Genomic DNA, 72089 nt, shown 5'->3' on the forward strand with positions numbered 1-72089 from the left:
GGAGTTCCGAAATGGTCCGGAGAATAAGATTCATATATAGGATGACATTTTATGTGAATTAAAATGATGCGGAAGGTTCTATGGAAGGTTCTAGAAGGTTCTAGAAAAGTCCGGAAGAAACCACCAAGGAAGGTGGAGTCCCGGTGGGACTCCACCTCCATGGCCGGCCAACCCTAGTGGGGGAGGAGTCCCAAGTGGACTCCCCCTTAGGGGGCCGGCCACCCCCCCATATGGAAGGGGGCCGGGAATCCCACCCCAAGTGGGATTCCCACCCTAGGTAGGTTTCCTTTTCATATGGAAGGTTTTGGTTTCGGGTCTTATTCGAAGACTTGGAGTCCAACACTTGGGGTTCCACCTATATAATGAGGGGCCAAGGGAGGGGCCCGGCCACCCCTAAGACCACAAGCTGGCCGCCCCATTGAAGTGGCCGGCCACCCCCTCCCAAACCCTAGCCGCCCCCCTCTCCTCCATATCTCCCGCGTAGCTTTAGCGAAGCTCCGCCGGAGTTCTCCACCGCCACCGACACCACGCCGTCGTGCTGTCGGATTCAAGAGGAGCTACTACTTCCGCTGCCCGCTGGAACGGGAGGTGGACGTCATCTTCATCAACAACCGAACGTGTGACCGAGTACGGAGGTGCTGCCCGTTCGTGGCGCCGGAAGCGATCGTGATCAAGATCTTCTACGCTCTTTTGCAAGCGGCAAGTGAACGTCTACCGCAGCAACAAGAGCCTCATCTTGTAGGCTTTGGAATCTCTTCAAGGGTGAGACTCGATACCCCCTCGTTGCTACCGTCTTCTAGATTGCATCTTGGCTTGGATTGCGTGTTCGCGGTAGGAAATTTTTTGTTTTCTATGCAACGTTATCCTACAGTGGTATCAGAGCCGTGTCTATGCATAGATGGTTGCACGAGTAGAACACAATGGTTTGTGGGCGTTGATGCTCTTGTTATCTTTAGTTTGAGTACTTTGCATCTTCGTGGCATAGTGGGATGAAGCGGCTCGGACTAACTTTACATGACCGCGTTCATGAGACTTGTTCCTCGTTCGACATGCAACTTGTATTGCATAAGAGGCTTTGTGGGTGTCTGTCTCTCCTACTATAGTGAAGATTCAATTTAATCTTCTATTGACAACACTAGTATCACCGTTGTGGTTCATGTTCGTAGGTAGATTAGATCTTACTCGAAAACCCTAAACCACGTAAAATATGCAAACCAAATTAGAGACGTCTAACTTGTTTTTGCAGGGGGTTTGGTGATGTGATATGGCCATGATGTGATGATGAATATGTATGAGATGTTCATTATTGTATTGTGGCAACCGGCAGGAGCCTTATGGTTGTCTTTAAATTTCATGTTGAGTAGTATTTCAAAGTAGTTGTAATAGTTGCTACATGAGGTGAACAACCATGAAGACGGCGCCATGAACCTTGACGCTACGCCGACGATGATGGAGATCATGCCTGTTGATGATGGAGATCATGTCCGTGCTTTGGAGATGAAGATCGAAGGCGCAAAGACTAAAGGGCCATATCATATCACATATGAATTGCATGTGATGTTAATCCTTTATGCATCTTATTTTGCTTAGATCGCGACGGTAGCATTATAAGATGATCCCTCACATTAATATCAAGATAATAAAGTGTTCTCCCCTCGTATGCACCGTTGTACAGTTCGTCGTTTCGAAGCATCTCGTGATGATCGGATGTGATAGATTCAACGTTCACATACAACGGGTGTAAGCCATGTTGCACACGCGGAATACTTGGGTTTGCTTGATGAGCCTAGCATGTACAGAAATGGCCTCGGGACAACGGAAACCGAAAGGTTGAACACGAGTCATATGGATGATATGATCAACATGATTGATGTTCACCATTGAAGCTACATCATCTCACGTGATGATCGGTTTTGGTGTAGTGGATTTGGATCGTGTACCACTTAACAACTATGAGGGATGTTGTATTAAGTGGGAGTTCATCAGTAATTAGATTAAAACATGAACTAATTATCATAAACATAGTCTGAGTAGTATTTTGTATTAATTTTGTAGTATTGGCATCCGCTTTCTACCATGCGCTAGTCTTGTTATTGAGATAGAAATACTGTTAAAATCTGACAAGAAACTTTACGGACTGGTACCGTATTGTTAAAAGAATCAAGAAATGATTAAGTCCTATTGCAAACTTTTAGTAAACCTCACATTGTTGATTCAAAGAGTTGTGGTTTCAATTAGTACCTAAAGTTATCTTGTCTCCGTAAAACTTGAAGTTCAAATCTGTTTGAAAAATAAGGAGCTGAAAATTTAGTTTTCAGAAATAATCAAGGTATGAGATATATGTGATATCTAAGACCTTATTGCAAGATGATAGAATATATTTTGGTGAGACTACATAAACTCATAAGTTTTATGGGAATGTACGAAGGTTGAAGACGCAAGGCGTCCCAATCCTCCAACTATTAGGGCACTAACGATATTCGCATATCCATGAAGTGATTGTCCTTAGTATGCACCGTTGCTAAGACTCGTCGTTTCGAAGCATCACGTGATGATCGGGTGTTATAGATTCTACGTGTGCTTACAACGGGTACAAGCCAGATTTGCACATGCGAATACTAAGGTTAAACTTTATGAGCCTAGCATATACAGACATGGTCTCGAAAATTCGTCATGATATGATGGATAAAATTATGAGTGAAATTGTTCATCATATTAAAAGGTTATTAATAGAGAAATCCGGAACACTTGTCATATGATGATCAACTTCAAAGTAAGAACCTCAAGGTTATTGGTATTTGACCAACAAACCTAGAAGTTATTGATGTTGAAGTGTTTTTCTGAATAATGAGGAAAGCTAAAAGAGAAACTGCAAAAGATATTTTGGCAGAAAGAAAGAAAAGACTAGAAAGTCTAGCTCAGGTGTATATAAATGATATACATGTTATGATTGTATTCCTAGTTAAGTCACACTATGAAATTCTTGGGTATTAGTACTATATTGGTTGGTATGAAGTGTCATACAAAACAACGCAATACAAGAATACAATGGCCTAAGTGACTGACAAGGAATATGATAGGAATGCACGTCTGGAACAAAATAAAGTGTTATTATGTTCGTCGTTAGCATTCTATCTAGCCCTTAGAATTTATAATAAAGAACTTAATAATTGTTATTTTGCTCTGGTCAAATGAAAACAATGAGTTGTTCAAATTATGACATTACTCCATGTATGATGGATAAGTTATTATAAATCTTAATGGTGAAACACACATACATAACACTGACGCTAAAATGCCATAAGGCAAATGATTTGAATTCCACTTATTTGTGGAACCGCTATTTAGGTCATGTTAGAAAGGAACGCATGAAGGAACTCCATGTAAATGGATTTTTGGAGTCATTTGATTTTTGAATCATTTGGCGCTTGCAAATCTTTTCTAAAGAGAATGATTAAAATACCGTTCATAGGCCAAGAGTTGAACGGGCAACTAACTTAGTGGAAAAATACATGATGATGTATGTGGTTCACTAGACATAGTTGTGTGCGGGAGATTCTTCTACTTCATGAAAACTTTCAACAATGAATTGAGTATATGTGGATATATTCGATAAGGAAGAAGTTTGAAATTTTTGAATGGATTCAAATAAATTTCAATATGAAGTGGAAATCATCGTAATAGAAAAATCAAATATCTACGATTGGATCATGGTGGAAATATTTGAATTACGAGTTTTAGCAAACATCTAAGAGAGTCATGAAATTGTTCTACAACTCACATTTCTTGGAGTATCATGATATAGTATCCGAGAGATGTATCCAAACCTTGTTGGATTAATGATGAGATAAAATATTATGACGCCATTATATTTTTGTGGATTATGCTTTAGTGACTACCGCTTTTACACTAAATAGGCACCATCATGATCCGTAGAAATGACACCATACGAGTTATGGCATGGGTATAAACCCTAATAGTCCTTTCTTTAAATTTTGGTCTAAAAGTTTACAACCAAAATCGGATGAATGTCTTTGTTGGTTATCCCAGAGATTTAATTGGGAATTTTTCCCATGAGACAAAGACAAAAGTGTTTGTCAATGTTTCTTATTTCCGAGAAATTGTTTCTAGTGAAGTATTTGAGTGGGAGGACAATATAATTTGATAAGGTTTATGAACCTGCGCATAATGATCAGAATAGCGCAGCATCGGAATTGGTTTCGGAAGCGGCCACGACGATCATGGCTCCCATGACTACAAAGTGTTTTAGCCATGGAGATTGAAGTACATATTGAACCTTGTAGGTATGGTTTACTTTGTGATCAAATAAATGATTTGTGAACAAAGGATTGATTTTGAACAATGATAAACCAACTACAAACAAAGAAGTTATGATGGGCCCTGACTCCGTTAAAATGGCTATATGCCATGAAATCCAAGATAGATAAATACTTTTTGAAAGTAAATGGATCTATGAAATTGATGGACTTGGATAAAATATCCTTGAAGAAGCTCAACTTGTCGAAAAGTTGTTTACGGCAAAGTTCAAAGAGTTGACTACGATAAGATTAGATCTTCCGTAGCAATGCTTATAGTCTAAGTGGATTATTCTAGTAATCACTACATATTTCTTTTATGAGATATGCTAGTAGGATGGCAAAATACATTACTTAATAGAAGTGTGTATTAAAGGTGTATACAAGATACAACCAAGAGTTTTGTTGGTCCGTGGAATACTAGATAGGTATACGAACTTCAATTGAATGAAGTAAGTATCGCGGAGTTGGAATCTTCACCAGATGAAATAGTCAAAGAGTTTTTGATTTCATCAGATACGATGAAGAGGCTTGCATTTGCAAGAAATTAAGTGGGAGCGCTAAGACATATTTATAATACTTTATGTAGGTGACATATAGTTGGTTATAAATGATGTAATTATATACTTGATTAAAAGGTTTCATTGAGAAATTAATTTCAATGAAAGAATATGGACTGAAACATATCTAGTGTCAAGATCTATGAAGATAGATTGAAACACAAAATAAGTTTAAGTCAAAGTACATAGAATGGATATTGAAATAGTTCAATATAGAAATATTAAGAAAATATTCTTGTCATGTTAAGTTTTAACAAGACTTGAGTGTATCTGACACTCAATGAGTAAAAACACATGAGTGATTATAGATCACGAATAATATGTACACAATCAGATGTCCTATGCTCTAAAAGTGTTATGAGCATGTACCAGAATGATTCATGTGATGATCATTGAAAAACAGTAAGAATATTCTTGAGTACTTAAGAAGAACCAAGTATATATATATATATAATTTTGTATGGAGAAATGACAAACAAATCGCTGTAAGGTGTTACACCGATATTGGTTTTGTCACATATAAAATATAATTTCAATCTCAAATTAGACTAAGTGTTGTTTAAAAGGTAGCACGATGAGCTAGAAGTTGTCTATGTTAGATTTAAAAGAGTTCTAAATATTGTGACGGATTCTACAAACAAAAGGCAGAGTATGTCATTGTTTTGACAATGACTGAGGATGTTAAGTCAAGAAGTTCTTTGAGGACTTGGTGTAGTTCCGATAGTGTCAGAACTTTGAAGCTATATTGTGTGTGACAATATTAGTGACATATTTCAGACCGTGGAATTAAGGTTCCACCAGAAGACCAAACATATTTAATGCCGACTCATTTGGAAATGAGTGATGCGTTGAGACGCAAATGAATTACAAAATATATACGGTTCTGAGCATGTCAGATCCGTTGACTAAAACCTCTCTCGTGAGCAAAACATGATAAAGCACCGGAAGGACAAGGTGTTATATCTTTACAAATGTAAACTAGATTATTGACTCTAGTGCAAGTGGGAGACTGAAGGAGATATGCCCTAGAGGCAATAATAAAGTGGTTATTATTTATATCTTTATGTTTATGATAAATGTTTATATATCATGCTATAATTGTATTAACCGAAACATTAGTACATGTGTGATATGTAGACAAACAAAGAAGTCCCTAGTATGCCTCTTAACTAGCTTGTTGATTAATGGATGATTAGTTTCATAATGATGAACATTGGATGTTATTAATAACAAGGTTATATCATTGTATGAATGATGTAATGGACACACCCAATTAAGCGTAGCATAAGATCTCGTCATTAAGTTATTTGCTATAAGCTTTCGATACATAGTTACCTAGTCCTTATGACCATGAGATCATGCAAATCACTTATACCGGAAAGGTACTTTGATTACACCAAACGCCACTGCGTAAATGGGTGGTTATAAAGGTGGGATTAAGTATCCGGAAAGTATGAGTTGAGGCATATGGATCAACAGTGGGATTTGTCCATCCCGATGACGGATAGATATACTCTGGGCCCTCTCGGTGGAATGTCGTCTAATGTCTTGCAAGCATATGAATGAGTTCATAAGAGACCACATACCACGGTACGAGTAAAGAGTACTTGTCAGGAGACGAGGTTGAACAAGGTATAGAGTGATACCGAAGATCAAACCTCGGATAAGTAAAATATCGCGTGACAAAGGGAATTGGTATTGTATGTGAATGGTTCATTCGATCACTAAAGTCATCGTTGAATATGTGGGAGCCATTATGGATCTCCAGATCCCGCTATTGGTTATTGGTCGGAGTGAGTACTCAACCATGTCCGCATAGTTCACGAACCGTAGGGTGACACACTTAAAGTTGGATGTTGAAATGGTAGAACTTGAACATGGAATGGAGTTCGAATATTTGTTCAGAGTCCCGGATGAGATCCCGGACATCACGAGGAGTTCCGGAATGGTCCGGAGAATAAGATTCATATATAGGATGTCATTTTATGTGAATTAAAATGATGCGGAAGGTTCTATGGAAGGTTCTAGAAGGTTCTAGAAAAGTCCGGAAGAAACCACCAAGGAAGGTGGAGTCCCGGTGGGACTCCACCTCCATGGCCGGCCAACCCTAGTGGGGGAGGAGTCCCAAGTGGACTCCCCCTTAGGGGGCCGGCCACCCCCCCATATGGAAGGGGGGAATCCCACCCCAAGTGGGATTCCCACCCTAGGTAGGTTTCCTTTTCATATGGAAGGTTTTGGTTTCGGGTCTTATTCGAAGACTTGGAGTCCAACACTTGGGGTTCCACCTATATAATGAGGGGCCAAGGGAGGGGCCGGCCACCCCTAAGACCACAAGCTGGCCGCCCCATTGAAGTGGCCGGCCACCCCCTCCCAAACCCTAGCCGCCCCCCTCTCCTCCATATCTCCCGCGTAGCTTTAGCGAAGCTCCGCCGGAGTTCTCCACCGCCACCGACACCACGCCGTCGTGCTGTCGGATTCAAGAGGAGCTACTACTTCCGCTGCTCGCTGGAACGGGAGGTGGACGTCATCTTCATCAACAACCGAACGTGTGACCGAGTACGGAGGTGCTGCCCGTTCGTGGCGCCGGAAGCGATCGTGATCAAGATCTTCTACGCGCTTTTGCAAGCGGCAAGTGAACGTCTACCGCAGCAACAAGAGCCTCATCTTGTAGGCTTTGGAATCTCTTCAAGGGTGAGACTCGATACCCCCTCGTTGCTACCGTCTTCTAGATTGCATCTTGGCTTGGATTGCGTGTTCGCGGTAGGAAATTTTTTGTTTTCTATGCAAAGTTATCCTACACTAACCGTTTTTGGGAACTTTGGGGAAGAAGACCCCCTTAAATAGGGGCAGAGAAATCTGCCCGTTGGGGCCAAAATCGTGACAGGCCGGCACTGCCGGAGTGCTCCCGGCGGCAGTGCCGGGGTGCTCCCGGCGGCACTTCCGGCCCCCTGTTTTTACCCAAACATCCGATACGAAAACCTTAAGAACTTTTGCATCCGGACTCCGATTTCGATGATCTTGGGCTTGTTTTAAAGCTAGGAACAATATCTACAAGATCATGCAGGAAACCATCATAGTACAACAAGGGAGGATAGAAACAAATGAATAAAGGTTTTACCTATCTAAAAAAGGCAAACCGGGAAAACCTCCAATATGGAAAATGCAACAACTTGAGGTAGGAGACTTGGATTTAGGTGAAACTAATTTTGTTGTAAAGAGGATGAAAAGAGATACCCCACAAAGAGTGAAAAGCTTAAGAACAAGTGGGGTAGGTTTTTCTATGTATTTTAGAGTGAAATCTCTCAATACAAGAAACCGAGAAAAACTCCAATATCAAAAACGCAACAAGTGATCTATGCGAAATCCGTTTTCGATGAACTAGATCTTGTCATGAGAATAAGCACAAGCTCTAAAATATCACATGGATAATTTCCAAATAACAACCAAGAAAGATGATGCAAGGATGCACAGGTTTGAGCTCTCTCCGAACGATACGATCGAGTTACTCACTCGAGAGCCCTCTTGATAGTACGGCAACTAAAATATAAACCGTTCTCCAACTACACTATGATACCGGTGAGAAAGAAACCCTATCAAGAGCAAACCTTATATTTGGGCATTCCACTTGAGCTTGATGACGACGATCTTGACCTCAAAAAGATGGAACGCCTTTCTTGCTTGTGCTTGCTTGACGAAGTCTTGTGGATTGCTCCCCCATAATCCACCATGGGAGAGCTTCTTCTTCGGCGCATCTTCACATAACCATGACCACCATGTGGATTGCTCCCCCATAATCCACCATGGGAGAGCTTCTTCGGCGCATCTTCACATATCCATGATCACCATATGGATGGCAAGACTCAAGCAAAGGATCTCTTCGAGATGGCTCATCTTGAACTTGCACTTCATTTCTCCATGGCAAGCTTCAAGCTTATGAACTCTTCGAGTTGGCTCATCTTGAACTTGCACTTCATTCTTCATTCTTCATCATGTTGATGTCTTGAAGTAACTTGAGGGCTCACTTCATCTTCATCTTCAAGACATACTTGACACTTGATATCCTTCATCAATTTCTTCTTATTGCAACCTAATACAAGCATGTTGATGTCTTGAAGTAACTTGAGGGCTTACTTCATCTTCATCTTCAAGACATACTTGACACTTGATATCCTTCATCAAATTCTTCTTATTGCAACCTTGAAGCCAACAAATGGTTCAAGAATTGCCTATGGACAACTCCTACAAATATAACTCAATGCAAACATTAGTCCATAGGGATTATCATTAATTATCAAAACCACACATGGGGGCTCCATGCACTTTCACCAACTTACAAGGAGGTTGTCAATCTCACCGGTTTTGCTGAAAGCAAAGAATTAAACGTATAGTGTGGAAATAGATGTTTCTTTGCAGTGAAATAAAGAGAACAATGCTTGTAGTAAGTAAACAGAACAAATATTTGTAGTAGATGATTTTATCAGTGTAAAAGAAAGGACCGAGGTCCACAGTTCACTAGAAATGTCTCTCCATAAAGATAAATAACATGATGGGTGAACAAATTACAGTTGGGCAATTGATAAAATAAAGACCATACATGACAAGATGATTACTATGAGATTCATTTGGGCATTACAACAAGATACATAGAGCGTAATTCAACTACATCTATGACTAATAATCCACCTTCCGGTTAGCATCCGCACCCCTTTCAGTATTAAGTTGCAAGCAACAGATTATTGCATTAAGTAAAGTGTATAAAGTAAACAATAGAATTATCCTTGGATAAATCATTGTTGTTTTCTCCCTAGTAGCAACATCACATCTACAACCTTAGAAGTTAGTGTCACTCTCCCAGATCACTAGAGGCATGAAACCACTATCGAGCATAAATACCCCCTCTGGAGTCACAAGCACATACTTGACCAGAGCATCCAATAGCAACGGAGAGCATGCAAGATCACAAATAACATATTACAAGTATATAATCAATCTCGACCATAGTATTCAATATTCATCGGATCCCAGCAAACACAACATGTAGCATTACATAAAGATAATCTTGATCATGATAGGCAGCTTACAAGATCTAAACATGGAGCATAATGTGGAGAAGACAACCATCTAGCTACTGCTATGGACTCGTAGTGCAGAGATGAACTACTCACGGATCACTTCGGGTTTCACGCATGGCGATGTAGAGGCCTCCGGTGATGATCTCTCTCTCTGGCAGGGTGCCGAGAAGAACTTCAGAACCCCCCGAGCTAGGGTCGACGACGACGACTGCGACAGAACTTTTCGTGGATGGAGGCTCGGGTATTTAGGTTTTTCCTAAATAGATGAATTTATAGGCGGAAGGGCGAGATCGGTGGGCCCCCGAGGGGCCCACACCACCCCTAGGTGCGGCCAGGGGGTGGCTCGCGCCTAGGCATGGCATGGCCTCCTCCTGGCTCGTCTCCGTATCTCCTCTGGACTCAGTCTTTGTTACAGTAAAATAGAAAATTCGGCTTTTGTTTCATCCAATTCTGAGAATATTTCCTGTACAACTTTTCTGAAATACAAAAACAACAGAAAACATGAACTGACACTGTGTCATCTTGTTAATAGGTTAGTTCCAGAAATGCATAAAAGTGCCACGAAGTGTAAACAAAATATATAGAAATTGGTGTAAAATAAGCATGGAGCATCAAAATTTATAGATACGTTTGCAACGTATCAACTAGCTACACACGTCATGTTCACTTGCAGACGTCACTCCCCCTATTCCACTATGGTAGAGCCTCTTCTCAAGAAAAACCATTTTCACCAACTAGATGGCAAGATTCATGCATATTATCTCTTCTAAATTCTTATCTTGAACTTGCGCTTTAACTTGATCAACTTCAAATCATATTTTCCTTCTTCGTAATGATGTTGTTTTGAAATTAAATGTGAATGCTCACACAACTTATATTCTTCAAGACATGCTTTTGATAGGCTCAACTTTCAAATGATCATTCATTGGATCACACCTTGAATATAACCTTGGTCTCCACTTCATGTATATGGACAAACCCTTCAAGTATGACTCAATGCAAATATTAGTCCATAGAAATTGTCGTCAATTGCAAAAACCACACATGGGGCTCCATGCTCTTTCACTTGCTAATGCTGTATCACCTCATTGATTTGTATGTGATTTGTTCCTTTGAGACCCCCAATTACGTTTTCCACTGTTTTGTTGCCTATGCCAAGGACTAATATGTAGCACATTTTTGTGGAAGGGATGGTCCTATCGAACCTTGCGATATGTACAGGCACATTACGTGTGCATATTTCTTAGTAAGGTAGAATCATCTCTTTGCATTGTGTGTGATTATTTGCATGAGTAATTTTCTTTATTGATATTCATTCTCTTTTCCATTGTTTTTTCATGAGCCAATGTTTCAAATGTGACACATTTTAATCATAGGGATGGTGTGATTCGACCACAAGTTTTGTACAAGCATATTGGATGTGCATTTTTATTGTTTTGCACTATTGCTCATTTGTGTTCATCTATTGCGTTGCTAAACATGTATTGTTCCAATTTTTAGTCTCTATAGCTTGGTGTCTCTATGAAGGCTGGTGGAGAAGGCGGCTTCAAAAACAAACACTAGAGGAAGGCCACCCAATGTCGGCCATTTCCATGAATTGGTATCCCCTACCCACTTTTGCAATATGTTGATAAAACCTAGGTTAGGGATACTTCCCCCTCCGGGACGCCTTTAAGCCTATTTGGGAATGTCCTCGAGGAAGATCACCCTCAAGAAGGATATCAAGTTGAAGGATGTCAATGGGAAGGCCGTTCGGGATCAAGCCTTGTTAGCATTTTCCATTGCTCGCAATCTTCAGATTGGATACTTCCTGACCTTCAAGGAAATCGCTCCTAGTGAGTTTGGATTGATCATCTTCTGAGGTGGTGGTCAACTCCGCCACCCCCTGGGTGCGCTGGTGTTGGCACTTGATCGGCAACTGCTCCGTCGTGGAAAGAAAGGGCTCGTCCCCGGCCGGCGTTCACTGGAACAAGCTCCGCTCCCTAGTGCCCCTCTACCGCTCCATCTCCTGCGTGTCGCTCGGCGATGGGCGACACACGTCCTTCTGGCACGATAGCTGGCTCCCACGCGGGCCGCTGGCCGTGGCGCTGCGTGTCCTCTACTCCCACGCCACCTGCTCAGAGGTGACGGTCGCTGATGCTCTTAGCCGTGGCATCGTCAACATCCTTGTGCCGCGAATGACTACTGCCGGTGAGCGCGAGCTGGCCGCCCTCGAGGACACGGTCTCCCGGATCACCCTGTCCACAGATACTGACGAGCGGCGTCTGGTTCATTGTCGCGGCCCCAAGAACAAGCTGCTTACGGGCGACCTCTATCGGCTCTACCGTTTCGACGGCGTCTCCTCGCCGCACACGACTTTCATCTAGAGCTGCCGTGCGCCCTCCCGTGTGCGGTTCTTCGCCTGGCTCCTCGTGCATTCCAGGGTGCACACGCGCGATGTCCTCCTCCGCAAGTGCATTGTCACCGTTGATGAAGCGGGCTGTCCTCTGTGCCCCGAGAAGCTCGAAACGGCCAGCCACATGGCCTTCCACTGCCCTGCAGTCACCTCGTTCTGGGCCTCCCTCGGAGTCTCCATTCCCCGTGATGCTCACGTCCGAGACCTCCACCTCCTCCCGATGCCGCCTACGATCGCTCCAGAAACTGCCCCAGCTTTCGTCCTCCTCTGCTGTTGGCATATCTGGAAACAGCGAAACGCGGCAGTCTTCCATGCCACGCCGCCATCTACACCGCTGCTACTCAAGGTTTGCTGCGACGACGCAACCCTCTGGCACGGGCGTTTCCCCGTTGAAACTAGGGCTGCTTTTGATGCCTGGCACGAAATCCTCCATGGCCAGCCTTGTAACCCTCCCCCTTCCTCCCTGCTCCGCTCTGTCTCTTTGCTGTAAAACAATCTGAGGTTTTAGCCCTTTTTAGTGGTCATCTTCGACTAATCATGCTCTGACAGTATGAGGTGGTCGCCCTGAGCACGAGGAGGACCGTCGTGGAGAAACACAAGCGAATGGTTTGATCTGGTCCAGTTGTTGTTAGTGGGTACATGTGTATTTGGTCCGTAGGAATAGGAAGAAAACTCGTAATTAAACCAAACATTACTGATGTTACACTCGCTTAATTCAATCTGACAAAAGAATCGACGATCGCAAGCACCTCCACATAGATAGCCAGGTGCGTGCTGGCTCCCGTAAACATCACAGTACAGTAACGTAAAGTAAAACATCAGTACAAAGAGTATACATAGTCGCAAATACGGGTACACAAACCAGCTCTATACGTAGTATCCTTTTAGCATCGCCACTGAAGCTTTGAGCCGGGATTTGATTGGTTTTTATTGGCGGACCCGGTCCCTGCAGCATTGTAAAACTCCGTCTTACCGGTAGCTGCGGTAGAGCGGGGTGTACATGCAGCTCTCGGCGTACTTGACCAGGTCGTCCGGCCGCGGCAGCCTGCTGGCCAGGCCGAGGTCGTAGGCCTTGGCGGCGACCCTGGCGGCGATCTCGGCCGAGATCTTGCGGATGTTGGTGAATGGCGGGAAGATGAGGCCCTTGTCGAAGTTCTCCTGGCTCACCTGCTCCGCCAGCGCCTCCGACGCGGCGAGGAGCATGTCGTCGTGGACGCGGATGGCGCCGGAGATGACCACGCCGAGGCCGAAGCCCGGGAACACGTAGGCGTTGTTCGACTGCCCAGGCACGTACGTCTTTCCCTCGTACTCCACGGGGTCGAAGGGGCTCCCGGACGCGAACACCGCCGTGCCCTTGGTCCAGGTGTAGGCCTCCTCCGCCGTGCACTCCGAGTGCGACGTCGGGTTCGACAGCGAGAAGATGACAGGTTTCTGCATTCACAATTTGAGCTCATCAAGAAACCGAAGGGAAACCAACAGCCGGAGTGACAAGTGCATGGCCAATGTGCAAGTCTGTACCTCGTTGAAGGAGGCCATGGCCTCGACCACCTCCTGGGTGAAGGTCTTTCCAACGCCTGAGGTTCCGATCAGCACGGTTGGCTTGATGGACTGGACGGCCTCCAGCAGGGTCGTCAGGGGCTCATGCTCGTGAGCGAATGGCTTCTTGAAGTGCTGGAGAGACTCTTTTCTCGACTCCACCAGCAGTCCCTGCACATTCAGGCAATAGTCTTAGTGTCACGGAAATAGGCTGCTAATTGCAATGTTTGATCTTGTTTGCTGTTCCTGATATCAGCAACCAACCTTAGAGTCCACCAGCCAGATCTTCTTACGGCAGTCGTCGATCGGGAGTTCGGTCTACATAAGCAAGCAAGTGATAAGGTCACGATCAGCACAGGTAAGACCAATCAATGATATAATCACCATGAATTATGTCATAAACAATGGGGCATAGCACTGTTGACTGTTGTCTTACGTGTTTCGACATCTCAAGAGCAATGAGCTCTGCAATGCCAGTGCCTGCCTCTCCAGCACCAAGGAAGAGGTAAGTCTGGTCTGCGAGGCCTCCGCCGATCACCTTCAGCGCTGCCAGGAGACCTGCCAGGACAACCGATGCCGTGCCCTGCAATTCCGTCATTTTTTATTCAGTAAGCAACTCTGAAGATAGACAGTAGTAACCAAATGATACACCATGTACTGATTAGTTAATCAGGCATCAAGTCACCTGGATATCGTCATTGAAGACGAGATGGCTCTTGCTGTACTTTGCGAGCAGGTCGAAAGCATTGTGGTTGGCAAAGTCCTCGAACTGGACGAGCACCTTCTCGCCGTAGTTCTGCTTGACAGCAGTCATGAACTCTTGCAGAAGCTCATGGTATTCCTGGCAACAATGAAACAAACAGCAAATTCAGCATCCATACAAATTACTCAACAGAGCCTGACATATCACCAGCTACAGAGTAGGGGGCTACCTCGCCAGTAGCACGGCGTTGCTTGAGCCCAATGTAGTACTCGTCGTCGAGCAGTGTCTGGTTGTTGGTGCCGACATCAATCGTAATCGGCAGGCACTGAAGAAGCACCATCATACAAAAAGCCAGTCAGCAAAACAGTCACTCTAGTTTTGATAATTTCATGTCTTTTTCAGAAGAGTATGAGAAAGAAAAAGAAGTTTTAGAGCAACACTTACAGCTGACGGACGGACTCCTCCGAGGGCGGTGTACAGGGATAGCTTCCCAACAGGAATCCCCATTCCCTGGCAACCCAGATCTCCGAGGCCCAGAATGCGCTCGCCGTCGGTGACGACGATGACCTGGATGCTCCTCTCCGGCCAGTTCTTGAGCACCTCAAGGACCTTACCCCTGATGAAAACACGCATCATGTCAGAAAACACAACCATGAATATTTCTCGTCGGAAAACGCAAAACACTAGCAGACAGAAGGGTGGAACCCGTTGGTGCTACTTACTTGTCCTTGAGGCTGATGTAGAGCCCCTGCGGGCGCCGGTAGATGCTCCCGTACTTCTGGCACGCCTCTCCGACGACGGGGGTGTAGACGACGGGGAGCAGCTCCTCGACGTTGTCGATGAGGAGCTTGTAGAAGAGCCTCTCGTTCCTCTCCTGCAGGTCCATCATGGCGATGTAGCGCTGCAGGGGCACGGTGTACTGGCGGAGGTTGTGCATGATCTTCTTCTCCTGGTGTTCCTGGGAGAAGATCGCCGGCGGGAGGAGGCCCCGCAGGTAGTGCGCGTCGCGCTCCTTCTCCGAGAAGGCCAGCCCCTTGTTGTGCCGGGGGTCCCTCAGCAGCGAGTGCCCGCTGTTGCGCGCAGGGAGAATGATCGTCAGTGGTGTGTTGGAACAGGAAATGCATGAGCAGAGTGCTCTGTTTCCAGAGGATGAAAACGCTGCTCGATTTGGAAATGTGTGAGCGATGTTATGTGTGCAGAGACGTGAAGTTTGTTGCTGAAATTGTTCTTGTTCTTTTGTTGGGATCAAGGTTGTACTAAGCCAGCGAGACGCACATCCTCTGCCCCGACGTATCAGTGTCGACGGCGACTGGTAACGTCAAGAAACAGAGCAAACTGAAGGAGAACTTTCAACGGCAGTGTTGTAAAAAACGCACTGACTCTTAAGCTAGATGAAGAAAAGTAAACTTTCTGCCGCACCTAAAGCATGCGCACTAATTGATAATGGGCACGTTACTACCGATTAAAGCGTATAGGTCATGAGAACGGCATCAAGATCGCATGATCTGGCAGCAGTATGCAGTACGGCCACGGATCACGAAATCACATAAAAACGAACTCTATCAATTTGCTGCTATGTGAACTTGTTTCGAGAGGGGGAGATTCGCCATGGAACTTGGATCGGCCATAGAAGGGTATGTTTGGCGAATGTTATGGAGAAGCAGTGTTTACCTGGCGACGGAGAATGACCATGGCGTGATGAGCTGCTCCTCGGTGGCCCTGTCCTCGCCGTACACGTCCGAGACGCCGCCGCCCACCATTCTCGCTCAGGCTGCTAGCTCCCAGGGATCTCAAGAACGGATGGAAGAAGAAGAAGGATCACGTAACGCTGGAACTGAATCGAGCAGAGTTATTTCCTTCCCTTTTAACCTCCTGGATCAATGGAGCGGTGCTGTGGTGGGGAAGACGGGAGGAGCAAGGTGCCTATTTATAGGGGCGACCCCGGCGCCTACGGCCGCGGGGGGCTGGCCCACCAGGCAGAGAGGGATGGGGCGCGTCGTGTGAAAGGGAGGAAAGGTCGGGGGATGGTGACCGGCGAGAGGGAGGAGCCTTCCTTCCTTCCCGCGCGACAAGGGGGAATTAAACAAGCTTTCTTTGGAAGTGCCAAGTGGGAGTATGAAAGCGAACGTGGGAATTGAGAAGAAGATGGTCGTCGCGGGGCACCGGGGCGGGAATAGTATTTCCGGTCATCGCCTTCGCGGATGGTTTTGTTTTGATTCAAATGCCGCGACCGACGTCCTTCTCCAGTCTGAGTTGGAAGGAGAAGGACAGGGATACCATGGAGGAGCGCCCATAGGGCACGGTGCTCGCCGACGACGAGGTGGCCGACCAACCGCCGGTCGAAAGCGTGCATTGTTTTTTTCCTTCAGAATTATGAGCATGCTATATTAGAGCAGCTTTTACGTATCTTGTAAAAATTAGGATCTTAAAACTTAGATAAAAAGCACTAATTTTTTTTTTTAGCTAGACGGTGTGTTCTGTCAAATATGACACAAAATTGTAATGGTACATGAGAAAAACAAGTCATTCTTCTTTTTTAATATTTTTTCATGTTCTTCTTCCCTACCAGGACCAACCTGCCTACACCAGCCTGGCTACTCCCGCGGCTGCCCGCGCCGTCTGCCTCCCGCGCGACCGCCACCTTCGTGGCTCGCCATAGCTCCTCCTCCATAGGACGAATTTCGGTCTTCTTCCTCACCAACAAGCTAGGTCACCATCATCGATTTCGTCGATGTTGGTCCTTCTATGCCTACTCTGACCCCGGCTACGATTCTTTGGTGACCTTCGCGTTCAGTCCAACCTTTTCTCGTCTTCTTTTACTCACACGATGGACGATTTTTGTGACATTCTAGCGAGTACCACAACGGAACATCACCGACGCATTTATGCAACATCCCTCTTGTGAAGCGTTGACCGGTTTAATGGGCACTGATGCAGTCTAAAACTTTAATCCCGTGAAGTACTGGTCGGTTTAAAGGGCACCGACAAAATGAACTCCGAAACTGCGAATACCAGGTTCCTGGGCATGGATTCTCGGTGTCCTTAAAAAAAATTAAGACTTTTAACCGTTTTTGGGATTTATTGTGCATGATTTTTTGACCAAAACTTTAAAGACAATTTTTTAAGTATTTAGCTACTTTTAGGCAGTGGCGGACGCGGGAAGAAATCAAAGGGGGGGCACACCTCCAAATTTTTTTTTTGTTGCACCCCCTTAATTGTGGAAAACTTTGGCCAAATACCATATATAAGACAAATTGATTCTAAAATTGATGTGCACGATTGCTATATAAATCATGGACATAAATCTCTACCAATTGAATCAATAGTTAACACTTAACACCGCTGGGTGAAATTGAAAGTGAAATTAAACACAGTCAGTTTAATATAGCACTACAAATACATACAAGCCATGAGTTGTCATATCTACGGATACCTATTTAGAGGAGATACTAACATATCTGGTTAGATACAATGTGTAAAACATGAGATAGTTTATCACATATACAATACTCTGCCTTTACAGTTTACAGCACATAGATCAACGATCCCAAATAAACAACAGATAACAGAATGTTTTCTGAAAGAAAAAAAAAACAGCAGAGAAAGGTAGGTATATGCTGCTGCCTGCTGGAACTGGCCGTGTGGCCGTGCGGGAGAGCGGTGGCCAGCCTGCGTCAGCGAGCGGCCGGCCCGGCGACCGGACTACGGCGAGACCTAAAGCAGAGGAGGGCCGAGCCACGGGGGGGGGGACTGCTCCGCTGCTGCCGGCGAGTTGGGGGCGGACCAGCGGAGGGCCAAGCCGGGCCACGGGGACATCCGGAAAATTGGGGGCGGCGCAACGGGCAGCCGCCGTCGGACGGCCGGAGAGCGGAGCTGCGGAGGGCAGAGCTAGGTCTCTTCCATGATTCCCTTGACGTTGATCAGACAACTTGCTCGACTAGAAATTAGGGGATGCCCTTCGAGCGCTCGGGAGCGGATGCCCTTTTGGTCAAAGCTGGGCCAGAAATTAGGGGTACCCATTTATTTTTTCAGATTTCTGGGTGGGCCACGGCCCCACCGGCCCCCCCCCCGCTGCGTCCGCCCATGCTTTTAGGAGATGTGTTAGAGTTGATATTAGTTGTTGAGTTTTTATGTTTTAATCCAAATTCATATTAAAGAGAGGCTAACTTCTGACGAGCAGAGTGAGACCCGTCGCCAGGGAGACGCATGAGGGTGTGGATCGACACCATCTATATATACCTCTTGTAAGCCACCGACTAAGATTTTTCAGATTATAACATAACTCATGATATTTGTAAACACTTTCTGATATAGTAAAATTTTGCTGACTCGCGCTCATAATTTCCCCTTCTATATTAGATGGGTTTTCCACGTTAAAATCGTGTGTCTCCACTAGAGGGTCCATGGAGCCGATGGGGTGCACGATGGCCGGAAGAGGAAGAGAGGAGAGTGCTGTGCATGTGGCCGATCGTGGCCGCGTGGTGCTACCATGTGGCGATAAGCATCGTCAGGAGACAACAAGCAGCCATTAGCATAGCATAAGGCAACTGCGGAAGGGAACACCATGAGTGAGAGAGAGCCACCCACCCCCACCAGAGCGCCTCGCCTGCTCCAGGCCGGGGCGGCCACCCCAAATCCCGCCTCCCCCATCTCCGGGCAGCCCATCCCTCCGGTGACAGGCTACGGTGCTTCCTCCCCCGTAGGCCTCGATCTCCGCTTCGGTTCCATTACTCCTGAGATTGCCGCGGCGTCCGCTGGAGGCTGCCAAAGCCGGGAGATCCGGGTCACGCGGCTGGTGCCTGTCTCGCCTTCAAGGACGCCTGCGGCGCCGGTGGCAGCTACTACGCCCCTCCGCGAGCCTAGCTTGGTGGATCTGACGGGCCTCGCTTCCCCCGAGGTCCTGCCGCCTCCGCCCGTTCTCAAGGCAGGGGAGCGACAGGTCCGCGCTGCCGATGTCGCGAATCTCAAGATTGCCGGCAGCGGCCAGGTCAGTCGCCCTCCAGTTCGGCTGAGGTCCATTATCGTTGCCCCTTTGAAGGATCCGACGGATTCAAAGCTGAAGACCGTCTCAGATACTGAAGGAAAGTGGCAAGATGTACTCCCCAAATATTGGTGGCGCAAAATTAATCCTCCCTCTTCGGGAGAACGGCGAGCTGGAAATCGGCAGAGGCATTCAAGGAAGCTTGAGCCATCTCCAAACCTGGATCGCTACAAAGGGCTCTGTTTTCGCTGTCTCTCAGCATTTCATTTCGTCCGCAACTGCACAGGGCGTGTGCACTGCATCGAGTGCAAGAGACCGGGCCACATCGGCCGCAACTGCACCAACAAGCAGCCCTTCCCACAGGCAGCTCCTCCGCCGCCTCCACCACCACCACGCCACGCCGGTCAGTCGCCGGCAAGCGCCGCGGTTTGGCCGGTGCTTCGACGCGCTGCCGCACCAACAATGGCGCTGTCGCCGGGGCACCCGTCCAACAGGCCGGACGAAGTCTTCAGCATCTCCGTCAGCACTCCCGCCATGGAACGGGCGGCCACTGAGATGAGGCGCACCCACCTCGCCATCCTCATCTCCGACCCAAGACTCAACATCAGCACGAAGTCCATCGCCAAGGCTCTCCAAGATGAGCTCGGCTTCGAGTGGGATGACATCCACGTCTCAGCTTCGTTCCCCGACGACTTCCTCGTCAGATTCACGCATCCCTGGCAGCGTGACATGGCCCTGGAGCTGGGCTCCGTGAAGCTGCGCAGAGGCACGATGGCCCTCACCACCTGGTCGCCGACGGCGCGGGGCCGGCCACAAACTTGGCGCTACTACTGTCGAGTTGCCCTCGAGAGCCTGCCTCTCAATGCTTGGAAGGACGAAGACACTGTCAAGGCCGTCCTCGGCGGCGGCTGCGAGCTGGATAGGATCGAGCAACGCTCGGTGCTGCAGGACAACACCGCCGCACTCTTCGCCTGGGTCTGGTCACTGGATCCCGACCTGATCCCCTGCGTCAAGCCACACTCAATTCTTGACAGGCCGGCCGTGGGGCGTGCAGACCTGCCGGAGGGCACACCTGCGGAGGAGGGAAGAGATGGGCCGTTGTATCGTGTCCTCATCCATCTGGACACGGTCATCGACTACTCCCCGATTGATGAAAGCCGCCGCAAGCGCGGGTATGCATGGCCAAACAAGATAAGGCGCGAGTGGGAGTTTGGCACCAAGGACAATGCTCTTGGCTCAAGGCGGCGACCAGGCCGGGACCGTTTGGGCCCTTCGAACCATCGCCACGACGACAAAGAAGACCGGCGGGACGACCGCGATGGCCGTCGCGGAGAGCGCCGCAGCAGCCGCCATGGCGGTGACCGCGGCGGCAACGGCGAGAGCTCACGTTGGAATGCTGGCGGCCAGCACTCACGCCACGGCGGAGACCACCAGGATAGGCGCGCCTCGCGATCACCTGACTATCGTCGTCGCGGGGGCTCCTCCCGTCACCGCTCCCGAAGCCCGCCTGCTGCGCATGCAGCAAGGGCGACCTCTGTCGCAGCTGGCGCGGACGAGGCGGCACAGCACCTGAGCCCGCTCATCCTCCCGCCGGTGCTGGAACACACCCCTCGCCGCCGCAGAAGCCTGCCGCGCACGCCAGAGGGAAGCGACGCAATGGGAGCCACTCCTTCGCCTCCTCCAGGGACCGATCGCCGCATGTGCATGGCCAGCCCGATGCAAACCTCTCCACCACCAAGACTTGACGACTGCAACTACATGCTGTGCTCCCCAAACACGGAGCATTTCGATGCAAGCACCAATGGCGTGCCAGCGCCTCCCTCACCGCAGATTCCTTGGGCAGCTCTTGTGGACGCTCAGCCGCCAGCCGGAGAAGCAAATGCCTATGAAGATTGCTGGTCAGCCAACATCGTCGACATCTGCCAGCCAACTTTGGTGCCTCAGGCTGCACCTGGTCTGATGCACACGGAAGGATGGCCCGAGCTGGAGGTGGAGCACTCTGGCGAGCACAACCCGTCGTTGCACTCCCTGCAGACCTGGCACGGCACCTGGGAAGCGGATCCACATGTTGACCGTCTGTTCGGACCAGGCTGCGAAGAGCAGAGCGAGAGGCTGATGGATCAAACGATCGGGACTCCTGTCAAGGAGCGGACTGTGTACGAGATGAGCGAGTTCTGCGCTCTCCTGGAGCCGGTGTCGGCTGGATGGCAACTCCAGGACATCTTTGCCACGCCACAACAGCGAATTGATCCACAGCCCGGCTATGACACACAGCAGCAACACTCATCACCACCAGAGCTGTCCTCCGACCTTGATGACGACCAGCTCTTAGAGGTAACCCTGAAGTCTAATGCGCTGAGGGCGCTTAGAGAAGCGGATTTGTGTGGACCAGAGTGTGCGATCCAGGAGCAAGATGGAGCAGAAGCAGAGGGTTTCGAGCTACAAGGACCAGCTCTCATGGAGGATGTGACGACCAGGGTCGCGGAGATGCACGTGGACCCGAAGACCGGGATCATGAGTAAGCTAATGGGGATGTTCTCCCCCTCGCTGCTTGGTTTCCCAACAAACAGCTCAAGGAAAAAGAAGACTGAATCAAAGAAGATGGCCATCTCATCCCGCCGCAGCGAGCGTCCAGCAACCAGGACATCCACCATGATGACCACAAGGAGGGCCCAAATGGCGGCCTGCAAGCAACTGGGCCTGATTCAGCGCGAGGAGGAGTTCACGGATGAGGTCCTGGCCCAGTATCTCGCCCTCTTCCGCCAGCCACTGTCATCCACCAACCTACAGGGCCTGGCCGCTCTTGCTGACATGTCGGGACGGCCCAGTTTCGTCCTACCTGAGGGAGACATGGCAGAGCTTCTGTCGGAGTCGCCTTACGCGACTTGAGATCTCCATGGTCTGCCGCACGACGATCAACTCCAATGGATTGTGAAACCACATGTACCCGATGTAGTAGCTGCTGTCCTGTCCCTGTTTGTGTTTTCTTAGTGCTGAGAAGGGTCGTGATCGCCTTTACCTGTAGCCGGCGAAACCGCCATCTCAAGCAAAGTCCTGTCCCTGTTTGTGTTTCCTTAGTGCTGAGAAGGGTCGTGATCGCCTTTACCTGTAGTCGGCGAAACCGCCATCTCAAGCAAAGTCCTCGTCAGAACTATGTAATGCCATGCCGGCCCTGCATCGCCCTTACCTGTAGCCGGCGAAGCAGCCATTTCATGCTATTAGTCTGTGGGTGGGGTATCCTCTGGTCTGAGGTGCACACCTTGTGTCTGTTCCTTTCATGTCGTCTTGTTCTCCATGTTAGCACAACTTAAACTTCTGAATTGGAACGTGAGAGGATTGAACGACCGCGCCCGACGGTCAGTGCTACGAGATCTAGCTGTTACCTCGGAGTGCTCCATTCTGTGCGTCCAGGAATCTAAACTGGCCTCAGTCAGGGACGGCGAGGTTGCCGAAATCGCTGGGCAAGCGCTAAAAGGGTGTGCGCAGCTCCCGGCCGACGGAACTCGTGGCGGAGTCCTGCTTTTCTGGAATGAGGATATTTTTGCTGTAACCTCCGTGCAAATCGCCACCTTCTCCATCACTGCTAAGTTCACAGACCGCGCGACCAATACATCTTGGATGTTGACAACGGTCTACGGACCTGCCGACGATGAGCGCAAGCTCTCCTTCCTACAAGAGCTGACTCAGTTGCACGCCCAAATAGCTGGGCCATGGATGGTCATCGGAGATTTCAATCTCATCCTACATGATCATGACAAGAATAAAAGGAGGGTTAACAGAACCTGGATGCGAAGATTCAGGCACGCGGTGGATACTGTCTTCCTGAAAGAGATAAAGCTGATCGGAAGGCGGTACACATGGAGCAATGAACAAACCGATCCAACTTTGGTCCGCCTTGACCGCGCCTTCTGCAATGACGGCTGGGATGATATATTCCAAGCCGCCAAACTACTGCCACAAGCATCCTCCATGTCCGATCACTGTCCTCTTCTTCTTGTTCAAGACGTTGTAACAAGGGTGCCACCTAGATTTCGTTTCGAGAGCTACTGGCCGTTGCTCGAAGGATATAGCTCAGTAGTACAGCAATCCTGGAATACCCCTTGTAGGCTTACAAACCACTTTGCGGTGCTCGACTTCAAGTTGAGAAGATTAGCCAAGGATCTTAAGATTTGGGCAAAGAACTATATTGGGGATATCAGAAAGCAAATGCTGCTAGGTCAAGAAATAATGCTGAGGCTCGATACTGCACAGGAAACAAGACCGCTATCTTTGGAAGAACACGAGCTGAGATCCACACTGAAATCTAGGGCAGTTGGGCTGGCTGTCATTAATAGGATCAAAGCCAAACAAAGGGCCAGAATCAAGTGGCTGCAGCTGGGAGATGCCAACACCAAATTTTTCCATGCCCGCGCAGCACACCGTAGGCAAAAAAACAGAATCCAATTCCTACATTCTGAGTCGGGCATCGCCACAACTCCAGGTGAACTTGAGGAGGCAGTTTTTCATCACCTCAACGCTATCATGGGTACATCAGCTCGAAATACAGAGCGCTTCGACTGGGCTCAGCTAAACCTGCCAACTCCTGACCTGTCCGACCTCGACGTACCATTCACTTTAGAAGAGCTAAAGAAGGCTGTATTCGATACACCAACTGACAAGGCGCCGGGCCCTGACGGGTTCTCGGGAGTTTTCTTTCGAACCTCATGGAACATCATCAAGGATGACCTCCTAAATGCTTTAAACAAGTTTTACAACCTCAACGACCCCTCCTTTGACAGTCTAAACAAGGCCTTCCTCATCCTCTTACCCAAGAATGATCAGCCAGCACAGATGAGTCATTATCGTCCCATTAGCCTGATTCATGCCTTTGGAAAACTAGTCTCCAAGATTCTGGCTACACGGCTACAACCACTTCTGGACGAGCTTATCTCGCCTTGCCAAAGCGCGTTTATTAGGGGGAGGAACATTCAAGACAACTTCTTGTATGTGCAAAACGTGGCCAAACATTTCCACAAGACAAGAACTCCAACGTTACTTCTGAAGCTGGACATTGCCAAAGCCTTTGACACAGTCTCTTGGACATACATCATTGACATGCTGGAAGCTAGAGGATTTCCGCTGAGATGGAGAAACTGGATCTCGTTGCTTTTCCGTTCGGCCTCATCCAGAGTGCTCATAAACGGGGTCCCCGGCAGAAGAATACAGCACCTACGTGGTCTTAGGCAAGGAGACTCCCTGTCTCCTTTCCTCTTTGACCTCGCCTTGGAACCTTTACACCGCCTCCTTGAAATAGCAACAGAGGCCGGGGTCATATCTAAGCTCAGTGGCAAACAGTGCTCTTTCCGAGCTTCCTTCTACGCCGACGATGTCGCCCTTTTCCTCAAACCAACGCAACAAGACATCACCGGCCTTGGAGAGATCCTCTCCACCTTTGGTCGTGCCACAGGTCTCATCACGAATTTCTCCAAAAGCTCAATAACCCCGATCAGTTGCCAACACATCAATGTCCAAGAGTTAGCTAATATTGCCGGAATTGGCACCTCCCCCTTCCCTTGCATGTATTTGGGTATGCCCCTATCCATCAAAAGGCTTACCAAAGCAGATTGGCAGATACTCCTCGACAAAATGGACAGACACTTAGCTACATGGAAGGCACGACTCATGAGCAAAGCCGGTAGGCTGGAGATGCTAAACTCTGTTTTAACATCTCTTGCGGTATACATGATGAGCATCAGCGAAATGCCGGCATGGGTCAAGAAAGAATTCGACAGACGTCGTAGAGCTTGGCTGTGGGCCGGAGATTCCTCGTGCAATGGAGGGAAATGTAGGGTTAATTGGAAGACCGTGTGCCGTCCAAAGAAACTAGGCGGGCTCGGTGTTCACTGCATTGACTCCTTCGGTAGGGCGCTACGCCTAAGATGGATGTGGCAAAAATGGAAGCACCCAAATAAGCCATGGGCACACTTGAAAACACCTGTGACCACCCAAGACCGCGCTTTATTTGATGCTGCAACCAAAATTACCATTGGCAATGGCCAAACGGCAAACTTCTGGAATGATAAGTGGCTACATGAGATGTCTCCAAAAGAGATTGCGCCGCAGCTCTATAAAATCTCTGTCCGAAAGAACCGCACGGTCAAAGAAGCGCTCACAGATAAAAAATGGTTGTCGGACCTGCGTTTCTCCCTCGACATTGGCCACTCCGATGAGCTACTTCGCTTGGAAATCTTGCTTAACAATGTACAACTCACACAGGCTCCGGATGACATCACATGGACTTTTGGTGGGAAAAACTTCTACACTGCCAAGTCCGCGTACCTACTACAATTCATCGGTGCCGTGACTACCGAACACAAGAAGTTGATTTGGCAGGGTTGGGCACCAGCTAGGTGCAAGTTTTTTATGTGGACCCTAATGCTTGACCGGGTACTAACGGCAGACAAACTGATGCTGCGTGGCTGGGAGAATGTGTATTTCTGCCCTCTTTGCCGAAGGAACTTAGAGACGACAACACACCTCTACGCCGAATGTCCATATAGTCGGAATGTCTGGTCATCCATCGCCACTACGTTCAATCAAAATGCACTACATCCGGCCTCTTGGTCCAATGCAAACAACAACTTCCAATGTTGGTACCGCAGCCTGCTGGGGGAGCAGACAAAAGAAAGACGCAAGATCATCTTCCCTCTGGTCAACCTTGTCTGTTGGGAGCTATGGAAGGAACGAAACCAACGAATCTTCGAGAAAAAGGACAGGTCTGCGAATGCGATGATCACAAAGATTTTAGAGGAGATAGACGTTTGGAGGACAGCAGGAGCACCTATCCCACTAGTTGATCAGATGGGAGGAACACCCTTTGACCCCGGCTGATTTGTGATCGTCTTTTTTCCCCTTTGGAAGTCACCCGTTTTATGGGCCTTCCTTCCTTGTAGATTTTTGCCCCCCTAATGCAATGAACACAGCAGCTCTCCTGCTGTTATTCAAAAAAAAAAAAAAAAAAAAGTGTGGTTCTTCGCGCACAATTTTAAAATTTAAAATCGCAATAAACAAACCACTCATGCCGTCTGCTGTATTGTGAAATATATCTAAACAAAGCCTAATGCATCATGCGCACATTTGATCACAGTTAGCAGCCCCGTCGCTTTCCTCCATTCACAGAAAAGGACCGGCGCACCTGGTTGTACCACTTTATCCCTTTTAAATCAATTGATTTAAATTTATTTAGATACGTTGTACACTAAAAACGTATCATACTATATCTGGAAGAAGTTGTGTCAACTAATTTAGAAGGCCCTAGTACTCGTATTTTCCTCTAGTAGTACTTGACACACTAACAGTTCAGCTACACGGAGTCAACATCTCCCCCCGCGCCCCCCCCCCCCCCCCCCGCTCCCGTCGCCTCCCCGAGGGCGGCCGGGGCGCCGCCACCCACGCCCGCGCGGCCCCTCCTCCTCCTCCCTCCCTCGTCGCCGCCGGGCAAAGCCCCGGGCGGTGCTGGCGGCGGCGGCCTCCTCTCCCTCGCGCGCACGGAGAAGACCCGTCGGGCGGGCTCGATCTAGCGGCGGTGGAAGGCGCCGGCTCCGGCCACGGCCGTCGCGGCTCCGGCCGCGGATGGCCGCGCGGTGGTGGGACGCGGGGTGGCTCCTCCGCCCCTGTCCGCCGGTGCTGCTTGGCACGCTGCTGTGGGCGGCCAGATCTGGGCCGGCGGGCCTAGGTCTGGGTCGAGCGGGCCTAGCTGCTCCCACACAGGTGTCTTCCCCATCGGGACCTCCGGCGCGTTCCGGTGTGCTCGCACGGCGGTTGTCGATGGTGGTGTCGGCGCGGCTAGATCCGGTCTCCCGGGATGGCCGGAGGCCAGATCTGGGCCTCGTAGGGTCCGGCCAGATCCTCTCGATCTGAGGGTGGCCTGGGGTGCGCGGCTGTGTGCCCAGTGCGCCACCTCCTCTGCCTCTCGCTGGCTGTCTTTCGTCGCTGCGGGCGACGTTCTGGAGTCGCTGGGGCGACGTCCTTGCTAGCTATCTGGGACGTGGTCCTTGGGCTGGCTCAGTACTGCAGCTACTCCGGCGGCTGCGGTCTGTTCTCCCTCCGACCAATTTGGTCGTGCTTGTGCAGGTGCGCTCGCGCGTTGGGGATGGTGCATCGTGGTGCCGCCAATCTAGGGTCTTGGACGTCTAGATCTGGGTTTGGCCGGATTCTGCCAGCCAGCACGTGTTTCCTGCGGATGAATCTAGCTGGGGCTAGCTCATAGCGCGACTTAGGTTGGAGGCGCGGTTGTGATCTCCGCCTTGTTCATTCTGCGTCCTCGCGACGGCGTCCGGAATTTCTATCTAGGTTTGGACCTCGGCGAAAGTTGCGCATGGCTCTGGCCTGCGCCGGTGACGGCGTCACCTGCGGGTGTCGTTCCCTTGTTGAAGGCGTCCTGACGATGGCACCCCTGATTGAAATGATGGATTTCGTCCCTCCGCCTCAGTTTGCCCCTTGGAGGCCTCGCTTCATGTAAGCTTCTCTAGCAGTGTCCTGTGGAGCACCGTGTGTCCTCTCGCTGGTGTCGCAGCCCTCTTGCAACGTCGGCTTGGCTACTTTTACACGGTTCGCTGCGGTAGCTGACTTCCTTCCTAGCGCCTTGGGGGGCTCGGCTAGGTCGGCGTCTGGTCGCAGCTGTTGCCGGTGTGTCTATCCCAACGCCAGGGGATGATGTTGTATGTTTGGTCTGGACCTATTTCGAGCTCCATGGGTGGTGGTTCTCGGGTCTGGGTGAAAACTTTGCAGGTCTTCTGTCTCTGCCGTCGACGATGACGCATTCTTGCGCCATTCACCTTCTTGGAGGCGTCGCCGCAAGACCCCCTCCTCCTTTGGTTCCTCAAGCTCTGCTAGATGGCCGGCTCATCGTTGAGTTCCCCTTGTGTGCATTTCTTGGTGCGGTGGAGGTGCGTTGGCGTGGACACGGTCGCGATCGCTCCGGTGCAACAAACGACAAGGCTCCTTCTTCATGGATCAAAGGGTGCTTCGGCTTTCCTCTCTGTGTTGTCCTTTGTTGTGATATGTGGTGTGCGCTTGGCGCGTGTGTGTTGTAACTCTCGGTGTAACTCCTAGCCGGTTGATGGCTTTGTTAATTCAAAGCCGGGCTCATTTCGAGCCTTCCGTCTAAAAAAAAACAGTTCAGCTACACGCATGACACGGATAGATAAAGTTTTTTTTTTGAACAAGGGAAGGGCCTGAAAGGCCTGGATATTGCAGTACGTCACACGTGGCGGGTATAGTTTTACGAGGATGTCCTGTGGCATCTTTTGCACAAGAAAACCAGAATTTGAGGAAAGACCTCCAAATTTGCAAGAAATACACTGGGACAAAAACTAAAAAAACAATCAGGTCCCTGGGCACCTCCACCACCAGTCGCCGGCGACCTCGAGACGTTGCCACCGAGATGCGCTGCCAAGCTGCTCGATATCATACTTCCGGTGACGATGCTGATTCACCGATCGCTTCTCCTCCTCTGGGGACGAACCACTTGGCGGTGGAGAGACGACGAGCTCCGGCGAACCGAGCACAGAGCCACCGTCTTGGAGGTTGAAGATGGGACGCTTGTCCGGCCGAAGATCGCGACGCTGCTGGAAGGCGCCACGTGATTCGCTTGAGGGAGCTCAACAGCTCCATAGCACCTCTTGGGCAAGGACTGACTTCGATCTGCGCGAGATGCAGCGCCGCCAGCAACTCCCTCCTCGCCACCACAGCAGGCCAGGGAAAAGCAGAGCGGAGGCCTTCTTAGCTCGGATCGAAGCCAGACGACGAACCAAGATCTGGTTACCTGAGACAGGGACGACGCTATGTAGTTTCCATCCCCCTCGCCACCGAGGCCGGCCGGGATAGAAAACAACGAGCACCTCGCCACCGCGCAGAGAGAATCCCCCATGCCTCCACGGTCAGACGGGAACACCCGCATCTGGTGGCGCCCATGCAGGCACATCAGATCCTTCACCACCGATTTATTAAAGGAGACTGTGTTGCTCCTCCGCTCACTCAGCTCCGACGAGAGGAGCTCAAGGAGAGAAGATAGCAACCCTAGGCCACGGATCTGGCGGCCAAGATCCGGAGCATCGCTCCTACTACCAGGCAGAAGCCCCAGAAACGAAACAGAGAGAAGACTAACCCTACTATGTACAGGAGAAACTCCGGCGCCTCGCCTCCACCATTCTTCGACGGCAGCGCCGCCGAGAATGGCTTAGGTCCGGCCCGGACAGAAGGGAGAGGAGGTCAGTTACTGTAGGAGGGGAGAGGAGAGGTGGGGGAGAATGGGACGCGATGCGGTAATGATTGAATGTGATAGATAAAGTTCAAGCTCGAGTTTACACTGACCGGGCCGTTACTTGTATCCGTCAACAACCTTCCTCGCTTTCTTCGTCCGGTCAATCCACTATCTTTCAACGGCCCGGCTGTCCATGGAGAACACCGTAGGACCATGGAATGATGGAACCCCGTATGGCCGTATGGCACATCACGACGGTTTCTCAGTTTCTCACCTCCAATTTGTCAAAAAGAACTAATGGATTCGGTAACTTCACCAAACTCTCTCCACATGGTTTTTTTCTAGCGGAGATGTTTACGGCTCCGGCGATGGAAGCAGGAAACTAGGAGATCATGCTTGCACCACGCATTGTGTCTACTTTTCTTTTGCCAGAGGTAGATAGGTATGTGGAGAACATGTGTCAAGTCTATTTCTATTTTCTTAGTCCTGAGACCAGATGTGTTCTTTGAAGAAAAAGAAAAGTCCAAAGGTTTGGAGAGAAGGAATACTCCTCAAGAGGAAAACCGGAAAAAAAACCCAGCTCACCCAAAATACATCCCAAGTACTCTTATATTTAGTTTTCCAGCAAAATTATCTAGTGGACGTAGTCGGCGGGGTGAAACTTCAGCACCAACCGCTCCCGCGGATGCCGCCGCCTCCCGATCTCGATGAGCAGGCTAGATTTCGGCATCAATCTTTGATTTCCGGCGAGGAGGTTTGATTCACCAAATCTAATGTTGGTTTAGCGGAATGATGATGCTGAAAGAAAGAAAGAAAGAAAGAAAAAAGTTGCTAAACGGCACGAGACGACGACAGCAACCACCTGGGATCAAGTAAGGGATCCTCTGGAGTCGCTCACACGGGAGCGACCCGCGAGGGTTTCCAATGGCTGCCAAAGTTAAAGCTCTTAGAGCATCTCCACCGACGCGTCCCACATTGTCGCCAGCAGGTGCACCGGCAACGCCACGTACTTACCAAATTAGAGAGAGGTTGCACACACCGGTGACCTCCAATAAAAAAAACCCCCAAAAATTTGAACTAACATTTGTAAATAAACATCAAAATTTCATTCATATTTAGGTTTATTGATAAAAGTATGAATGAAATCTGAACGAAACTAAATTAAAATATACCCTAGTATAGTAGGTGATGGCGTTGCACTATGGTGTGGAGGCAAGTGCGGCGGAGGAGGTGACTGCGGCGGTGGTCTAGATCATCCAAGACATGTCAGTCCCGTCTCTAAAATCCGACGTGGCACGGGGTACCGGCGCGTCCGTTCAGCACCGTGTGGGTTGGGACCAGCAGAGGTTGCCTACTATTTTATTGGGCTCAGAAACACGCTGGCTATTTTCAGGGTGCGCTAGTGTGGCCCAAGAACAACGTTCATCCCTAAATAGCTATTAGGATCACTATTGAGGCTGTCGGTGATGATTAAGTCTACTCTATGTGCCTATGTGGTAAGATGCTCTAAGCATGCATCGTGCTCTAAGCATGCTCAGGAGACAGCGAGCAGCCATTAACATAAGGCAACTGAGTGGTTCTTGGCGAATAGTTTGAAATTTTAAAATCGTATTAGACGCTCCACTAATGTAGTCTGCTGTGTTAAACAAACCTCTGAGCATTGCCCAACGCAGCAAGAGCACGTTAACAGCCCCGTCGTTTTCCTCCCGGTTTCGATTCGATGGACCCCTCTCCCGTCACAGAAAAGGACCGTCCGATAAGGAACTAGTGCTATCCTCTAGCGGTGGTTGAGCACGGCCAGCTCAGCTACACGCATGACACATGCTTGATTCCTTGGGCGTGGCCGACAGCATGCAAGGTCAAAGCTCGACAGTTTACACTGACCGGGCCGTTACCCTGATCCGACGATACCCATAACACCAACCGCATACGGCATACTTGGACGGTTTCATAGTTTCTCACTTAACTTCCAATTCGACAAGATGAATGGATTTACGGAACTTTACCAAACCATCTCGAGATACTAGGGCATCTTCAGGGATGGGAGCTAGACCGAGGTGACGTTTTAGGGCGCGTTTGATATCTTGTAGAGCCTTTTCTTTGCATGGGCTAAGAAGGGAATCAGGTTGTTTGGTTACTTGGCCCGTTGTCGCGAGAAGGCTGCACGCGTGCGGAAGGGGGATCAAAACGAATGGTTCTGCGTAGCTTCACCAAACATACTAGGGTATATTCAGTGACGCGAACTAACCGGATTGAGGTGGTTCGTTTTGGTCCGTGTGGACAAAAGGGAACAAAATGCTTGACCTAGCACTCCGACACAAACGGACTGGAATGCATGGACCGACCCATCCTTGGCCAAAATTTATGTTGTTAATCTGTGTGGACACGCAGACGGTAGGAGGACCTGACACGTCTGCCCACATCCACCTGGTAGTGACACAGCGCTCTGCATTGGCATCAATGCCATGGCCGTTTGAACTCATGTGCCAACATTATTGTAGGCACACTTTTTTCCCATCCAGCACGCAGCCTCTTGTCATAGCCAAACCTGCCCCCTGACCACCGATAGCACACCAACGCTTAGTCGCCCACTCCTGCGCTGCGGCGATCTAGTCATGTCCGTGGGAGCCACTAGTTTTCATCCACCCTTTCACTGCCAGTGAGGAGTAGACACCTAGGCGGCACTAGCAAACCCTAGCTAGGGTTTTAATTATTTTTGTTAGTGTCCTTTTTTGTCTTATGTAAATTATGTTTAGCATATGAAATATTATTCAAACAAGCATGTTCAATGGGTTTCCACTATCCAAACAGATCAGGGGTGGATATGATCACATATCTGTTTCCATACCGATCCAATCATCCAAATAAACTAATACGGACACATTTTGTGCTCTAAATGGACCGAGCCGCTGGAGATGCTCTTACTCCTCTGTGATGGAGCAGCAGAGAAATCCAAGAGCATGCCTTGCGTCATTGGTCGTGCCTTTTTCTTTGAGGGGTAGGTTCGTGGAGAACATGTGTGCCAGTCTATTTCTAATTTCTCAGGGCATCTCCAGCGTGAGCGACCGTTTTCGTCCGCCGTGATCGGAAATGCGCCTGGGGCCTGTTCCAGCGGGGCGACGCAAAGTGATCGGGCCGTCCGCCGCGACGCAAACCTGGCCCAAATATGCGCCAGGTTTGCGTCGCGGCGGATGCTCGGCGGTCGCTCCGAGCATCCTCCATTTCTTACCCGGTCCCGCATGTCAGGGACAGCGAAATCGACCGCTTCGATTTGCTTCTTGTTCCCCCTTCTTTCCTGCCCTAGTGCGACGGCACCACCCCCACCCCTAGCGCCATCGTACCGCCGTAGCGCCGCAGTAGTCGGCGTCGGCTCCGTTCTTGCCGCGCGGGAAAGCAGGAGCGTGCTCCGCCGCGTACCTGCCGGCTGTTTTCGGGCGAAACGCTCCCGGTTGCGCCGCCCTTCCGCGCCGCCCACGACCTGTTCGGTCAATTGCGCCGGTAGGTTTCTACTCGTGTTTTCGCCGCTATTGTGCGCGGCCATTGATCCGCAGTTTGTACCCACGCAGATGGACATGTGGCAGATGTTGGACAAGTTCCGCGCGGAGGTCGTCGACTCCTCTTCCGATGAGGAGTCCGATGAGTCGACGCAGACATTGGCAACTACTGCGGCCTCCATGATCCACGAGTTCACCTCTAACCCGGGGCCGCAGCACCGGGGCTCTGTGAAGGGGCGCTCCAAAAACCTGCCGCGCAACAGAGTGGAAGGGCAGGCCCGCCTCCACAAGGACTACTTCCACCTCACCAATCCGATCTTCCCGGAAAAATATTTCCGGCGCCGATACAGGATGTCAAGGGACCTGTTCTTGGTCATTCTACGGGGCGTCAGAAACTACGACCCCTACTTTCAATGTAGATGCGATGCAACAGGTGCGTTAGGCTTCACCTCCTACCAAAAATGCTCCGCGGCTATTCGCGTGCTCTCATATGGAATGCCTGCGGATATATTCGATGAGTATCTTCGAATGGGTGAGAGTACCTGTCTTGAGGCCATGTACAGGTTTTGCCGAGCCGTGATTGCCGTGTTCGGAGAGTATTACTGTAGGGAGCCAACTCTTGAGGATACAAGGCGCCTCCTGTCTATCAACGAGTCTAGAGGCTTCCCAGGAATGATTGGCAGCATAGATTGCATGCACTGGCAGTGGAAAAACTGTCCATTTGGATGGCAGGGTGCGTACAACGGGCATGAGGAAGGAAGAACTGTCATTCTTGAAGCTGTCATATCTCAAGATTTATGGATTTGGCATTCATTCTTTGGCATGGCCGGTTCCAACAATGACATCAATGTGTTGCACCGATCACCGGTTTTCAACCGGCTCATGCAAGGCAAAGCTCCCCGGGTGAGCTATGAGATCAATGGAAATGCATATGACAAGCCATATTATCTTGCTGATGGTTTCTACCCTAACTGGGCAACATTGGTGAAGACTGTCCGTAATCCAAACTCCGAGAAGACAAGAAGGTTTGCGAAGATGCAAGAGGCTTGCAGGAAAGATGTGGAACGCGGGTTTGGTGTGCTCCAAGCTCGGTGGGCAATTGTCCGTCATCCGGCAAGAACATGGTCGCTGAAGACCATGCATGAGGTGATGACATGCTGCGTGATCATGCACAACATGATCGTTGAGAACGAGCGTCCTGATGGCCGCAATGAGAACCAATGGGATTTCCAAGGTGAGCTGGTTGCGCCACTTCCTGGAGCTTCATCTTGGCAGGACTATCTACATAGGAATGTAGAAGTCATTGACGAGAACGTCTCCAAACAGCTGCAAACGGATCTGATTGAGCATCAATGGACATTGGCTGGCCATGCAGATCATGCCTAGAGGAGTATTATCTTATTTGCATGCAGACTTTTAAAAATTTAAATGTAATGACTATGACTTCGTTGAATATTATTTTGTTGTTTCTAAACTTCATATTTCATGCAAACGCGGAAATGCGTCGCGCCGCTGGAGCCACCCCAAGGTGCAAACGGACGCGCGAACAAAAACGGTCACTCTCGCGTCCGCCGCACGACGTAAACGGACATTTCAGACGTCCGAAATGCGGCGCGCCGCTGGAGATGCCCTCAGTCCAAAGTCGAGAGGTGTTCTCTGGAAAGCAAGGAAAGTACAGAATGTGTAGGAAAAGCCGGAAGATGGGAACGGAAAGGTACGTAACCGCGTGGTGGTGTTGTGTGGTTTGTTCGCGGCGCCGCGGCGGTCAGGTCGCCGCCGGAACGGACGGGACGAGCGGTAGCTCCACCAGACGCTGGCTGGCTTTGGCACGCCGACCGTTTTCAGCCCTCGCGATTCGGCCACCACCAACCCCACGACCACGATCTATCTGACTATCTTCCGTGGCAAGGCCGCAGGGTCCGACGTGAGCGTAGGGCGGGCTGCTGGTGAGCATATGGTGGCTCGAGATTGGACCTTGGCTTCAGCAAAACCTGTCCGAGATGAGCCTACACAAGGTACAGTTTTCTAGTACTATACCCTACTCTTATTGAGAATCACAAATAGATCGATCATGTCTCGTCACATGCTTCACGACAAACAAGAAAGCAACCTTTATAGCTATAGTTCTAGAGTAGCATTTGGTAACCTCTAATTAGGTCATTACACATCTCATGTAGTACTGAAGTAGTAGTAGGAGATTGCACACATACTGTAAGAGATAACTGAAAACATTTATGCTATGTCTCATATCAGGTTTGTCCATGTTTTCTAACATGTGTTTGCATTATTGGTTCGACATCGTCACTTAATACATGTCCTAGTCTATATTCATATGTGTTCTCGCATGAATTTTGACCTGGGACGATTCAAATTAATCCTTCGTCCACATAGTTCAATAAACAACTCTTTATTTTAGCCAAACAATACAAATGATATACTGTATAATATTTCATGAATCATGGATTCTATAACCGTCTCTATGATTACATGTACATCATGTTTCTAACAAGGGCCTAGGTTGGCTCGAGGCACAGCTCATGCAGACAAATGTATAAAATGGAGGAGCAAGTTCATCTGCCTCCATCATCATGTCATACTTGTCTATATGATGTTTTTTTTTTTTGAAGAAAAGGCAAAAGATTTGCCTTAATTCATTAATAAAGAAGAAGCTTGGGAAGCCAAGATTTACTTTAGTCTTACAACCACACCGAGGTCACAAAAGCCTACTCTCCCGCCATGAAAAAACCCAAATGTTTAGCACCGGCAATAACCCAAGTTCTAGCTTCCGATTTGATACGGTCGAAGATGATTGTAGGCATGGTGTCCACATGCTTGAAAGTCCTAGCGTTGCGCGCAACCAACATGAAGAGGGTGGCCATAGCTTTCTTACGGCCTCCATGAGCTAGCACGGTGGAGGTCCACCAAAGCTCAACATTGTCAAACTCGTCCCATGAGGAAGGATGGAAGTCATGTATGTGAAGCCAATCCTTGACCATCTTCCAAATCCGGATAGAGAAGCAGCATTGGAAGAGAAGGTGAGAGGCCGTCTCGTCGCGACACCGACAAAGAGGACACACTCTCCCATTTGGCCACCCCCGCTATGCAAGCCAGTCCGCCGTCCAAACGCGGTTTTGGATGATGAGCCATGAGAAGAGCTTGCATTTGGGAGGAGCCCACACCTTCCAAATGATGGAGTCCATGCAGGATCGAATTGTTCCCGCGAACTGCGCCTTATAAGCAGACGAGCAAGAGTAGGCGCCATTGTTGGTGAGCTTCCAAGTGATGGAGTCTGGAACATCATCATGAAGAGTGAGCTGGGATGTGTGCGACCAAAGCTTGATGAATTCCTGCAGATTTTCTACCGAGAGGCCCGCCGAAGTATCGAGGTGTAGGACCCAAGCATTGTCGGCAATGGAATTCCTCACATTCCAGCCCTTCTTCTTGGACATGGCAAAGATGGACGGGGCAATGCATTTGGCGCTAAGTCCATCCGCCCAAGGATCGTGCCAAAAACTCGCTTTATTCCCATCCCCAATGTTGACCTTGGTGAGTGCGTGGAAAAGCTCCATATCCTCCTCGTTGCAAGGGTTTTCCATCCCAACCCAAGGCTTCTCCGGCGTAGTCCAAGCTAACCAAGGCCAACGAAGGCGTAAGGCCCTCCCAAATTTCTCCATGTTGAGGATGCCAAGACCACCAAGAGAAGTGGGGCGGCAGACGGCAGTCCAATTAACCTTGCACTTCCCCCCGGTCGCATTTTCGGAACCCGCCCAAAAGAAACTCCGAATTAGTTTAGTGATAGCTTGCAGTGGCTCCACCGGAACATGAAGGGCCGTGAGAGGGTAAACCGCTTGGGAGGTGAGAACCGACTTGACAAGGGCCTTTCTTCCAGCGATATTGAAGTATCTCCCATGCAATGGAGCAAGGCGAGCCACGGCCTTGTCCTCAAGATATTGGAAGTGAGATCTCTTGAGCCTTCGTACCCCAAGCGGAAGGCCAAGGTACTTCAAAGGGAATGATGTCGTAGTGGCCGGAAGCCCATTGAGAACCTGAGCGAGGTCGATATCATTGCATCTAATTGGGGCGACAAGGCTTTTTTCGAAGTTTGTCAAGAGGCTGGTGACCATGCCAAAGTTACCCAAGATTTGCGCAAGAGAGGAGATCTCCGCTTGAATATGAGCCATGAAGATGGCCGCATCATCGGCGTAGAGGGAGGTCCGAAATCGAGCACCTCGTCCGGGAAGGCGGCTAAGGAGGTCAATGTCAGTAGCTACTTGAAGAATGCGCTGTAGTGGGTCTATGGCAATATCGAAGAGAAGAGGAGAAAGTGGGTCTCCTTGCCGTAACCCACGGCCGTGCTTGATGGGGTTCCCGGGAATGCCGTTTAGAAGGACCCTTGACGAGGAGGAGCTAAAAAGAGCCATGAGCCAATCCCGGAATCGAGGCGGGAAGCCGAGGCGTTGAAGGAGTTCAAGGATGTAGTCCCATCGGACGTGGTCGAATGCTTTCCTAATGTCAAGTTTGAATAGGAGAGAAGCCTTCTTCCTTCGGTGAAGCCAACGGGCATAGTTGCGGACAAACATGAAGTTGTCATGGATGCTTCTAGACTTGATGAACGCACTTTGCGCTTGCGAGATGATGTCATTCATGCGAGGGGCCAGCCTTGTAGAGAGAACCTTCACCACAATCTTGGCAAACCCGTGGATGAGGCTAATAGGCCTAAAATCGGTGATCTCTTCGGCCCCATCCTTCTTTGGTAGGAGCACAATATTAGCGGTGTTCAACCAATGAAGATTCCTAGCGCGAAGATCGGAGAAACAGTTCATGGCCGCCATGACATCACCTTTAATGGCGATTCCTCTGCAAGGTCAGAAGTGGCGCTACTGCATGCTACCATAGGTGGCCTTTGGCTCTTTCAGGAAAGGTATGGTGGGTAAGAGGGCTCAGCCTTAGACCTCAACAGTGGTGGAGCTTGACATAAAACAATGGGTGGGCAAAAGGACATTTGTTTTCCTTCTAAGTTGTTCCAAAAAAAAAATCCTCCAGAGTTCTGTGCAAAACTTGGGGGGAGGGGGGCGGTGCCCCTGGCTTGCACTAAGCTCCTCCAGTGGACTTCGATGTCCCCATTTACTAACCCTCTCTATTCTTCCTTGACGTAGGGCTCTTACTTCCACAAAGCACACAATGGCTGGGTCGAGACAAGGAGGTGGCATATTCCTCATGTGGTTCTTCTCTCTCGTAATGATGTGCCAGCAACAGGAGCTCGTGAGGTGTGTGTCGGACATGTGGTAGATGGAGAGTTTTTTGATATGGTGATGGTGTTTAGGCATTGGGAAAGAGGAGAGTTTTTGGGTTAAAAAAGACCACACCTTCTATGCACGGTTTTGTGGTCACATTAGACACATACCATGCTACTAGAATGCGGGTGAGATTTTTTTTTTTTGTATCATGTGAGTAATGTTAGTGAGCCAAGAGAACAATTTCTTGGTTGGAGAACTAAATTGGACCGTCTACGACTATGGGTGCATTTTACTCCTTAAACGACGGCACATGTTGTACATACATTCAAACTATTCAATGGAACTAGAACCATTGCAACAAACAACTTCAAAATAAACTTCGGATCCAAAAGAGGATGGAGATATTGGAGATGGTTCCTTGATTGAAAAATGGCAAGGTTATTGGGTGTGCCTACCAACGGTAAGCCCGTAACCTTCGGGTCCAAGGGTGAAATGATGGTTTGTTGATAAGTAAAGTTAATAAATTAATAAATATTGTTGATGGTATGTTGGACGAGCGGCTTATCAAAGCATGCCTTCATGGGTGGAAGCAAACTGGAATTCTGATAATTTCTTATACGTTGGAAAGAGAAAAAATTGTGGCGTTGCATCACACTGGTGATGTAATTTAGAGTCAAAGGTTCATATAATGTAAATAAAAATATAAAATTTCTTGCTTACCCATTTTTATTTTTTCAGAATGATTTACGTCACTCAATTTGGTAGACGTACAAAGTACTAAACAATTCATAGAAACAAACATTGGCGTGTTCACTACCCGTTGAGCGCACCATGTGCTCAATGGGACTACAATCTATAAGGTTGTTAAGAAATGTAAAGATAGTAGAAGGAGCACCCTGTATGATGTGAGCTCTTGCGCCTTGGATTTGTGGGGAAGATTAAGGGGACTTCTTTTTAACTTCTAGGATGGCTTGTCCCTACCCTCTCTCAGCTTTTCTCATACCACATCTTTTCAACTTATCTCTTAATTAGTCTTCCCAATACTAATTTAGAAGTGTAAAAAAAATTAGGAGATGGTTTTTTTTCCGAAAAACCGAGGTAGGGTAGCTTATAGGAGAGGCCCTTCTAGAAACTAGAAAGAAGTGGGCCAATATTTTTGCGTCGAGCTTGGTAATTGGAAGTGCAGCGTATGAACTGGCCAGACATGCTTTTTCATTCTATTTCTCCTTATATTTGGACCACGTTCGTGAACGATGTGCTTTTTTCTGATGAAAAAAAATGCGCTGAAAGAACCGAGGGAGGGTAGCTTATAGGAGAGACCCTTCTAGACACCGGAAAGAAGTGGGCCAAAGTTTATGCGTCGAGCTTTGTAATAGGAAGTGCAGGGTATGAACTGGCCAGGCATGCTTTTTCATTCTACTTCTTCTTATATTTGGACCACGTTCGTGAACGATGCGACTTTTTTCTGATGAAAAAATGCGCTGACTGACAAAAAAAAACTCAGAAAGAACTTTCAGAAAAGATACTCTGATTTGGTCCAATATGACCTCATAAATCTCGAAATTACTTACCGCAGACTGTCAACACCAGAACCATCTGCGCGGCATGCGCCTGCCCCTAGTGGTACGCCGTCTTCCTCGTGCTTGGCTGCGCTTTCAAGTTCCATTTTTTGAGTCCAGTTAGGCGGTGGAGGAGCCTGGTTATGGAGCTCCTCAGCACTAGAGAGGGAAACGAAAGATTGAGGGGAAGAGAAGCTGTGCGAGCGGCAGAGAAAAAGGGAGGGGTCTGCGCTAAGTAGCATCCAGGGACGAAGGCCGATTGGTTTCGCGATCGGTTTCTCCGTAATAATTTGCCGCGCGCCTGTTCCTTTCGCCTTCATGTTGTTGCTTGGAAGGTGGAGTACTGTACGTTGTTCTTGGTGCTCCTGGGATTAATTGGCGGATGGAGATGATCAATGCAGACTGAACCAGGGACCAAGATGGTTACACCAGCAACTGAATTAAGTCGATTGCTAACTGAACATCAGCCGCACGGCCCGCACGAAGACGAGATGGCCATGTCCTCGTTTGGCGTTTCGCTTACGCCTCAACTCTTGGAATTTGGTTGGGTTCGATACCCGCGGCCATGGTTTCGTGAGCTAGACGCGTCGCGCAGCCGTTAGCGTTGGCTTTAATTTGGTTGATGAATGCGCCATGATGCGTGAATGCGTGATGGACTGATGGTGAGTGTAGTGGAGAAGCCGTTGCTTTCTTAGGGCATCTCCAGCGGCGCGACCGACCGTTTGTGTCCGCCATAATCGGAAATGTGTCTGGGGTATGTTCCAGCGGGGCGACGCAAAGTGACCGGGCTGTCCGCGGAGACGCAAACCTGGCCCAAATATGCGTCAGGTTTGCGTCTCGGCGGACGCTCGGCGGACGCGCAAAGTGTCCGCTCGCTTCCCCATCGGGCCCGCCTGGCAGCGACACAACTGCTTCGTCTTCCGCGGTATTACTTCTGGGCGGCGCGCTGCAGCCTTTGCAGGGGCCGCGTTAATGGCGTGTCTCGGCTTCCGCGAGCGTGCGCAGCTAGTAGGCGTTGCACTGGCAGGCCATTGAAGGCGAGATGGCGTCGGAGCCTTAAAGGGACGCTGCCGGCGCCCATTCCCCGACCAAAACCATTGGCAAAATCCCACAGTAGCCACCACACCGACGCAATGGGAAGAAATGCTGGCCGTTCCGGAAGACGAAGAACGACCAGGAGGCTAGCGGCTCGCGTTCCGGCAAGAAAGCACGGGTCGGCCGGTACGTCCGCGTTGACCTCGCTCGGTAGCTATGGGAGGAAAACCGGCCGGTACCATGGCCGGATGCGAACTTGCCGGGAGGGGGCTGGTACCTGAACTCCCGGCGCGTGCCGGTCCCCCCCGTGCCGCGCTCGGGCCGAGAGCGGCGCGACGAGGTGCGGCACCGCCGCGCGGTGTTGCTGCCGGATCTGCGGGAGGATCTGGCGTAGGCGCTAAACTCCTACAACTGGATTTCCTTCGGGGCGTGGGAGTTCGACGCGCGGCGCCGCGCTGCCTACCTCGCCAACGTAGACTACTTCGAGCGCGAGATCGCCGCCGAAGAAGAAGAGAACGACCACGAGGACGCAGACGAGGACAGCGACGAGGACGAGGACGGCGACGTGACCATGCCGCAGTACGACCACGACGACGGCGGACCGGCATGGGATCCGGAGAACCAGCCGCCGGACATTTCAGAGGAGGAGGCCATTGCCATGGCACTCGCCAACAGCGAGCAGGACGAGCTCAACGAGCTCGCTTTGTGGTACGGGCTCGCAATCCAGCTCCGCGAGTCAGCGCTCGCGCAGGGGAGGCCGGCGACTCCTCCGGCCACGCCGACGCGTTCCAACGTCCGCGCTCCGCCTGCTGCTCCAGCGTGGGATCCCTGGCCACAGCCTCCTGCCCGTGCGGCGGTACCTCCTCCACCGCCGGCGTACGCGCTTCCATGGCCGACGCCGCAGCTGATTGACCTCGTCAGCGACGACGACCGGTAGACAGCGCCTATTTTAGCACCCCTTTCTGGCTTTTTTATGTCCTTTTTATTATCATGTAAATTATGGCGTATGAATGAAAAAAAAAATTATGCGTCGTACCGCTGGAGCCACCCCCCGACGCAAACGGACACCCGGACACTTTCGACCATTTCGCCCGACGCAAAAGGACACGACGCGTCCATTTAGACGTCCGAAATGCGTCGCGCCGCTGGAGATGCCCTTAGTTGGTTCCGGCTATGTGCCAGCGGCCGGCTTTCCCCTCCGGTCGTGAAGGCAAATGGCAATGCCAAACAGTGGTTTACATGGATATACGCATGACAGTGACCCAAAATGCTCAGTTGCTTCAAGTGGTAGCTCAGGGAAAGTGTCATGACCGAAAATTCGGTTTTTGTATTTCGGTATATTTTAAATTCGGTCAGAAAAAAATGAAGACCGAAATATACTTGTTACTTTTATTAGTATTACCCGACAAATTCGGGTTCTGGTTCGGTCATGATCGAACAGTGTGGCCGACGTTGTCAACACAAAACTTAGACATTATTTAGTAAAAGGTTGGCAACATTTTAGATGTATTTTGGATGTATTTTCATTGCATATATTATTATCAATTGGCACGAATAAATGTTCAACAATCTAAACAAAAATGTAACAACGCTAGAGAAGTTTATTAACATTCAACAATATCACATCTCACATATCGCAAAATCTAAAGATTGGGACAGTCTTACTTAAAATTCAGTCAGTTCGGTCTATTCGGTTACTCAGAACAAAATGACCGAATTTATCAAACTTAATTCGGTCTATAAAATTTTCTACCCAATATTTTATCGGTCATTTCGATCTCGGTCTTTTCGATTTCGGTCTTCGGTCACCGGGTTTTTTTTTTGCCCACCGTGAACATGCAGTGTTGTGGCAATGCTACTCAAAAGAACTTGGTCGCCACACATGACCATCCGTGCATGGCGGATTCCAAGGTAGCATGGAACTGTTTTTGCAAATGTAACACGTGTATAAAAACAAAATGTGCAAAAAATGCAAATAAATTAAAAGTATGTGTTCTTTAAAGTTTAGTTTTCCATATAGTGACATTTAATTTCAAACAGTATTGAAACTATGGGTCGAGCTGGAGTTGTTGCTCGAGGGAACGTGTTATTTAGAAAAAATCCAAAAACAACATTTAAAAGTTCCAAATGTCTGAAACAAAACTTCATATGGACGTGCCATATAAGCGCTTAGATTTTAATACTATACCTCATACTATAGACTACACAAGAAATCTCAAAGGTTTCAATCAAAGAAAGGTGATACACATTTCCAAAACGCCTAAGTTGTCAAAAGAATTGTGTAGCCCAAAATATGTGTTTTTTTCCAATGTTTAAAGTACGGTGCCTCCTCCAAATGGTATAGTGTCTTGAAAAATATACCATATATAGCCCAAAAATAAAAAAAATCAGTAAAACTAAAGGATACGAGTCGCTGTCGGGAGGAGGGGGAGTGGATAGCGACCCGCTACCTGTGCCTGGGAGTTATGGGAAGAGCGGTGGACAGTGAGTAATGGAAGGAGGAGAGGTGGACGGTGGAGCCCACATGCAGATGAAAAATCGGAAAGCAGATTGGCAACTAGGAGGACACATGAAAACCCATGAAACGCTAAGTAATAAGCTAAGTAATAAACTAAATGGAAAAAAAAGGAAATTCAGAGGTGTAGATGGCTACAGTGGCCAAACTGTTGTTGGTTGTGCAAAGGTGTTCATCTTTTATATATGTACACTTTTTTACGTACACTATATCTTTACGTATAAATATGCATGTATTTTGTATATATAGTGCAAACTATGGGTGCATTTAATTTTTTTTCACCAAAGTTGGTATGGAGTATCTTAGATATAGTGTACGAACATACTCAAATCAATAAAGTATGTTACATACTTCCGTATGGTAGTATATAGTTACACCCGGGAGTAGGAAGTATTTATATATATATATATATATATATATATATATATATATATATATATATATATATATATATATATATATATATATATATATATATATATATATATATATATATAAATAGTGGGCTATCATGGGGCATAGCTATGCACATCAATCCAACCATTAGATCATCTATAGGGAGCACAAAGAGAGCACACGGTGTTAGTCCATTACACATGCACGGCATGCTCCTCCGTTATATTCTGCCATCCCTCTCTGATTCATGATTGCAATATCTTATTTTTTATTGAGACCATCTCATAGCTGGCGGCTACCGACATCAATTCCACTTCCCTTTTGATACCAAAACAACAACCAACCTGTAAACTACCCCAATAAAATAAATACACTCAAATTTCGGATTCCAAGTCATACGGGCCCAACCATTGGACGATTCTACCACATTTTTGTACCAAAATGACAACCAAAATGAGACCATCTCATAGCTGGCATAGGCAGCCAACATCAATTCCACTTCCCTTTTGATACCAAAACAACAACCAATTTGTAAAGAAGCCTAATAAAATAAATACATTCAAATTTTGGATTCCAAGTCATACGCGCATAACCATTGGACGTTTCTACCACATTTCTCTACCAAAATGACAACCAAAATGAGACCCACAGTCCGAACCAATTTAACTCCATGATGTATTTGATGCTAATTTTCGTGGCTCCGACGCGGTTGTTTTTTCTTCAAGGTCGGCAGAGGAAGCAGTCGTGTGCAGGTTCTAGACCAAGTTGTTTCTTGATCTCTCTTCATGTCATTTTCTCACCAGAAGCTAGCCCATTTTCTCTCTGTAATTGATAATTCCTCTAGCTCTTTCGTTTATGTTGTACTAAGAAAAACGAGCCCCTCCATGTTGGATTAATGTTTTGGTATTTCGTGATTAGCGTGAATGGCTGGCATGCGGGTCTCAGGCCGATTCAGAGGCTAGAATACGACGCGGCCGTCCTTGGGCGCCCAGGGAGATGGAGCAGGTAGCGCCGGGGAGGAAGAAGAAACTAGGAAAGTAGCAGCAAGAGAATTTTTTCAGCAACGGTTCTTTGATGCATTTTCCCCAACCTTATTATACATGCAGCTGAAGTTTTTTCCCGTCTGTGTGTTTGACCTACATATGCAAACAACAATATTTCTTGTTTTTGGTTCATGATTGTTGTGGATTTTTTTATGTTCCAGATCCTTGGAAATAATTTGATTATTGAAATTTGAACGGGATTCTGTTCATGCTCAGTGATGGTTGTAATTGCTGTTCTAAAACTTGTGCAGCGGTTTGGATTTTGCCACCATGCATCCCCATGTCTCCATGGACGCCATGCCTATGGTTGCGACAACCGTTGATCGATGGTAGGAGAGTGCTGCGTCGGATCCGCTCGCTCCGAACAGTGGAGTTGACCAGTGCGGCACGTTTAGATCGGGGGAGGTCGGTGAACATAATCCAGCGTTTTGTTTTTTAAGTAGGGTTTGCATCCCGACCAGTTCGTCCTTCCCCAAATAAATTCCAGACGGGTGCAATGCGTGGGATCCAGCGCTTCAGCTCTCGCCCTGTCTAGCTGATTTCTGCAGCTCGCGCCAACAGCAACAGTGCCGCAGCTCGCGCCAGGACGCCATGGCCATCAGTGGAGCGTCTCCATTCTCTTGTTTCGTTGTATGCTTTGGTTGATTTGGAGCGGTGAGCCTCCATCTAATGGGTTGTTCAGATTTTCTTAATTAGTGTCCTTGATTTGCTTGTGGGTGGCAACCATCAGTCATGGTTTGACGGAGCTTGACTGAAGATGGCCTCTCTCTCTCTCTCTTATAGAATTATTATTAATGCAAAGTTCAAAAAAACTTTCTACTATTTTTTCCAAACTAAGCACACTACCATCATGACAAGCCACAACTAGGATTTTTGTCACTGCCGAAAAAGGCAGGTCTTTACCGGATTGTCAAATCATCACTCAAAAGGCAAACTTTATTCGGCTAAAAAGGACGCGGCTCCATCCGACATATGAAATATCAAAATATTTCCAAAACGACGAGTTAGTATTGGCTAGGTTTGGTTTTACGTAAGGAAATGCTCCATACCGTATGCAATGTGTGAAAAAACAAACCAAAACGACAACTTTGGTTCGGTGTGGCAGCCGTGCCATAGAAAATTGTCATTTTGGGAGACAATTTGGTTCAGTGTGGCAGCCGTGCCATAGAAAATTGTCATTTTGGGAGACAATTTGGTTCGGTGTGGCAGCCGTGCCATAGAAAATTGTCATTTTGGGAGACAAACGACAATCTAACATCGGCAACAAATTGCTGAAAGGACATCTACCGTGCAGACAAGAAAATGTCATTACAATTCCAAAATGACAAGCCAGCATTGGTATGGTAGCCATGGTACTGAAATTTTTGGTCTGCTCGTTAGGGCTCAACGGTCCGTATTTGTTGAAAAAAGGTTCAAACACACATGGGCAGATCTGTAACGGTGTTACATGAGAGTTAAAAAATTCCAAAAAAATAGCTATGTACCGTTCAATACGTACCGTGCCAACACAAGTTTGTCGATTTGGTATCAAAACATCGAGTTAATATTGCCATGGTTACCGTGACCGTATGATTTTTTCATTTGACTACCAAAACTACAAGCTACCTTCGGTATGGTATTGGCGACCGTGGCCATGTTATTTTGTCATTTCAGTACCAAAACGACAACCTAGATTCGGCTACCGTTACATGAATTGTCTGTGTGATACAATGCTATGACGGAGATGCAAGCCACCGTTACATGAATTGATGGATGCCTTTTCAATCTGCACCTGGGCAAAGTTGGAGCCACACTATCCAACGGTTGCTACCCTATGCATAGCTATCACCCTTGGTAGAAAATCCGCGTCGATATATATATATATATATATATATATATATATATATATATATACATATATATATATATATATATATATATATATATATATATATATATATATATATATATATATATATATAGGATAAATACTTCCTACTCCTGGGTGTAACTACACCCACGTCTCATATACTACCATACGGAAGTATATAACATACTTTAGTGGTTTGAGTATGTTCGTACACTATATCTAAGATACTCCATACTAACTTTGGTAACAAAAAATTAAATACACCCATGGTTTGCACTACATATACAAAATACATGCATATTCATACGTAAAAAAATAGTGTACGTAAAAAACTGTACATACTACCTACAAAGTAGTATATATACTACCAAAATATTCTTATATACTTCATACTACATGTATATACTCTTCGGTATGATAGATACTACCTAGATTGTGTGAAACACACGTGGGAGTAACTACACCCGGGTGTAGCATGAATATGTCCTATATATATATATATATATATATATATATATATATATATATATATATATATATATATATAGGTAGTAATAGTTCAGAAATGCCTTTCTCCCACCGTCTAGAAGTCTAACATCGATATCCCACTAGGCAACAATATATCATAAAATACTTATTAAGAATGATCTGCATTATCGATGTCATTTACCAATTCAGAAGAGGAGCCAGCAAATTGAACTATGTCACGATAAAAAAAAATTATAAAGGATGCTTTATTACTTTTGAGGAAGCAATTACATCCAGCCTCTGCATAACCAGGATGCACACAGCCGTTATTGAGTCCCGAGTCCAAAAAAGATGCCAAACAAAAAATATCTAGGCGAAATACATATCGGAACGATGAATCATATAACGCCTAAGGTGTGGGTGGAGCTTCAATCCGTAGACTATGCTGCCACCCATGTAGGGAAAAAAGTATCCCTCGCCGTAGCCTCCAATCGTGTACAGACCTCCGTAAATAGGTCTCGGTTCTCCATACGCTGAAGAGGTAACCATGAACGAAGAATCCCTGTACATCTGTAGATGACCTGCAACAAAGAGGAGTTAATGTCATTAAAAATCTTGTCATTTCTACTCAGCCAAAGCGCCCAGATAACTGCTAGCGCCCCCACCCTAAGAAACAACTTGAACCTTGAATCTATACCATGAAGGCAATTACCGAAGACATGTAGGGATACGTTGCATAGAAAACAAAAAATTTCCTACCGCGAGAACGCAATCCAAGCCAAGATGCAATCTAGAAGATGGGAGCAACGAGGGGATGATCAAGACTAACCCTTGAAGATTTCCAAAGCCTATAAGAGTAGGCTCTTATTGCTGCGGTAGACGATCACTTGCCGCTTGCAAAAGCGCGTAGAAGATCTTGATCACGGTGCCACGATCGGGCAGCACCTCCGTACTCGGTCACACGTTCGGTGTTGATGAAGACGACGTCCTTCTCCCCGTTCCAGCGGGCAGCAGAAGTAGTAGCTCCTCCTTGAATCCGGCAGCACAACGGCGTGGTGGCGGTGGCGGTGGAGATCTCCGGCGGAGCTTCGCTAAGCGTGCGGGAGAAGAGAAGGAGAGAGGGGGTGGCTAGGGTTTGGGAGAGGGGGTGGCCGGCCACCTAGGGGTGCGGCCAAGCTATGGGCTTGTGGTCGTCAGTCCCCTCTCCTATGCCCCTCATTATATAGGTGGAAGCCCCAAGAGTTGTAGTCCAAGTCTTCGAATAAGACTCCAACACCAAAACTTCCCAAAGGTGGGAAACCTACTCAAGGGGGAAATCCCACTCAAGGTGGGATTCCCACCCCTTCCTTGGGGGGTTGGCCGGCCACCCTTGGGGAGTCCACCTTGGACTCCTCCCCTCTAGGGTTGGCTGGCCATGCAAGGTGGAGTCCCTCCGGGACTCCACTTTCCATGGTGATTTCTTCCGGACTTTTCTAGAACCTTCTAGAACCTGCCATAAATGCACCGGATCATTTCCAAACTTGGAATATGACTTCCTATATATGAATCTTATTCTCCGGACCATTCCGGAACTCCTCGTGATGTCCAGGATATCATCCGGGACTTCGAACAAAACTTCGAAATCCATTCCATATTCAAGTTCTACCATTTCAACATCAAACCTTAAGTGTGTCACCCTACGGTTCGTGAACTATGTAGACATGGTTGAGACTTCTCTCTGACCAATAACCAATAGCGGGATCTGGAGATCCATAATGGCTCCCACATATTCAATGATGACTTAGTGATCGAATGAACCATTCACATACGATACCGATTCCCTTTGTCACGCGATATTTTACTTGTCCGAGGTTTGATCATCGGTATCACTCTATACCTTGTTCAACCTCGTCTCCTGACAAGTACTCTTTACTCGTACCGTGGTATGTGGTCTCTTATGAACTTATTCATATGCTTGCAAGACATTAGACGACATTCCACCGAGAGGGCCCAGAGTATATCTATCCGTCTTCGGGATGGACAAATCCCACTGTTGATCCATATGCCTCAACTCATACTTTCCGGATACTTAATCCCACCTTTATAACCACCCATTTACGCAGTGGCGTTTGATGTAATCAAAGTACCTTTCCGGTATAAATGATTTATATGATCTCATGATCATAAGGACTAGGTAACTATGTATCGAAAGCTTATAGCAAATAACTTAATGACGTGATCTTATGCTACGCTTAATTGGGTGTGTCCATTATATCATTCACATAATGACACAACCTTGTTATTAATAACATCCAATGTTCATGATCATGAAACGATGATCATCTATTAATCAACAAGCTAGTTTATACAAGAGGCATACTAAGGACTCCTTGTTGTTCACATAACACACATGTATCAATGTTTCGGTTAATACAATTATAGCATGGTATGTAAACATTATCATGAACTCAAAGATATTATAATAACCATTTTATTATTGCCTCTTGGGCATATCTCCAACAGTCTCCCACTTGCACTAGAGTCAATAATCTAGTTTACATTTGTAAAGATATAACACCTTGGCCTTCCGGTGCTTTATCATGTTTTGCTCACGGGAGAGGTTTTAGTCAACGGATCTGACATGCTCAGAACCGTATGTATTTTGTAATTCATTTGCGTCTCAACGCATCACTCATTTCCAAATGAGTCGGCATTAAATATGTTTGGTCTTCTGGTGGAACCTTAATTCCGCGGCTGAAATATGTCACTAATATTGTCACACACAATATAGCTTCAAATTTTTGACTCTGTCGGAACTACACCAAGCTCTCAAAGAACCTCTTGACTTAACATCCTTTGCCATTGTCAAAACAATGACATACTCTGCCTTCTTTTGTAGAATCCGTCACAATATTTTAGAACTCTTCTAAATCTAGCATAGACAACTTCTAGCTCATTGTGCAACACTTAGTCTAATTTGAGATTGAAATTTTATTTTCATATGTGACAAAACAAATATCGGTGCAACACCTTACAGCAATTTGTTTGTCATTTCTCCATACAAAACTACATATATATCCTTGGTTCTTCTTAAGTACTCAAGAATATTCTTACTGTTTTTCAATGATCATCACATGAATCATTTTGGTACATGCTCATAACACTTTTAAGAGCACAGGACATCTGATTGTGTACATATTATCCGTGATCTATAATCACTCATGTGTTTTTACTCATTGAGTGTCAGATACACTCAAGTCTTGTTAAAACTTCACATGACAAGAACATTTTCTTAATATTTCTATATTGAACTATTTCAATATCCATTCTATGTACTTTGACTTAAACTTATTTTGTGTTTCAATCTATCTTCATAGATTTTGACACTAGATATGTTTCAGTCCATATCCTTTCATTGAAGTTAATTTCTCAATGAAACCTTTTTAATCAAGTATATAATTACATCATTTATAACCAACTATATGTCATCTACATAAAGTATTATAAATATGTCTCAGCGCTCCCACTTAATTTCTTGCAAATGCAAGTCTCTTCATCGTCTCTGATGAAATCAAAAACTCTTTGACTATTTCATCGTTTCGCCCGGTGGAAAATCATGTCCAGGCCAAAATGGACAGCGGGTTTTCCGTCGTTCACCGAGGAGATGCGGTGGGGAGAAGAGAGAAGGAGGAGGGAGAAGGAAGCGAAGATGGCGGAGGAGCGGAGGTTGGCGATTCTACGGCGCAAGCTCTTAATCCTGCAGATCAGCCTCGCCTCGGAGTGGGCGGTGGAGCAGATGGCAAAAGGGTGGAGGCCGCAGATCTCGGGGCAGGGGCTCGAGGAGCAGGTGGCTGCGGCGTTGGCGATGATCAAAATGAAGGATCTAGAAGACCCGCGTCGTCAAATGGCGGAGCAAGGGCTGGAGGATCTGGAAAATTGGACGCCATGAGGTCCTCGCTCCAAATCTCGCCGGTGAGGCCGTCCCCGGTGCTGGTACAGGGTAGGGTCATGCAGGTTGCTGTCGCAGCGAGTCGGCGTGGCTCTGCTGAGGATCGGCGGCGAAGGGAGAAGATTAGGAGCGGGAACCCATCTCTGACGAGGTTCTGCTCGCCGGAGAGGTTGGGGAAAGCTAGGGGAAGCGATCTGAGGTGGGCCCCATTGCGCAGTGGCTCGTTGGTGGCAGAGATTGGTGGACGTCGATTGGATCCTCCAGACCAAAATCGCGCCGTTCACGAGCCATCAGGGGTGGCGTCGTTTGGAAATACGTCTTCATCTGGACATATAAGTGCGGGTGCGCCGACCAGATCGACCAGCAAACTCCTGGTCGGATCTAGGTTTTCACCTAGTGCCCAGACTTTGGTCTGGGTCAGGAGAGAACTAGTTCTAAGCAGATCTTTCACTCCTGCCGATTGCCATCCTGCTAGAAGTGGATTTCTACCCAAAGCAAAGTCTATCAAGTTCTCTGAGCTCTGGGGCGCGGCCGAGGGGAAGAAATCATTTGTTGAGGTGGTCAGAATGGCGGGTGGTGGTCGTGGTGCTGGTAGATTCGGTGGGGGGGCTGGTCGTGGGTCTGGTGGTGGACGTGCACCGCCAGCGGCGGCGGCGACTTCAGCGGCTGCTCCACCTCTGGGGGCTGTCAAGGAGCCAGTTGGGGTCAAAACAGAGTTTCCTCCACAGATGATGCAACAGATGGGGGCTGGTCAAGGTATGTTCCCCGTGCTACAGCCAAACATGTGGAACTTGCTGATGAATCAGTGGCCACAGTTCTTTGGAAATTAGCAGATGCCTCAAGTGGGTTTTAATCCAATGATGATGGTTCCTCAAGGGATTACCCCAAACCTCCCGCAGTCTAATAGTCAAGGGAGCAGTGCTAGCATGGTTCCTTCGCAACAGCAACAAGTGTATGGGGCAGGGAAGAGCAAGAAGAAGAACCTGAAGAATGCTGCTTCTGATGGATCAAGACAAAGTGGTGATAGGGGTGGTGCTAATCTTCAGATTTCTGCGGCTAATGGTCCTGGACCGATTCTGGATCCTAAATTCAAGAATGTCACTTGTTATAACTGTGGAGAATTGGGACATTATGTGGGCCTTTGCACCAGGATCAAGAGATGCTTCATATGTAGCAAGACTGGACATTACATGGATAACTGCAGTATGTGGTACTCTCTTCTTCCAACTGCTCAATATTGGGGGAGTGCAAATCCAGGGCTGGGTTTCTTCCATGTAGAAGTGGAGGGTCCAGAAGCTGTGCAATGGCTTAATATGGATAATGTGGGTGTGGTGGTGGTTAAGGAAGGTGATATTTCAGCTGATGAGCTTGAGAAGTGTTTCATTGACATGTGGAAAGCTAATTGGTTTTGGCAAATTAGACAGATTGGCCCCAAGAAATTCCTAGTGAGGTTTCCTCCTAGCAAAAGGATTAAAGATCTAGTGGAATATCCATCCATCAATCTAAAAAAGGATGGTGTGGTGATCTACTTTGAGAACTGGGAGGGTGAAGCTGAGCCTTTTGAGGAGTTCCAAGAAATCTGGGTCAAAATCTATGGCATTCCTGCAAAATGGTTGACTTGGAAAACTGTCTGTCAAATCTCCACCTCTCTGGGTGTGCTTGTCAATATTGATTGGCAAGGGATATTCAGAAGTTTCTACAAGGAGGTCAGGGTTAAGGTGGCTGTGAGGGACAAGTCCAAGATACCAACTAACAAGCTGTTTGAGATGGAGCAGTGCTTTTATCTTATCAATTTTGAAGTGGAGAATGAAGGAGAAGCAATTGATGTTGATGATGATGATGATGAAGATCCTGGACAGGGCAATGAGGGTGATACAGTGGATGATGATAATGAGGTTGGAGATGATTTCAAGAACTTGGAAAAAGGTAAAAAGAATGGAACTAACAGTAAGATGGAGACAGAGCCAACCATGCCTCTTGGTGGAAGGAGTGAATCTGCTGTTCACCAGAACTTAGAAGTGTCTGTCCAAGAAAAGGTGCTGGGGAAAGATCCAATTGTTCAAGTTAGTAATACTCTTGTCCTTAGGGGAGCTGAGGAAAATATTGGGAAGAATCTCCTTCAGCACTTTGATGAGGAGAGTGATGAAGAAGCTGATGATGGCAATCAGGAGGAAAGTAACTTGGTGCATAACAAACCTGCTCTTGTGATGCCTCCCATGGCTTGGAAAGAAAAGAAGAACTGGGGACCTGTACAAGCTACAAGAATGAGTTCCAGAATTGCAAGGGATGGTAAATCAGCCATAGAGAAAGCTCAAGATTTAAAGAAGGCCAAGAACTTGGAGATTCCTAAAGGTAATAAAATACATGGCTTCTCAAATTCTTTTGCTGCCCTTGATAATTCAACTTTATATGATACTGCTAGGATTGCTGGCATTAGCCTGGGCCACAAAAATCTTAATGCTGACTATGTTATTGATGAAATTAAAAAAGCTGAAACTAAAAGGCTTGTTGATTTTCATAATTCAAACCCTGAGAGTTTCCTTCCTAGTGACATTAGTCTATCTTTGGAAGAACTGAGGGTGGGTTTGGATGGTAAGGAGGAGGTTGTTTCTGATCAGGAAGATTACACTAGTGATATTCCTGATGAGGATGAACCTTGGACACTAGTCCATAGTAGAAAGAAAGGTAGAAGGAAATTGATTTTTAAAAATGGTAGTAGCTCTAATATGGAACACTAGAGGTCTAAATAGACCTGATAAACTTACTAGAGTACATGACCTCATTAGAGAGACATGTCCTGATATTATTTGTTTTTCTGAGACTAAGAAAGAAGATTTCTCTAGCCTACAGCTTAAACAACTAGATCCAAAAGAAAAGTTTGCCTGGAACTGGTTGCCTGCTGTAAAAACTGCTGGAGGGATTCTTGTTGGGGTTAGTAGTGATATGTTTGATATTGTTAAGTGGGATATTCTTTCTTATTGTGTTTCTGTGCACATTAAAGCTAAGAAAGATAATATTCTTTGGAGAATTATTGCTGTATATGGCTCTACATATGAGGAATACAAGCTTGACTTTATTAATGAACTGCATAATGTCATGTCTTGTTGGAATGGTCCTACCCTGGTTGGTGGTGATTTCAATCTCATTAGAGAAAAGTGTGAGAAAAACACTGGGAACATCAATCAACATTGGGCCAATCTGTTTAATGATTGGATTAATAAGTTTAATTTGTTGGAGCTTAAGAACCCTAGTAGGCAATTCTCTTGGGCTAATAATCAAAATAATTTGGTTATGGCTTTACTTGATAGAGTTTTTGTGACCACTTGTTGGGATTCTCTTTTCCCTGCTAGTAGTCTAGCCTCTAAAGCTAGGGTTGGAAGTGATCATACTCCACTGGTTGTGGATACTGGGGCCTTGAAGGTTCCTGTTAATAAGCAATTTAGGTTTGAGAAGTGGTGGCTTAATATTGAGGGTTTTGACCAGGTGGTTGCCAAATTTTGGCAAGCCCCTTGTCATCTCCAAAAATCTATTGACAGATGGAATTTTAAGATTAGGAATACTAGAAAAGGTTTAAAAGGTTGGGCTGCTAATATTGAATCTGCTCAAAGGAAAAATAAGCAAAAGCTGGTTGCTGAATATGATCTGCTTGATATCATTGCTGAAACACAATGTTTATCCCCTGTTCTAAGAATAGGATGAAAGATATTTCTCTTGAGCTCACTAAAATTTGGAGCAATGAGGAAATTAAGGCTAGACAGAGATCTAGAGAAAGATATATTTTAGAAGGTGATCGTAATAGTGCATATTTCCATTCTGTAGCTAATCAGAGGAGAAGGAAGAAGCAAATTTGTCAATTACAAGGAGATGTGGGGATGGTGGAAGACAATAAAGGTATGCTGGACATTGCTGTTAATTACTATAAGACTTTATTTTGCAAGGAGCCTTGTCTTGATGTTGATATAGTTGATGATTTCTGGGACCCAGAAGATATGGTGTCACAGGATCATAATGATATGCTTAATGCTCCTTTTTCTGAAAAAGAGGTGAAGGATGCTATTTTTGGCTCTTATGCTGAAGGTGCTCCTGGCCCTGATGGGTTTTCTTTTCTTTTTTATCAACATTTTTGGGAGCTCATTAGAGCTGATTTTATGGCCATGGTTAAAGATTGGAATGAGGGAAATCTTGATCTGTTTGGCTTAATTTCTCTCTTTTGACCCTGATTCCAAAGGAGCCTGATGCTGTAACTATACAGAAGTTCAGACCTATTGCATTGACAAATTGCAGTTTTAAATTTTTTTCTAAATGTGCTACCAATAGGTTGGGTATGGTTAGTGAGAAGCTTATTTCTCCTAATCAGACTGCCTTTATCAAGAGGAGATATATACTTGAGAGTGTGGTATCTGCCCATGAAGTAATTCATGATGTTGTTCATAATGGGCAGAGTGGTTTTATTTTTAAACTTGATTATGAAAAGGCATATGATAGAGTTGATAGAGATTTTCTCTTGAGAGTCATGAGATTGAGGGGTTTTAGCCCTAAATGGATGTTGATCATTGAGGGGTTACTACATAATGGGTCTGTTGGTGTTAGGATCAATGATTGCAATAGCAATTTCTTCCTTACTAGTAGAGGTGTAAGGCAAGGGGATCCCATTTCACCTATTCTTTTTAATTTTATGGCTGATGTGTTTACTAAGATTTTATACAAAGCTGCTTCTGGAGGAAGTATTGCTGGGCTTATGCAAAGCCTAGGGAGGGGAGGTATCATTAGCATGCAGTATGCTGATGATACCTTACTCTTCCTGGAGAAAAAGTTAACTTCTGCTATTAATCTTAAATGGATTTTGGCTTGCTTTGAACATATGTCTGGGATGAGGATTAACTTTTACAAGTGTGATCTAGTTCCTGTCAATGTGGTTGAAAGTGATGCACATCTGTTTGCACAATCTTTGAGTTGCAAATTGGGTGAGTTCCCCCTGCAGTATTTAGGGGTTCCTCTGCATCATTGCAAACTTAAAAAAGAGGATATCCAACCTATTGTTGATAAAATCATAAAAAAAGCTGCTGGTTGGAGAGGGAAGCTGCTTAACCATGCTGCTAAATTGGAGTTGGTTAGGAGTGTGTTGGCCAGTATTCCCATTTATCTTCTTAGTGTGATTAAATTCCCTAAATGGGCCATTACCCTTATTAACTCTCAGATGGCTCACTGTCTGTGGGATAATTATGAGGGGCATCACAAATATCATTTAGCTAATTGGGGTCTGGTCACTAGGAAGAAGGAATATGGTGGCTTGGGCATCCCTGATTTATCAGAGATGAACATGTGCCTCCTAGCTTCCTGGATTAAAAGGTACCATTTGGATGATAACAAAATTTGGAAACAGATTATTGATAGTAAATATAATGTGAGTAACCCTAATATTTTTGCTTGCTCAGTCAGTGGGGCCTCTCCCTTTTGGAAAGGGGTGCTTTGGGCTGCCAAGGCTGCTAAGATGGGTTATATGTGGAAAGTTGGGAATGGTAGAACTATTAAGTTCTGGGAAGACCATTGGTTTGGATCTTGCTCCTTAATTAGTTATTCAATTTTGGGAAGTCTATTTCCTGTTAAATGAACAAAATAAAACTATTGCTGAGTTGTGGGATGGTGTCTCTCTGAAAATGACTTTTAGAAGGTGTTTTGACCATAAGTTGATGTTACAGTGGTTTGAAATTCAGCAAATTGCACAAACTATCTTACTGAATGATTCTAAAGATTGTTTGATTTGGAAGTGGGAAGCTAATGGGGTTTATAGTGTCAAATCTTTATATGCTGTGGTTAACTTTGGGGGAGTTCAAACTATTGACATACATAGTGTTTGGAAAATCAAAGTGCCCCCAAAAATACATTTTTTTCTCTGGTTGCTCTTCCATAATAAGCTTCTCACTAGAGACAACCTGGTTAAAAGACAAAATGTGGATGATCTGACTTGTGTATTTTGCAATGAAGTAGAGACTTGTCAACATTTGTTCTTTGACTGTGTGGTTGCTGCTAATATTTGGAAAGAGACCTTAGATGCTTTGGATACTGATTTGAAAATTTCTAGCATACATGATGTTGTTGCCTTGTGGAATGACAGAAAGAATAAAAAGAAACATAATTTGATTTTTGCGGCTGTTTTGAGAACTATCTGGATTACCAGAAATGATCATGTTTTCAATCGAGTGCAATGGCTGGGTATGCAGGTTTTGTGGAAACGCTTGATATGCAGTTGTGCCCAGTGGAAGATCTTACTGAAGGAAGAGGAAAAAGAAGGGCTAATGGGTATGATGAACAAGCTGGAGGGAGTGGCCAGGAGGCCTCTGCTCTTGTGGCCGGATCCTGGGTGATTCCACAGAAGAGAGCAAGGACAACACTGGAGGTTTGTGAGATGAATAGCTCAAGAGGTTTTGGCCCAATGCTAATGACAGCTGAAGATCTGGCAAGGACCCTGGATGCTAATGACTTAGTCCTGGTGGGTGATGGAGCGCTCTTCCAGGTGTTGGATCGACAGTGAGTGTGCTGGTTGATCCGGGGGTAGCCTGCCGGTCCTATGTTGCTGTGTGGCGATGTGCGCTGTTTCCTTGCTAAAAAAGCCTGTTTGGGTGTTGTCTTTCCCTGTTAGGTGCAAACAAATGTTGGGTGTTATGTTGTGGAGTTCTGGTGATGTTTAATTCTGGATGCTGTAAAACTGCTGTTCTGGTTTCAATATATTGGAACCGGGGGCGTGCCCCTTTTTCTCTATATAAAAAAAAAAAGATTCCAACTCCATGATACTTACTTCATCCGATTGAAGTTTGTATACCTATCTAGTATTCTACGGACTAGCAAAACTTTTGGTTGTATCTTGTATACACCTTTAATACACACTTCTTATAAGCAATGTATTTTGCCATCCTACTAGCATATCTCATAAAAGAAATATGTAGTGATTACTAGAATAATCCACATAGACTATAAGCATTGCTACGGAAGATCTAATCTTATCGTAGTCAACTCTTTGAATTTTGTCGTAAACAACTTTTCAACAAGTCAAGCTTTTATCAATTTTTATAGATCCATTTACTTTCAAAAAGTATTCATCTATCTTGGATTTCATGGCGTATAGCCATTTTAACGGAGTCAGGGCCCATCATAACTTCTTTGTTTGTAGTTGGTTTATCATTGTTCAAAATCAATCCTTTGTCCACAAATCATTTTTTTGATCACAAAGTAAACCATACCTACAAGGTTCAATATGTACTTCGATCTTCATGGCTAAAACACTTTGTAGTCATGGGAGCCATGATCGTTGTGGCCGCTTCTGGAACCAATTTCCGATGCTGCGCTACTCTGATCATTATGCTCAGGTTCATAAACCTTATCAAGTTCTATTGTCCTCCCACTCAAATACTTCGCTAGAAAACAATTTCTTGGAAATAAGCAAGTAACATTAACAAACACTTTTGTCTTTTACTTCATAGTGGAAAGAATTCCCAATCAATTCTTTGGGATATCCAACAAAGACATTTATCCGATTTCGGTTGTAAACTTTTTAAACCAAAATTTAAAGAAAGGACTATTAGGGTTTATACCCATGCCATAACTCGTATGGTGTCATTTCTACGGATCATGATGATGCTCTTATTTAGTGTAAAAGCGGTAGTCTCTAAAGCATAATCCACAAAAATATAATGGCATCAACATTTTATCTCATCATTAATCCAACAAGGTTTGGATACGTCTTTTGGATACTTCATCATCACTATGATACTCCAAGAAACGTGAGTTGTAGAACAACTTCATAACTCTCTTTAGATGTTCGCTAAAACTCGTAATTCAAATATTTCCACCATGATCCAATCATAGATATTTGACTTTTCTATTACGATGATTTCCACTTCATGCTGAATTTATTTGAATCTATTCAAATGTTTCAAACTTCTTCCTTATCGAATATATCCACATATATATATATTCAATTCATTGTTTGAAGTTTTCATGAAGTAGAAGAATCTCCCGCACACAACTATGCCCGGTGAACCATATACATCATCATGTATGTTTCCACTAAGTTAGTTGCCCGTTCAAATCTTGCCCTATGAACGGTATTTCAGTCATTCCTTTTAGAAGAAATTTGCAAGCGCCAAATGATTCATAAATCAAATGACTCCAAAAATCCATTTGCATGGAGTTCCTTCATGCGTTCCTTTCTAACATGACCTAAATGGCGGTTCCACAAATAAGTGGAATTCAAATCATTTGCCTTATGGCATTTTATCGTCAGTGTTATGTATGTGTGTTTCACCATTAAGATTTATAATAACTCATCCATCGTACATGGAGTAATGTCATAATTTGAACAACTCATTGTTTTCATTTGACCAGAGCAAAATAACAATTATTAAGTTCTTTATTATAAATTCTAAGGGCTAGATAAAATGCTAACGACGAACATAATAACACTTTATTTTGTTCCAGACGTGCATCCTTATCATATTCCTTGTCAGTCACTTAGGCCATTGTATTCTTGTATTGCGTTGTTTTGTATGACACTTCATACCAACCAATATAGTACTAATACCCAAGAATTTCATAGTGTGACTTAACTAGGAATACAACCATAACATGTATATCATTTATATATACCTGAGCTAGACTTTCTAGTCTTTTCTTTTCTTTTTGCCAAAATATCTTTTGCAGTTTCTCTTTTAGCTTTCCTCATTATTCGGAAAAACAATTCAACATCAATAACTTCTAGGTTTGTTGGTCAAATACCAATAACCTTGAGGTTCTTACTTTGAAGTTGATCATCATATGACAAGTGTTTCAGATTTCATAATTTCACTCATAATTTTATCCATCATATCATGACGACTTTTCGAGACCATGTCTGTACATGCTAGGCTCGTAAAGTTTTAACCTTAGTATTTGCATGTGCAAATCTAACTTGCATCCGTTGTATGCACACGTAGAATCTATCACACCCGATCATCACGTGATGCTTCGAAACGACGAGTCTTACCAACGGTGCATACTAAGGATGATTACTTCATGGATATGTGAATATCGTTAGTGCCCCAATGGTTGGAGGATTGGGACGCCTTGCGTCTTCAACCTTCGTACATTCCCATAAAACTTATGAGTTTATGTAGTCTCACCAAATTATATTCTATCATCTTGCAATAAGGTCTTAGATATCACATATATCTCATACCTTGATTATTTCTGAAAACTAAATTTTCAGCTCCTTACTTTTCAAACAGATTTGAACTTCAAGTTTCACGGAGACAAGATAACTTTAGGTACTAATTGAAACCATAGCTCTTTGAATCAACAATGTGAGGTTTACAAAAAGTTTGCAATAGAACTTAATCATTTATTGATTCATTAACAATACGGCACCAGTTCGTAAAGTTATTTGTCAGATTTAACAGTATTTCTATCTCAATTACAAGACTAACGCATAGTAGTAAACGGATGCCAATTCTACAAATTAATTCAAAATACTACTCAGACTATGTTTATGATAATTTGTTCATGTTTTAATCTAATTACTAATGAACTCCCACTTAATACAACATCCCTCATAGTTGTTAAGTGGTACACGATCCAAATCCACTACACCAAAATCGATCATCACGTGAGATGATGTAGCTTCAATGGTGAACATCAACATGTTGATCATATCATCCACATGACTCGTGTTCAACCTTTCGGTTTCCGTTGTCCCGAGGCCATGTCTGTACATGCTAGGCTCGTCAAGCAAACCCAAGTATTCCGCGTGTGCAACATGGCTTACACCCGTTGTATGTTGAGTTTATCACATCCGATCATCACGAGATGCTTCAAAACGTCAAACTATATCAACGGTGCATACGAGGGGAGAACACTTTATTATCTTGATATTAAAGTGAGGGATCATCTTATAATGCTACCGTCGCGTTCTAAGCAAAATAAGATGCATAAAGGATTAACATCACATGCAGTTCATATGTGATATGATATGGCCCTTTTGTCTTTGCGCCTTTGATCTTCATCTCCAAAGCACGGACATGATCTCCATCATCAACGGGCATGATCTCCATCATCATCGGCGTAGCGTCAAGGTTCGTGGCGCCGTCTTCATGGTTGTTCACCTCATGTAGCAACTATTACAACTACTTTGAAATACTACTCAACATGAAATTTAAAGATAACCATAAGGCTCCTGCCGGTTGCCACAATACAATAATGATCATCTCATACATATTCATCATCACATTATGGCCATATCACATCACCAAACCTGCAAAAACAAGTTAGACGTCTCTAATTTGGTTTGCATATTTTACGTGGTTTAGGGTTTTCGAGAGAGATCTAATCTACCTACGAACATGAACCACAACGGTGATACTAATGTTGTCAATAGAAGAGTAAATTGAATCTTCACTATAGTAGGAGAGACAGACACCCGCAAAGCCTCTTATGCAATACAAGTTGCATGTCGAACGAGGAACAAGTCTCATGAACGCGGTCATGTAAAGTTAGTCCGGGCCGCTTCATCCCACTATGCCACAAAGATGCAAAGTACTCAAACTAAAGACAACAAGAGCATCAACGCCCACAAAACCATTGTGTTCTACTCGTGCAACCATCTATGCATAGACACGGCTCTGATACCACTGTAGGGATACGTTGCATAGAAAACAAAAAATTTCCTACCGCGAGAACGCAATCCAAGCCAAGATGCAATCTAGAAGATGGGAGCAACGAGGGGATGATCAAGACTAACCCTTGAAGATTTCCAAAGCCTATAAGAGTAGGCTCTTATTGCTGCGGTAGACGATCACTTGCCGCTTGCAAAAGCGCGTAGAAGATCTTGATCACGGTGCCACGATCGGGCAGCACCTCCGTACTCGGTCACACGTTCGGTGTTGATGAAGACGATGTCCTTCTCCCCGTTCCAGCGGGCAGCGGAAGTAGTAGCTCCTCCTTGAATCTGGCAGCACGACGGCGTGGTGGTGGTGGCGGTGGAGATCTCCGGCGGAGCTTCGCTAAGCGTGCGGGAGAAGAGAAGGAGAGAGGGGGCGGCTAGGGTTTGGGAGAGGGGGTGGCCGGCCACCTAGGGGTGCGGCCAAGCTATGGGCTTGTGGTCGTCAGCCCCCTCTCCTATGCCCCTCATTATATAGGTGGAAGCCCCAAGAGTTGTAGTCCAAGTCTTCGAATAAGACCCCAACACCAAAACTTCCCAAAGGTGGGAAACCTACTCAAGGGGGAAATCCCACTCAAGGTGGGATTCCCACCCCTTCCTTGGGGGGTTGGCCGGCCACCCTTGGGGAGTCCACCTTGGACTCCTCCCCTCTAGGGTTGGCTGGCCATGCAAGGTGGAGTCCCTCCGGGACTCCACTTTCCATGGTGATTTCTTCCGGACTTTTCTAGAACCTTCTAGAACCTGCCATAAATGCACCGGATCATTTCCAAACTTGGAATATGACTTCCTATATATGAATCTTATTCTCCGGACCATTCCGGAACTCCTCGTGATGTCCGGGATCTCATCCGGGACTTCGAACAAAACTTCGAAATCCATTCCATATTCAAGTTCTACCATTTCAACATCAAACCTTAAGTGTGTCACCCTACGGTTCGTGAACTATGTAGACATGGTTGAGACTTCTCTCTGACCAATAACCAATAGCGGGATCTGGAGATCCATAATGGCTCCCACATATTCAACGATGACTTAGTGATCGAATGAACCATTCACATACGATACCAATTCCCTTTGTCACGCGATATTTTACTTGTCCGAGGTTTGATCATCGGTATCACTCTATACCTTGTTCAACCTCGTCTCCTGACAAGTACTCTTTACTCGTACCGTGGTATGTGGTCTCTTATGAACTTATTCATATGCTTGCAAGACATTAGACGACATTCCACCGAGAGGGCCCAGAGTATATCTATCCGTCATCGGGATGGACAAATCCCACTGTTGATCCATATGCCTCAACTCATACTTTCCGGATACTTAATCCCACCTTTATAACCACCCATTTACGCAGTGGCGTTTGATGTAATCAAAGTACCTTTCCGGTATAAATGATTTATATGATCTCATGGTCATAAGGACTAGGTAACTATGTATCGAAAGCTTATAGCAAATAACTTAATGACGTGATCTTATGCTACGCTTAATTGGGTGTGTCCATTGTATCATTCACATAATGACACAACCTTGTTATTAATAACATCCAATATTCATGATCATGAAACGATGATCATCTATTAATCAACAAGCTAGTTTATACAAGAGGCTTACTAAGGACTCCTTGTTGTTCACATAACACACATGTATCAATGTTTCGGTTAATACAATTATAGCATGGTATGTAAACATTATCATGAACTCAAAGATATTATAATAACCATTTTATTATTGCCTCTTGGGCATATCTCCAACAAGACATTGGCCACACTAGTGGGAGGATACAAGGTAGACGCTACTTGGATGACAGACCAAATAGATCTCGCAAACTGGCACTGAAAGAAGCAACTTGAACCTTAAATCTATACCATGAAGCCAATTACCGAAGACATTGGTCACACTAGTGGGAGGATACAAGGTAGACGCTAGTTGAATGACAGACCAAATAGATCTCGCAAACTGTCACGATAAATATGAAGCAACTTCTTATTTCTAAGAGGGAAAACTTGGTTCTTTGGGCCAATTGGCTAGAATAAAATAGCTCTCTTAGTGTAGCGCGGAGTAGCAAGCTATTTCGCAAATATATTCATAGCGAGCAAAATTACTAAAATTTGCGTGGACTCTCGAGGTATGCTATAGTGAGCATTTAGGGCTGAAATAACGCGGTGTTTCGTATTAACATTTTTTTGCACGCATCTAGGATACATCCGTATGTACATGATGAGATTTTTTTCAAAATTGATCAAGTCTTAGAACCTCGTTTTCAATTAATAAAAAAAACAGACTACCGGTTCGATCGTACATTTGAACCATTCTGTAGCTAGCGGCTGCTACGCATGGGTTAGTTCAACTACAGCTAAGATTTGGGTCCGGCCGACGACCCATTCAAATCTAGCCGAGATGACCGGCCTACAAGCCCGTTTCGCAGCAAGGCCCGTAAGGAAACAGAAAGAGAAAAGAAACGACAGAATAGATGGGCCTGGCCCATCTTAGATTCCGTTAAACGGAGCTCCACTGGCTCCTGCTTAAAGCGGTGAATATGCCCATTCTGTTTGATAGATGTGATATATGTCCACACATAAAAAAATGTCTTAAAAATGTTTTTTTTATGGGGAGCCTAGTCTTAGCCTCTGCATTAATTGATGAACACAACCGTTTTATTGCAAAGTTTTTTAAGATCTCTCTCTCAAAAAAAAAGATAACCAGATATACAGTGGCAAAATTTATTTGCTTGTTGGAGTGTAGAACTGTTAGATAAGGAGGCACCGGCTGATCAACTTGGAGCTTACTCCAAGTCACCTAGCTAAATACGTATTCTATACTTGTATTGTGTATTTGTAATTGTCTATAAATATATGAGGAGGGCCGAGGCACTGCTATCACGCAGCCCGGATTCAATCCAACTTTCATGGTATCAGAGCACCAGCCGATCCTCTCTTCCCTCTAAAACCCTAAACCTCAAAAACCCTAGCCCTCCTCCCTCTCTCCCGCCGCCACCATCACCATGTCTGCCGACGATCTCAAGAAGCTCGAACAAGAGCTCAAGGAACGTGAGTCCCTCCTCCAGGCTCACCAAGCCTACACCGCCACCGGACAGCAGCTTCCTCCCATGACGCCGACCTGGAACAACGGTCTGATGATTCCTCCCCAGCAACACGTCTCGCAGCAGCAGCTCGACCCAGCTCTTCTTACAAAGACTTGTAACATGCACCTCCCCGGCAACCAAGAGTGGTTTATGGATTCAGGCGCCTCGTCTCACATGGCATCCGATCATGGTATACTCTCTTCCCTTCGACCATCTTCTTCACATAAAATCATAGTCGGCAACGGTGCATCTCTTCCTGTTACACACATAGGTTCTTACACACTGCCCCTTCATCCTAAAAACATATATCTTCGTAACATTCTAGTTGTTCCTCATATTATCAAAAACCTTATTTCTGTTCGTCAATTCACTATCGATAATCTTTGCTCCATTGAATTTGACCCTTTCGGTTTCACTGTGAAGGATCTTCTCACCAAGACCGTGATTCTTCGATGCAATAGCTCCGGCCCACTCTACTCCCTCCGACCACCAGACGCTCAAGCTCTCCTCACCACTTCATCCTTCGAGCTTTGGCACCGCCTCCTTGGACATCCTGGCCACCACACCATGCAGCGTCTCCACCAACATCAACAAATTCCACCAAACAAAGCATCGTCGTCCTTATGTCATGCGTGTCAGTTGGGCCGCCACATCAGGCTGCCCTTTTATCCTTCGGAGTCCATTAGTGTCAAAACTTTTCAATTGTTACATTGTGATTTGTGGACATCGCCTATTCCTAGCACCTCTGGTTTTGGTTATTACCTCATTATTGTGGATGATTATACTCACTATTTTTGGACGTTTCCCCTTCGTAAGAAATCTGATGTTTTCCTTACCTTCACTGCCTTTCACGCCTATGCTCGCACCCAATTTAACCTTCCTATCCTCGCTATCCAATGTGACAATGGTCGCGAATTCGACAACAAACAAGTCCACTCTTTCTTCACCAAACATGGCACCCTCTTTCGCTTCTCCTGCCCTCACACATCACAGCAAAACGGTAAAGCCGAACGCGCCATTCGTACCACCAACAATGTCATTCGCACCCTTCTCTTTCAAGCCTCTATGCCTCCCTCCCTTTGGGCCGAAGCCCTACACACCGCTACCTTCCTAATCAATATACGCCCCACCAATGCCCAGACCCTTACCACCCCCTACGAACTCCTCTTCGGCCTCACCCCTTCATATCACACTCTTCGCGTCTTTGGTTGCCTTTGCTACCCGAACATTGCCTCCACCACGCCCAACAAACTATCTCCTCGCTCCACCAGATGTGTCTTTTTAGGATACCCCTCCCGTCACAAAGGATATAGGTGCCTCGACCTCGCTACCCGCCGCATCATTATCTCGCGTCACGTCATCTTCGATGAGCACACCTTTCCCTATGCACCAGACACACCAGTTCAACCATCGCCACCCCCAACACCTGATCTCTTCGATCCCATAGACTCACCACCACTTCCAGTACCCTCCCCTCGCCCGGCAGCGTCCCCTGCCGCGGCAATACCTCCTCCTCCCGAGGCCCCTCGCCAGCCTCCCGCGGCACCGGTTTCGCCCGTTGCGCGCACTTCTCCTGCCACCGCCGCCACGCCTCCTGCACCTACACCACTTCAGCCTCAACCCGTACCACCTCCTGTCTATCGCACTCGCTCCACGACAGGTCGTCTCCCTGGTCCCAGAGAGAGGCTCAATCTCTCTGCCATTGTTTCCTCTCCACTCCCATCTACCTATCTCTTAGCTCTTCGTGATCCTAACTGGCGGCAGGCCATGCAGGAAGAGTACGACGCACTCACACATAACCAAACTTGGACTCTTGTCCCTCCCCCACCTGGTGCCAACATTGTGAGCGGAAAATGGATTTTTCGCCACAAATATAACTCCGATGGTTCTCTTGCCCGTCACAAAGCCCGTTGGGTGGTACGCGGCTTCTCGCAACAGCCCGGCGTCGACTTTGATGAAACCTTCAGCCCTGTAGTTAAACCCGCTACCATTCGCATCGTTCTCTCTCTTGCCCTCTCTCACGCTTGGCCCATTCATCAACTCGACGTCAAAAATGCCTTCCTCCATGGTCATCTCGATGAAGTGGTCTATAGTCAGCAACCCTCTGGATTTATCGATCCACAACATCCTAACCATGTCTGTCGTCTTCTCAAATCCCTCTATGGCCTTAAACAAGCCCCCCGTGCTTGGTTTCAACGCTTCTCTACGTTTGCTCGTTCCGTCGGGTTTGTTGAATCCAAATCTGATGCCTCTCTATTCATTCTTCGTCGGGGCTCTGACACTGCATACCTTCTCCTATATGTTGATGATATAATTCTCACCGCATCCACCACATCTCTTCTCACCCATGTCACCTCTGCTCTCAGTCGTGAATTCGCCATGAAGGATCTTGGTCCACTTCATCACTTTCTCGGCATTTCAGTCACTCGTACCCCCACCAGCATCCACCTCTCTCAACACCAATATATTCTGGATATTCTTTCTCGCGCAGGCATGAGCGATTGTCACCCCGTTACCACACCTATCGATACCAAAGCCAAACTATCCTCCACAGCCGGCTCCTCTGTCTCGGACCCGTCTCTCTATCGTAGCCTTGCTGGAGCTCTTCAGTATGCCACTCTCACCCGTCCTGACATATCCTATGCCGTCCAACAAGTCTGTCTACACATGCACGACCCTCGTGAACCTCATTTATCTCTAATCAAGCGTATTCTTCGCTACCTTAAGGGCACTCTCCACCATGGTCTCACTTTGCACCGTTCCTCCTCTCATTCCCTTGTTGCCTACTCCGATGCTGATTGGGCCGGGTGTCCGGATACTAGACGCTCTACGTCGGGGTTTTGCATGTATCTTGGAGATAATTTGATAAGCTGGTCGTCTCGCCGCCAGACAACGGTCTCTCGTTCTAGTGCCGAGGCCGAATACCGCGCTGTTGCCACGGCGGTCGCGGAATCTTGCTGGGTACGACAACTATTGCAGGAGCTACATCGTCCCATTGACACAGCCACTATCGTGTATTGTGACAATGTCAGCGCTGTTTACTTGTCGGCCAATCCAGTTCATCATCGCCGCACCAAACACATTGAGCTCGATATTCATTTTGTTCGGGAGAAGGTGGCTCTCGGCGCTGTTCGTGTGTTACATGTGTCATCTACATCACAGTATGCTGACATTTTCACCAAAGGCCTGCCGACTATTTTGTTCAGGGAATTCCGATCCAGTCTTCACGTCGATGCTCTCCCAGGTTCAGACTGCGGGGGCGTGTTAGATAAGGAGGCACCGGCTGATCAACTTGGAGCTTACTCCAAGTCACCTAGCTAAATACGTATTCTATACTTGTATTGTGTATTTGTAATTGTCTATAAATATATGAGGAGGGCCGAGGCACTCTATCACGCAGCCCGGATTCAATCCAACTTTCAAGAACTATGTATGGCAAGCCTAGAAATACGGGTTTGCAATCTTCCCTGAAAGGCTATGATCTTACTATCTTGGTATCTCATGCACATGCGTCAAACTAGAGTTCTAAGGCCGCTCTCTGTCAGTGTCACCTCGTCTTGGGCGTTCTTAAACGTTCAGCATACCAGAGGACATTTTCGATTTGCAGGAGGCCGGCCAGGAGTAATTTCATATCAGGTTCTGTTTTGGTTCTGCTACATATTAAATCAAACGTATTTCATTTCATGTTGTGCTGGATCACCCCTCTAAAAGTCCCGAAACTTTGTTTTAGTATTATTATTTTTTCTTTAATTCCACAAATATACATGTTTTTGATTTTTTTCATGATATTTCACTATCGGTTTGAAAAGCCCAAAAGGGTCTGGTCGGGGTGGAGGAATCCGAAAGATGATTTATTGTAGTAGAGTAATCTAAAAGGTGGCAAAGAGTGTGTTCTATCACATCAGAGCCCCACGGAATCTAAACAAGTCGGGTTCGTTTAGCCCGAAAAATACTAGTCTAGTTAGGTTAGCCCAACGATATAATATTTTCAAAATATTTAAAAACCTCTATTTTTATGGTAATGATAAATAAAATAATAATATTTTAAAAAATCACCTAGAAGTAGATCTGTTCATGCTGAAGTGGGACACATAGTAGTATTAAGCTTACAGAGTAGTGAAGATATCAACGGTTATGTGGACATGGTGTTTTGGCTCATAGGTTTAGATGCACCTATTATAAAAAAAAAATGTATTTTAAATTTATTTAAAAATATTTAAAAATTTCGAAATAAAATCCAGAGTGTGCATCATCACATTCTATGTTAGCTCACAAAAGCTTAGGAGGAAAAAACATTTTGTATGCACTATGTAAAAAACGCAAAAAAAAAGTCTCGTTAAAAGCTATTTTGGAGTGCCGGAATTTTTTTTTACACACTCGTCACAGAAAATAATATTTTTCCGTCAAACTTCGTGTGCGAACATAGAATGTCTAGGTGTACACCCTGATATTTTTTTCAGAATTTTTAAACATTATGCAGTAATATTTTAAATAGTGAGTGCATCCACACCTATGAGCCAAAGTAGATTTTCCAGGTTATGTCCTCTTTTCGATCTAAATTACGCGGCACAGGACAGTGAGTGCAATCATAGATTAGGTGAACCATTGCATTTCGTACGTGGAAAGGCGAGAGCCACTTCCAAGTTCGAACGTGTTTTCCAAGGGAATGATCTGCAAGGTGTTGATGATACTGTGGCGATCATGGCATATTCGCAATGAAATAGTACATGATAAAAAAAAACCCTCCAGTTGATGTATCACAGAGGTTTCTAATGAGCTACATGGAATCCCTTTTAATGATCAAATATCACCAAACGGAAGATATCACCAAAGGTAAATTTATCTTGGATGTTGATGAGAAGTGTTTTCATAATACAAAGCTACAGCATGCTGAGCCGATCGTTCTCTGGAGTCCGCCTCCTGTTGGATGGCACAAGCTTAACACAGATGGCTCATATGGATCAGGAGGTCATGGGGGTGCTGGTATGATAGTACGCGACCATAATGGTGAAATCATACTCTCAGCGTGCCGTCAACTCCTGTCATGTCGAGATGCACTAGGTACTGAACTTTCGGCACTACAGGAAGGTTTATCTTTAGCTTTGCACTGGAGTAATCTACCCCTAATCATTGAGATAGATTGCTTGGAGATTGTCAAGATTCTGAAGAATAAAGAGATTGATCGTTCTACCTACACCATGGAGATTGAAGAGATTAAAAACTTGCTGAAAGTCCGTCAAACTTGTATTACTCATGTTAAGATATGCCAAAAATGATAGTAGTCATTTCTTGGCAAATTATGCTAGAACAAATTCTCAAACGGCAGTGTGGTTCGCCTCTGGTCCAGAGGGTTTAGCGAGCACATGTCATGGAGTTTTGTAATATGTGATGCTTTGAGTAATACAAGTTTCATTCGCAAAAAAAAAAAAAGTTCGAACGTTTTCGCTGGTGCAAAAACCAAACGCTATATGGGTGGCAACACTGGCAAGTAATGAAATCTGGCATGTGGTACATTGCACTTGCACACCACCCCTGGTCTGCTCGCTATATATTGGTCACCTACTTTGTTCAGAATAAACCACATATACGAGATAATTACCGCCATCAGGTGCATCAGGTGGATTTATACTTGAATACTAAAACGTGTCTAGATAAAGCTAAATAAATTTAGATTATTTAATTAATTTGGCTATAAAATTAATTTAGTTCTTAGTCAGGTGATATCATTAAATCACGGTTGCAACTTAGCATGACTAGCATAAATCACAAAGCAAATCTAATGTTATAGGGCGAATTTTCACTTACAACGTATTCACTACTACAAAAGCTCACTTGCAATTTAGCATGTACTACCTCTACAGCAAAGGCTTATATCGTTAAAAAAAATCAAACTATGTAAAGTTTGACTAAACTTCTACAAAAATCATTAACATGCAAAATATAAAATCAAAATAATATCAATGATATTATATCATTAGATGCCTCATGAAGCATGTGTTCAAATGATATCTATAGACTATCATATTTGTTCATAGTTTTTGAAAAACAATAGTTGGCTTTAATTAGCTTGACTTTTGAATAAGAATATAAGTCTTATTTTCATTAAAACTGAGAGTAATTTATAGTGCACGAATCGCAATTCGGAAAGCAATCAGACGATATGAAACCTGATTAAGCACTAAGCTAGTTCTCAGCAAGGAATTCAAAGAAATGACACACGTACATGAGAACGATTGTGTTTTCTACATGACCGGACTGGGCCCATTATGCGTCCTATTAAGTACCCGTCCGTTGCAATCATCTCACGGTATGGAAATGCCGCATGTTTGTTTGCATTCCATTAAGAGAACAAGAGAAAATCACTAAAAAGTAGACACGCCCTATTATAGTTTTTTATTATATTTTTGTTCGAAAAGGTTGAAAATGACCTGGAGGTAGAATCTTACACTGATAGCTCGATCCATGAACGGTAATTCCCCAAAAACATTCGAACAGAAAATCCATTTGTTGTGCTGGACTCCACACACGACATTGCTGTAACTACGACGCGGCTGAGGACGCATGTCACCGTGCATGCATCTAAAGAGTCAACTGTAAAACTAATTGTGGTGATCTCCATCGAAAGTCATATGCGGAGTATAATTTCCTTGTTGAACTTGAAAAAGCGTGCGCTTTTTTCACTTTTGTGCTTCCTATCGCCAACTAAAAAGTCTCGAGAAAACGTTTATTCCGCCCTGAGATGACCGGCACTTGGAACCCAGATGTCTCATGCCTGATCGAGTGATAAGATCCCACTTGCGGAATTATGCAACATGTAGTTTCCCTTATCCTGTCTTCTGATAAGAAAAAAATGTGTTCTTGCCGAAAAAGGAAGCGTGGGAATTTTGCAAGTGGTATTTTGTGATTTCAGTTTTCTCATCCACGTACTCCCTCCGCACCTATTAGGTTTTGTCTTCGCTTTTCGTGATTTTTCTTGACCAAATAATTAAC

At 46.2% G+C, this 72089-nt stretch overlaps 2 protein-coding genes and 1 long non-coding RNA gene across 4 annotated transcripts; 2 read left to right on the plus strand and 1 right to left on the minus strand.

The window, feature by feature from the left end:
- Positions 1–13004: 13004 nt before the first annotated feature.
- LOC127295266 (NADP-dependent malic enzyme, chloroplastic) lies at positions 13005–40300 on the minus strand. Of its 2 annotated transcripts, none has more exons than XM_051325182.2 (9): positions 40109–40300; positions 15305–15652; positions 15027–15198; positions 14812–14907; positions 14565–14720; positions 14316–14462; positions 14144–14197; positions 13862–14050; positions 13005–13774 (listed from the first exon to the last, which is right to left on the minus strand). In XM_051325182.2, the coding sequence occupies exons 1-9, from the start codon at positions 40201–40203 to the stop codon at positions 13313–13315; spliced, it is 1719 nt and encodes a 572-aa protein (XP_051181142.1). In that variant the 5' UTR covers positions 40204–40300; the 3' UTR covers positions 13005–13312. The 2 variants fall into 2 exon arrangements, with proteins under 2 accessions (XP_051181142.1, XP_051181147.1); XM_051325187.2 differs by lacking the exon at positions 40109–40300 and adding an exon at positions 16254–16498.
- Positions 18332–23040, plus strand: LOC127295255 (uncharacterized). The gene has a single exon (XM_051325172.2). It carries the CDS (start codon positions 19147–19149, stop codon positions 22450–22452), a length of 3306 nt encoding a protein of 1101 aa, XP_051181132.1. The 5' UTR covers positions 18332–19146; the 3' UTR covers positions 22453–23040.
- A 24918-nt stretch (positions 40301–65218) lies between the features above and the next one.
- Positions 65219–65939, plus strand: LOC139838626 (uncharacterized). Its single transcript, XR_011756221.1, has 2 exons — positions 65219–65289; positions 65523–65939. It is a non-coding gene; the product is annotated as an uncharacterized lncRNA (long non-coding RNA).
- The last annotated feature ends 6150 nt before the right edge of the window (positions 65940–72089 follow it).

The sequence above is a fragment of the Lolium perenne genome, chromosome 1 (genome assembly GCF_019359855.2).
Source record: "Lolium perenne isolate Kyuss_39 chromosome 1, Kyuss_2.0, whole genome shotgun sequence".
Lineage (NCBI taxonomy): Eukaryota > Viridiplantae > Streptophyta > Magnoliopsida > Poales > Poaceae > Lolium > Lolium perenne.

Excerpts from the sequence above, each read along its gene's own strand:
- LOC127295266 (XM_051325182.2), bottom strand. The coding sequence starts at position 40,203 with ATGGAACTTGAAAGCGCAGCCAAGCACGAGGAAGACGGCGTACCACTA. Across the intron at positions 15,653-40,108 it reads TCTGGTGTTGACAGTCTGCG|CGGGCACTCGCTGCTGAGGG; the intron begins GTAAGTAATTTC and ends TGCGCGCAACAG. Across the intron at positions 13,775-13,861 it reads CCATGGCCTCCTTCAACGAG|AAACCTGTCATCTTCTCGCT; the intron begins GTACAGACTTGC and ends TTGTGAATGCAG.
- LOC127295255 (XM_051325172.2), top strand. The coding sequence starts at position 19,147 with ATGAGTGAGAGAGAGCCACCCACCCCCACCAGAGCGCCTCGCCTGCTC.